General features: G+C 39.8%; 2 protein-coding genes, 1 non-coding gene and 2 pseudogenes across 6 annotated transcripts; 2 read left to right on the top strand and 3 right to left on the bottom strand.

Annotated features, from left to right (window-relative positions):
* Positions 1 to 15756: 15756 nt before the first annotated feature.
* LOC115952768 lies at positions 15757 to 20546 on the bottom strand (annotated as a pseudogene).
* A 763-nt stretch (positions 20547 to 21309) lies between these two features.
* On the top strand, positions 21310 to 26538 carry LOC115951797 (annotated as a pseudogene).
* On the bottom strand, positions 22388 to 23321 carry LOC115952770. Its single transcript, XM_031070015.1, has 2 exons — positions 22756 to 23321; positions 22388 to 22568 (listed from the first exon to the last, which is right to left on the bottom strand). Exons 1-2 carry the CDS (start codon positions 23206 to 23208, stop codon positions 22452 to 22454), a joined length of 570 nt encoding a protein of 189 aa, XP_030925875.1. The 5' UTR covers positions 23209 to 23321; the 3' UTR covers positions 22388 to 22451.
* Positions 26539 to 28578: 2040 nt separating the features above from the next.
* On the top strand, positions 28579 to 28651 carry TRNAA-UGC. Its single transcript has one exon. It is a non-coding gene; the product is annotated as a tRNA-Ala (tRNA).
* A 4420-nt stretch (positions 28652 to 33071) lies between these two features.
* LOC115952767 (IQ domain-containing protein IQM6-like) lies at positions 33072 to 37341 on the bottom strand. 4 transcript variants are annotated; one of them, XM_031070012.1, is made up of 9 exons: positions 37085 to 37341; positions 35826 to 36366; positions 35530 to 35644; positions 35380 to 35445; positions 35204 to 35292; positions 35016 to 35103; positions 34699 to 34938; positions 34363 to 34587; positions 33072 to 34205 (listed from the first exon to the last, which is right to left on the bottom strand). In XM_031070012.1, the coding sequence occupies exons 2-9, from the start codon at positions 36287 to 36289 to the stop codon at positions 33450 to 33452; spliced, it is 2043 nt and encodes a 680-aa protein (XP_030925872.1). In that variant the 5' UTR covers positions 36290 to 36366; positions 37085 to 37341; the 3' UTR covers positions 33072 to 33449. The 4 variants fall into 4 exon arrangements, with proteins under 4 accessions (XP_030925872.1, XP_030925874.1, XP_030925871.1 ...); XM_031070014.1 differs by having other exon boundaries at positions 34486 to 34587; XM_031070011.1 differs by having other exon boundaries at positions 35204 to 35445.
* Between the last annotated feature and the right edge of the window lie 16900 nt (positions 37342 to 54241).

The following is a 54241-nucleotide window of genomic DNA, read 5'->3' as shown; positions in this document are numbered from 1 at the left end:
AAATTCCTAATTTGTTGCCACACCTCATTCCTCCTTGAGTGATCTAGGTGACCATAAATGAAAGTAATAGACAAAGGGTTGCCTTTACTATCTAACAAATCAGTGTGAATAATATGGCTTGAGTGATAGACTAGAAGATTAATAGCCTACCAATTTGTTTATAGAGTGGTTGTACTTGTACTTATTTTTCTAACTTTCATTGCAACCATGAAACAAGTATTTTCAATTATGAATATTATAAAAATCATATTTTGCAACAAAATGAAGCTTGATGTTTCACAAAAATAGAAAATGAAAGATAATATTCTAATAAACTCTTTATCTTGCATATCAAGAGGGAAATTATAGCGAAATTTAGTACATAATTAATAATAGATGAATTTAATGATACAATAGAATTTTGACTTCTATTTAGATATATCAAATTCAAACAGTTTTTTGTATTTTTTTTTTATTTTCTTTTGTTTTTTTTGTTCTAACACTGTATGAATACTGATTTTATTTTTCATTTATTAATGAAAGGGATAAAATTTAAGGTAGACGGATCCATTCAACTGAAGCCAATCATAAGAGACGGTACTAAGGAAAGGGATGGTCTGGCATACTAACAAACAACCGGTAGAACAGATCATATCTCGGATGAAAGGGTAGGAAGACGGACGAACCCTCCATAATGGATGGATTCCAACTAAACGGATGCAAGGGAGACGGGTAATGAAGCCATATGGCCTAAGTGGTCTCCAAGAAACCTCAAATGGAAATGTCTTAAGCCCTACGATTAACCCTAATCAGCAAAGTCTCTATATGGAAAGGATCCCGCAAAATATGTGCATTTATGAGAATCTTCCCCACAAGGAAATGCCTTCTTCGCCAAGAAACAAAAGTCAGTTCCACACTACTATAAAAAACCCAAAGCCCTCAGAAATCAAGGTATGCATAATCTATCCTAGCTTTGGTACTCTAGAGTTGTGAAAAATTCTCTAACTTAACCTTCGGAAGGTATTTGGCCAGTACCACACTGGTACTCTCTATGAGATCTTCTTCTTCTTTGTTGCACACGTAAGGACTGTGCAACTCACTGACAATTTTTGGCATCATCAATTAAGTTAGTTTTAAATGGGGTATATGTTTCACGGGTTTTAATTAGCTCAACTGGTAAAATCTTTGATAGTTAAACAAAAGATTTGGGGTTCAATTCTCATTTACATTAAAAATAGACTGGTGTTTGGTCTAATAATAAAGAGCAATTATATATTTGATGATTATATATATATATATATATATATGGTTCCGCTGCACAAGCCTATTCAGGTTATCATGCCAAAAATTGGTGAAGTTTCCAACATTTTTGATGGCCCAACAAAGAACCTTGCAAAAATAAGGCCAACCCTTTTTTGCGGCAGTTCAAGTTTACGAAATCCTTGCAATTAGTGGTGTGTATGGGTCGGGTTAAAGAGATTTTTTGACTCAACCCACCATGGTGGGTCAAAAAAAATTTAACCCAACCCAACCCACATGGATCGGGTTAGGTCTAGTTGAACCCATGAGTTAGACAAATTTATTATTGTTATTTTTAATTGAGTAGAAAAAAATATAAATATAAATATATTTAAAAAAACCCAAATATTAGTATCAATATAACTCCTTGAAGGCAAACAACACTAATGACTAAACAACAATAGTAATTTACTAAGGTTTGTGTGAATTAATTGGTTTTTATATAGGATAGGAAGAGCTAGTTATTTTAAAAAATTTATTAATTATATAATATATTTTAAATATATGGGTAGGTCAGTTCGGGTTTGGCGAGTTTAGAATTTTATAACCCAAACCCAACCCAACCTTCTATCAAAAAAAATTTTGTAACCCAACCCAACCCACCAAGCCTTAAAAACCGACCCAATCCGGTGGGTTGGGTTGGATCGGGGCAGTTTTGGCGAGTTGGCAAGTTAACTGCACACCCCTACTTGCAATTGATTTTCACATCTAAGGCCCAACTAATTTTCTATCCAACAAACATTTTCATTCAGTAGAAAAAGCCCAACACCCCCACAAAAAGAAAATCACCGCTATGTCCTAGATATTAAGAAAATTTGTTGGACACGAATTATGACAATTTGTTGGTCCCGGCATTTTTCTTTTACATTATCAGCCCTTCCCTATTTTCTTTTCAATTTTCCAAAAATCGTGTGCTATAAGTGTTCCTCACTTTTCTTTTTTAATTAATTAAAATGGTATTTTAATATCTATAAAAAGGAAAGGGATAGAATAATTTTAAAGATATGCCTAATTGGACATACAATTTCATGACCTATTGACTTGTGCGATTCTGGTTATGTAGTAGATTATTTTCTATCTATATAGACAATAGGTTCATAACTTTTTGTCAATCACTCATAATCGTAAAAAGCAATAAATTGAGCATGAGAATCATTGCGTTCATAATATTGTTGAAAAGAAAAAAAGAAACGGAAAGATGATACATTAAAAGGTACGGTTAATGATTGTCATTGTAGTGAAAAGAGTTTTTTTTTTTTTTTTTTTTTTTTTTTTTTTTTTTTTTTTTATATATAAAAAGATAGAGTAATGAAAAGAGTTATTTTGGAATATTCCTTACATTTCCTTGTTTGAGAGTTCTACCTATAGGCATTTTAAACCCCAAATTTAACAAATAAATAATAATTTTTTTATCAAATTAAAAATAGTGGGAAAAAAAACTACATGGCTTGTTTCTTGTGAGATGTGCTCTAAATCCTAAGTACTAACTCGTTGCTTTCTATATATGAGAACTTTAGAGTGTTAAAATCATTATGTCCCACACACAAGCTCAAAAACTCATTATGCATAACAATATTAAATTCAATAATGTTAATTAGCAATGGAATGTGAAAACATTTTAATTGTACATGGTGTCTGAAATTTATTTATACATTAGAACAAATTTGCATTTCCATCTTTTCCATTATTTTGAATGGTTCAATATTTAGTACATTATTGTTCTTTAAACAAAGTATCTTGAACATAATTTTGGAGCTTAAAGGCAAAGAGAATAATGTTAATTATGTGTATTGTTTTTATATTTTTAAATGAGGGCGAATTTTTCTATGTAATGCACGAAGAAAACTTGAAAATAATTGCACATAACTTAATTTTAACATTTGATTACTAAAATATTAACTAAATGGCTATTGTGGGGCCCGGCCCAAAAATAATGGGTTATTCCAAATTCAGGCCCGACCGAGGAGCGTCCTGTCCGAAGAGAAACCACATATGAAGCATTACTCAATCCCAATAACGCCAAGGAAACCTGTCCGAGGAGTAACTCCTCCTCGGACATCACGAAGCCCAGACGAGGAACTCTCCCCAGCCAATTCAGTTCATCCTCCCAACATATAAAATGAATAAAATCCAAAATATCTCACGAAAGCTACCACCACATTAATTGCGCCCCAACCACCCTCTTGGCCGCATTAATGAGGAAAAGACCCCTAAACAGTACCACCTTGGCCTCTGCAACTCACAAAGGGAGTGATGAAGGCGGCTGATGGGACAGGTGCTCAAGTAGATGCTTAGATGATCAACAAGTGTAAGGTGGAGATGAGAGGAGGAGAACTATATAATGTAGTGGAGTCCCTCAAAGAGGGGGACGGAGAAACTGTATTAGGAACTGAAGAAATAGAATCATACGTGAGAGATCCATTCTTGTGTTTTTATTTTCTGCAACAATACTGTCCATGTATCAGACTGAATAGGCTCACTGAGACTAAGTTCTTTGACCCATCCTCTACAAATATTTATTATGGGTTGCGCTTTGGGCCAAGGCCTGATCAATAAAATCTGGGCCAGGAAAATCGTGCAACTACAATTGGCGTCGTCTGTGGGAAGAACTAAGGCATCAGCTAGTGCAACGGTCGAGCATGGCAGAAGCGGGTCCGCACCAGGAGGATCCTCACCAAGCTAACTCCTAACGGACACAACCCACCGAGTCCCAGAGGCAAAATAACTTAACCAACCCGGGCAGCAGGGGGAATCGTGAGGGAAGTGTGCATACTATCCGGACGAGCCAAAGTCACACTCAGATAGGAAGTCACGTGTCTCAGAGGCGAAATAGTCACCAGGCCATGCAGCGAGAGATAGATGACCTAAAAAGGAAGTTATGACGTGTGCAGCGAAGACGATCTCCCTCTGACTTAGGCGAGTCTTCTAATGCGGAGGATGCGAGTTACAGACAAAGGTCAAGAACCCCCCCAAGTGAAACCTTTTCTTACGAAAGGGAACTACGCCCTGTACGGAAGTATGAGAGCCCATCCAGCAAAGGTTCGGGGAACGACGCCATGAAGAAAGCGCTGGATCAGGTCTCAAGGTCACCCTTCACGAATAGAATCGAAGGGGCTAAGCTGCCTAGACGCTTCAACCAACCGGTGTTTGCCGTCTATAACGGCAGGGCAGACCCGGTAGAGCACGTGAGTCAGTTTAACCAAAAAATGGCGATTTACTCGCAGAATGAAGCCCTAATGTGCAAAATCTTCCTATCCAGCTTGGGATCGATGGCAATGAGGTGGTTCAACAGCCTGAAGACAAACTCCATAGGCTCCTACAAACAGCTCACTCAAGCTTTCTGCTCTCGTTTCATTACAAACACCAGAGTCCCTCGACCTCTCAGTTCTCTACTATCCTTATCCATGCATGAAGGAGAAACCCTGAAAGCGTACTCGGATAGGTATTGGGAGGTGTATAACGATTTAGATGACAACCATGATAACGTTGCTATCAGCACATTCAAAAGCGGTCTCCCCACTGAGCATGGCTTAAGGAAATCCCTCACCGGAAAACCAGTTGCTGACGTCCATCAACTGATGGATAGGATCGACAAGTACAAAAGAGTAGAGGAAGATCAGTTGCAAGGGAGGGGAAAGGAGAAGGTTATCCCCCCCAAAGCAAATGATTTCAGGTCGGAATGGCATAACCCTGGTCAGCCAAGGAGAGATTTTCCGCGACAGGCTGGGCAGGGCAACCCGCAAACAGTGAATGCCATATTCAGGGAGCCAGTACAACAGGTACTGGAGAAAGTAAGGGATGAGCCCTATTTCAGGTGGCCGGGAAAGATGGCTGGAGACCCTTCCAAACGTAACCAGAACCTGTACTGCCACTATCATCAGGACCATGGGCATACTATTGAGGACTGCAGGAATCTATGGAATCACCTAGATCAGTTGGTCCGAGAAGGAAAGTTACGCCACCTGTTGCACCCATCGAGCGGCCATCCCGGCCAAGCAACACAAGAGCCTCGAAAGGACGTGTCCTTAAGACCCCCCACCGGGACGATACATGTCATCCTCGCTGCACCAGGAAGAACTGGACCACCCATCCCCAGGGTATTAGCTGTTGATCGGCTACCCTCCGAGGGCAGGCAAAGGGAACCCAAAAGGTCAAAAAAGGGAAGCCCTTTGATACTGGGATTCTCGGATGAGGATAAGAGAGGAACTATTCAACCTCACGATGACGCCTTGGTGGTCACGTTGAGGATTGGGGGATTCGACGTGAAAAGGGTGTTGATGGACTCGGGAAGTGCAGTAGAGATAATGTACCCTGATCTATACAAGGGGCTAAACTTGAAACCAGAAGATTTGGCAACTTATGACTCCCCCCTTCTCAGCTTCGAAGGGAAAATTGTTACGCCAAAAGGGCAGATCCGACTACCCATACAGACGGGGTCGGAGGTGGTGGAGGTGAATTTTATCGTCGTCGGCGCCTACTCACCCTACACCGCGATAGTCTCCAGGCCATGGATCCACACCCTGGAAGCCGTAACCTCCACGCTTCATCAAAAAGTGAAATACCCATCCAGAGGACAAGTTGAAGAGATCCGAGGAGATCAGGCCGTGGCCAGGAAGTGTATGGTGGCCGCCATCTTACATCGGCCCCCAATCGAGTCCTCGGCCCCAGAGAGCTTATAGCAACCAACTCCCTCGGCAAGGCAAGGCGATGGGCTGGCCGAGGAGATAAGGTGTGAAAGTTTAGATAGGATCGCTGTCAACGACGACCCGGAGAAGTTCTTTCAGGTCGGCTCTGAATTACCTTCTCAGGAAAAGGAGGAGCTGGTCAGATTTCTCAGAGAAAATGTCGACGTGTTCGCATGGGACGCCTACGACGCCCCGGGAGTTGACCCTAGCCTTATCTGTCACCATTTGAACGTCAACCACTCTTCCGCTCCGAAGAAACAGCCACCCCGACGCCCTTTGAAGGAACATGCTAGTGTCGTAAGAGACGAAGTGGCGAAATTAAAAAGGGCAGGGGCTATTAAAGAGGTCTTTTATCCCGAATGGTTGGCGAACACGGTAGTGGTAAGAAAGAAGACAGGGAAGTGGAGGGTCTGCGTGGACTTCACGGACCTGAACAAGGCGTGCCCGAAGGACCCATTCCCCCTACCCCGAATCGACCGATTGGTGGATGCAACCGTGGGCCACCCTCGAATGAGCTTCCTGGACGCCTTCCAGGGCTATCATCAGATACCCCTTGCGCTGGATGACCAAGAGAAAACGGCTTTCATGACGTCCATCGGTAACTATCATTATAAGGTGATGCCGTTTGGGCTGAAGAACGCAAGCTCAACTTACCAAAGGATGATGACTCGGATGTTCGAGCCACAGCTGGGCAAGATCATTGAGGTTTATATAGACGATATGGTTGTGAAGAGCAAAAGGGTTTCCGAGCACGTGAATGACCTCGAAGTAATCTTCGCTATCTTAAAAGAGCACCGGTTGCGGCTGAATGCTTCCAAATGTTCATTCGGGGTCGGGTCTGGGAAATTCCTAGGGTACATGGTCACCCACAGGGGAATAGAAGTAAGTCCCGACCAAATCAAAGCCATTAACAGCCTACAGGTTCCTCGAAATCCGAAGGAAGTGCAGAAGCTCACTGGCATGATTGCGGCATTAAACCGGTTCATATCGCGATCGGCGGATCGATGTCGGCCTTTTTACCTCCTGATAAACAAATGGAAAGGGTTCGAATGGTCGGAGGATTGCGCTCAGGCTTTCCAGCAGCTTAAGGACTACCTGTCTCGACCACCCATCATGTCCAGCCCTGAGGCAGATGAGGTGCTGTTTGCATATGTCGCTGTAGCTCCTTATGCTGTAAGCTTGGTACTAATACGGGATGATAATGGGGTGCAGCGACCGGTTTACTATATGAGCAAATCATTACATAAGGCCGAGGTACGGTACCTTCCTTTAGAAAAGGCAATTCTGGCGATAGTGCATGCAACCTGGAAGCTTCCTCATCACAGCTGGGCAAGATCATTGAGGTTTATATAGACGATATGGTTGTGAAGAGCAAAAGGGTTTCCGAGCACGTGAATGACCTCGAAGTAATCTTCGCTATCTTAAAAGAGCACCGGTTGCGGCTGAATGCTTCCAAATGTTCATTCGGGGTCGGGTCTGGGAAATTCCTAGGGTACATGGTCACCCACAGGGGAATAGAAGTAAGTCCCGACCAAATCAAAGCCATTAACAGCTTACAGGTTCCTCGAAATCCGAAGGAAGTGCAGAAGCTCACTGGCATGATTGCGGCATTAAACCGGTTCATATCGCGATCGGCGGATCGATGTCGGCCTTTTTACCTCCTGATAAACAAATGGAAAGGGTTCGAATGGTCGGAGGATTGCGCTCAGGCTTTCCAGCAGCTTAAGGACTACCTGTCTCGACCACCCATCATGTCCAGCCCTGAGGCAGATGAGGTGCTGTTTGCATATGTCGCTGTAGCTCCTTATGCTGTAAGCTTGGTACTAATACGGGATGATAATGGGGTGCAGCGACCGGTTTACTATATGAGCAAATCATTACATAAGGCCGAGGTACGGTACCTTCCTTTAGAAAAGGCAATTCTGGCGATAGTGCATGCAACCTGGAAGCTTCCTCATTACTTTCAGGCGCATACGGTCATCGTTCTAACTCAGCTTCCCCTTCGAGCAGTGCTTCGAAGCGCTGACTATACAGGAAGGATCGCCATGTGGAGTGCGCTCTTGGGAGCCTTTGATATTAAATATATGCCCAGATCCTCCATCAAAGGACAGGTCCTCGCAGACTTGGTAGCGGAGTTTGCTGAGCCCTCTATAGAAACAATAACCGAGAAGAAAGACATGGATGGAAAATCGGTTGGTGCGATTTCAGTAGTTGGGACCATGCAATGGAAGGTCTACGTGGACGGCGCAGCTAACCAGAGAGGGTCAGGAGTTGGGATAGTTTTAATATCCCCGGACGGTGTTGCCATTGAAAAATCATTGAGGCTCGGGTTCTCGGCCACGAACAATGAAGCCGAATACGAAGCCTTACTTCAAGGGATGACGATGGTTCAAAGATTGGGCGGTAGAATAATAGAAGCATTCTCGGACTTCAGACTGGTGGTCGCACAAGTGATGGGTGAGCTGGAAGCTCGAGATATTAGGATGCAAGAGTATCTGGGACAAGTCAAGCGGCTACAGACGAATTTTGAATCCTTCAATCTGACGCACATCTCCAGGAGTGTAAACACCCATGCAGACTCGCTGGCCACTCTCGCCACGTCCTCGGCGCATAATCTGCTGCGAATGATCCTGGTTGAAGATCTAGCCCAGGCGAGCCCCATCAGCAGAAGCCCGGCCAGAGTCCATCAGATCAGAAAGAGTCACAACTGGATGGACCCCATAAAGAACTTCCTTCAAAACGACGTCTTGCCGGAGGAAAAATTAGAAGCCGAGAAGATACGAAGGAATGCTCCTCGTTTCTGGCTATCAGAGAACCACAAACTATATCGACGCTCTTACTCTGGACCGTACCTACTCTGCGTACATCCAGAAGAATCTGAATCTCTACTTGAGGAGTTACACGAGGGGATTTGTGGAAGTCATACCGGAGGAAGGTCGCTGGCACACAGGGCACTTACCCAAGGGTATTGGTGGCCGAATATGCAAAGAGAGGCCCAAGAATACGCTAAGAAGTGCGACCAGTGCCAAAGATTCGCCCCGAATATCCACCAACCCGGAGGGGTTCTCAACCCCCTCTCTAGCCCATGGCCGTTCGCACAATGGGGCCTTGATATAGTTGGACCCTTCCCCAAAGCTGCGGGGAACAAGCAATACATAATAGTCGGAACTGATTACTTCACTAAATGGGTGGAAGCTGAACCCTTGGCCAACATTAGGGACGTGGACGCCCAAAAATTCATCTGGAAGAACATCATCACCCGCTTCGGGACTCCGCGTACACTCATTTCCGACAATGGTCTGCAGTTCGACAGTAAGAACTTTAGGGAGTATTGCCGCGAGTTTGGAATCATTAACCGATACTCCACCCCCGCCTACCCTCAAGGAAATGGGCAGGTCGAAGCCGTGAACAAGGTCATAGTGAACGGACTGAAGAAAAGACTGGACGAGGCAAAGGGGAGATGGGTAGAAGAACTCCCCCACGTCTTATGGACTTATCGGACGACGCCGCGACGATCGACCGGTGAGACCCCCTTCTCGATGACTTATGGGGCTGAGGCCGTGCTCCCAATCAAGAACAACTTTCCTACACTAAGGTCTAGATCGTTTACCCCAAACGGTAACGACGAGTTATTGGAAAGGAGTCTGGACCTAGCCGAGGAAAGAAGAGAAAAAGCAATGATTCATATGGCCTATTATCACCAAAAGCTGAGACAAGGGTATGATGCTAACGTCAAACTGCGGCCTCTGGGTCCAGGCGACCTCGTGATGAGGAAGATTCTGGGCAGCGCAAAGAACCCCTCTTGGGGCAAGTTGGGGCCCAATTGGGAGGGACCGTACCGTGTCACATCCGTGGCCGGAATAGGCGCCTATTACCTAGAAGATTTGGACGAAAAAGCTGTACCTCGACCATGGAATGTAAATAACCTCAGAAGATATTGTTATTAATGAGAATGGCTTAGCATACATTTTCTTTCATGACTATCCGCTGCTTGCTGGTCTGCTGACAACTATTCATAGTTTTAAACAGAACCCAAGTCCTGCATGGCTCCTCGGACCACAGACTTGGGGGAAATTATTACTCATGACAATTTTTATAAGTTTTAAACAGAACCTAGTCCTGCATGGCTCCACGGACCACAGACTTAGGGGAAATTAATACTTACGGCGACTATTCATAGTTTTAAACAGAACCCAAGTCCTGCATGGCTCCTCGGACCACAGACTTGGGGGAAATTATTACTCATGACAATTTTTATAAGTTTTAAACAGAACCTAGTCCTGCATGGCTCCACGGACCACAGACTTAGGGGAAATTAATACTTACGGCGACTATTCATAGTTTTAAACAGAATCTAGTCCTGTATGGCTCCACAGACCACAGACTTAGGGGAAATTAATACTTACGGCGACTATTCATAGTTTTAAACAGAACCTAAGTCCTATATGGCTCCTCGGACCACAGACTTAGGGGAAATTATTACTCATGACAATTTTTATAAGTTTTAAACAGAACCTAGTCCTGCATGGCTCCACGGACCACAGACTTAGGGGAAATTAATACTTACGACGACTATTCATAGTTTTAAACAGAACCTAAGTCCTGCATGGCTCCTCGGACCACAGACTTAGGGGAAATTATTACTCATAACAATTTTTATAAGTTTTAAACAGAACCTAGTCCTGCATGGCTCCTCGAACCACAGACTTAGGGGAAATTAATACTTACGGCAACTATTCATAGTTTTAAACAGAACCTAAGTCCTGCATGGCTCCTCGGACCACAGACTTAGGGGAAATTATTACTTATGATAGATTGGGGGATTATTACTTAAAGGAAATCATTTTAAGGCGTGCGCGCAGTCGGGCACCATCGCAACCCTCAAGTGTGCAGCCCAAAAACCCATTTCATTTTGACCATTTACCTGTATCTACATCGTTGCAAATGTTTAAAAAAAAAAAGAGCGTTACTGGCATACATCCGTAGTAAGCAAAACGAACATTTTATATTAATATTCCGAGTACATTAGAAAGAGAGGCCCTTACAAAACAATGAAAAAATAGGACGACTCTCATTCAAAAAAAAAAAAAAGAAGAAGGAAAGAGTACAAAGATCAAAAGCCTAAAAAGCTAAGCCTTAGCAGGAGGATCTTCTTTTGGCTCGGGCTGAGGGGGAAGAACCTCGATGGAAGAGTCCGTGACAGGATCCTTCGCCATATCAGGCACAGGGGCGGCATCAGGCACCACCAGATCCTGCTCAGAGACCGCTTGGACACCATCAGGATGCTCTCGGATCTCCTCAGGATAGAAAATGCTCTCGGGCAGTCTCAGCGCCGAATCAGCAGGAACTCCTGCAGCATCAAGGGCACGAGCCCATGAGATGCTGCAATAGTCCCGGCATACCTCGGGGATCTCCTCAGATAGCCTGGCCTCCGTCTCTTCGGCCCCGAGCTGGCGAGCGGCACTCTTCTCAGCCTCTGTAGCCTCTCGGATCAGCTGGGCCTCCTCTTGACCCGCCGCAGCTCATCCTCGACTTTCTGCAGGGCAGTCTTGAGATCCATCACTGCCTGTTTCTCGGTGGCGAGGTTGATCTGGGTCGAGTACAGCTCTTTGCACTGGTCCTCCGCCTGGGCCTCGGCGCTTTTCAAACCAGCCTCTGCACTTTTGCGCCGGTTCTCCGACTCCTTGAACTTCTCCATGAGTTCAACGTGATCGTGCTTGAGGGACCCCAAGATTTTCTCCATCTCCGCCCGAGCCTGGTTCTCGACCTCAGCCCAACTACTGTTACCGCGGCAAAATTCCTCAGCCACAAATACCTGCTGAGTAATCTACAAACGAAACAAGATTGCTTTAATCTAACAAGGTCAAATAAATTAATGAAACAGTAAAAGGATTACTTACCATCGCGAGATCCCTTTTAAGGGATAGGAAGATCTCGGGCTGAGAAAACCGCCTATAAGCCTCCATGTCCCGAGGAAGGAGTAGGGGTTGCTCTAAGGCGTCAGCCACGTACCCTGCCTGGCCTCGGTTGTACTCTCGAACCGAAACACTGTAGGCGATGGCAACCCCATCCAGCTCCAACTTGGGGATCCATGTACGCGGAGTAGCGCGCACCTCAGCAATGTTCTCCTCGTCCCGTCTCTTCGAGGAGTTACCCCTTCTGCTCCTTGGAGCACAAGTGATTTTTTGCTATTTGGTCGGCTGGGCAACCACCTCACCCTCCTTAGGGGTGTCAACCGGCTTCTTCTTCTTCAGGTCCGGATTAACCTTAAGGCCAGGTTCCGAAGTGCCCTGAGGGACCACAGAAGGAAGGGTTTTGACTTGTGATGGAGGTGGTCCCTTCGATGACTGACCCTTCGATGACTGACCTTTCCCTCGGGAGGCCATCAGCTCCTTTAGAGATTTTCCCTTTCCTACCATGGGCTCTGTCCCTTCGTCCGAAGTATCGTCCGAGCAGATAACGATGGAAGGAACGCCAACTGCAGAATGTCGGTCCCACTCTCCTTCAGGATCGGAAAGTTCCACCAAGGGGGTTTGCTGAACTTCCTCCTCAAAATAAAACTCGTCTATCTCTTCCTCAAAGGAAAGACGAGATGATTCAGCTTCCTCTTCAACCTGAACGGCAACACCAGGCTCGTTTGGCGGAGGTAGCTGCTCTGCTTAGTAGGGATTTCTAACACCGGGCAACACAACTGGTGGCAGATCGTGTTCAGCTAGGAACCCGTCCTTGGACACGTCAATCCTAGCCAACCTCGGACTGCCAGCCCTTATAGCGTGACCGATAGCCTGGAAAGAGTTGCTTAGAGGTTGATAGCCCAGAACCAGATGGGCCGCACGCAACTGTCTGTCCTCGGAAATGTAAATCTCCGACCTAAGAAGGTAGTTCAACGCTGGCACGTTCACAAAGTTTAGCCGAGGAGCGACGTGAACTTTATCTGCAAACAACCAAGAAAAGTGGGGTTAGTTCACGAAATTTTCCAATTACAAAGAAAGCAAGAAAAATAACCCCTCAATACTAAATCCTTTCCCAAAAAGGACCGATCCTAAAAACGCCGCACCTGGGTTTCCTGCCCGAGTTGGACAATGAATACCATCGAACCACTCCCCAGAAGCAATAAGGAAGTCATTCTTCACGGTCTTATTGGATATTGGGAGACAAGAGATCAACCTAACGTCCTCGTTCCGAGATTTAAGATAATACCCATCATCCCTGAGGCGGTGACATTCATACAGATAAGCCACATCGTGCCAAGTAAGGCTTAGATTCATCCGCTCGTCTAAGACATCTACACAGCCTAGTATCTTGAACATATTCGGGGCACACTGATACGGCGTCAACCTATGGTTGAACAGGTATTCCCTTGTAATCCTACGCATGGGAAGTGTCATCCCTCCCTCTATGAAAGCAATCATGGGGATAACGACTTCTCCCTCACCTCTATCTGTCAATACTCCTTCAAGAGGACAGTACTGCAGCCCAACCCCCGGGGGAATGTGGTATTTAGCCCTAAAGGCCTCCATAGCGGCTGGAGTTTTTACTAATTTCTCAAATCTACCCATCTGAACTGAACTGGGGAAACGAAAGTAAAGACTGAGGAGAAAAGTAGAGTCCGAGGAGGGAATTGAAACGGCGAGATGAACGAAATGTACCGGTACCTTCACAAAATGCTTAATGGAACGCCTGGAAATCTCTCTTGGACGAAACGCTTCACAAAAAACGGCTACGGTGGCGTAACGGACGCAAGTGTTCGTATATCTTTGGGATTCGATGGAGTTCTCTGGAGTCCTTTGAGGTTTATGAAATGCAGATAAAAAGAAGGAACTGAACCCCTCTGACGTCTTATATAGCCAGGAGGAGAGAGAAAAGATCACTCCTGCCTAAAAATAAGAGAAAAAACGATGGCCGTTCGATCCATGCCACACTGTTGGATGAAGGGAACATAACGCCTCCAGAAGTTAATGGCCGCGCCTCGTAAATTGTAGCGCGTCAAAAGTAACGGTCCGCACGCGCGCCCCAAGCTCTCCTTATTTCCATCCTCTCACTAACATCAAAACCTCGCTTTTCTCCTCGGAAGGAGATAAAAACCGGAGTTTTGAGGGGCTATTGTGGGGCCCGGCCCAAAAATAATGGGCTATTCCAAATTCAGGCCCGACCGAGGAGTGTCCTGTCCAAAGAGAAACCACATATGAAGCATTACTCAATCCCAATAACGCCAAGGAAACCTGTCCGAGGAGTAACTCCTCCTCGAATATCACGAAGCCCAGACGAGGAACTCTCCCCAGCCAATTCAGTTCATCCTCCCAACATATAAAATGAATAAAATCCAAAATATCTCACGAAAGCTACCACCACATTAATTGCGCCCCAACCACCCTCTTGGCCGCATTAATGAGAAAAAGACCCCTGAACAGTACCACCTTAGCCTCTGCAACTCACAAAGGGAGTGATAAGGGTGGCTGATGGGACAGGTGCTCAAGTAGATGCTTAGATGATCAACAAGTGTAAGGTGGAGATGAGAGGAGGAGAACTATATAATGTAGTGGAGTCCCTCAAAGAGGGGAACGGAGAAACTGTATTAGGAACTGAAGAAATAGAATCATACGTGAGAGATCCATCCTTGTGTTTTTATTTTCTACAACAATACTGTCCATGTATCAGACCGAATAGGCTCACTGAGGCTAAGTTCTTTGACCCATCCTCTACAAATATTTATTGTGGGTTGCGCTTTGGACCAAGGCCTGATCAATAAAATCTGGACCAGAAAAATCGTGCAACTACAGCTATCATTTTATCAAACATATGATTTCAAATCTAAAAATTTAAGTAAAAACATTCTTTTAGGACTTTTTTTTTCATCTTAAAGTTAAAACATAATAACCAGTAATCAACTCAAAAGAATTAAAATATCTAATTATTTCATAAAGTAAAAAAATAACAAAATCAATCAATGATTTCTTACCTACATAAGCGTACTAGATTCATTCCCCCCCCCCCCCCCCCCCCCCCCCCCCCCAAAAAAAAAAAAAAAAGCATACTAGATTCCACTAGAGCTTAAAGATAATGTCTACAAAGTCCCACAGCCAGGAATGTAGCTCGAATGATAGAGCGCTTGCTTTGCATGTGAGAGGTACAGGGTTCGATACCCCGCATCTCCAACTTTATTCTCTTTTCTATTTTTGTGTGAAACCAATTTAAATGACTACTACACACACGCATGACCATTCTTGACATGGAAAGATCTTGTGGCTTCTTCTCTCAATCTCATGGAGGGATTTAAATTTATTCATTGTATATATGCTAATGATTCTAGAGATCGAGTTTGGTAACTTCTTTTATCCACTTTTGTTATGTGGAAATATCATATGGAAGAGTGTAGTTGTTGTTCGAGGCAGTAGTACTTGCCCCGGAGCAAGGGAAAATCTGCCTGCAGTTTGTCTCTTTACAGTTTACACAAAGAAAATGGAATAGGAACCTTTGAGCTGAAGCGGGAAAAGCCCCAGGAAGATGCCTTAGCACTTCTTGATTTTGGGGAAAAGTTGGCATGCTCTAGAACCTAGACCTAAGGCTCAGGAGCATGGTCTCTTAGACCTATGTTCTAAATTATTTAAGGGCCTGTTAGAAAGGTCAAAGTCACATTTTCACATTTTAAACAACATTATACACATTTTTACACACTTTTTCACCCACATGTATTTCAAAAAACTACAAACAACATTACTCAAACTACTCTACCAAACATCCCCTTAAGTTTCATGAGGTTTTGATTCTGCTTTTTTGTTCCTTTTTCCCTCTGTCAATTAAATTTTTTGGCTTTATGATTTCAATATAGGACCTACATGCATAATAATTTTTGTTTTTTTGATGAGTGCATACATCATAAAGAATTAAAATGGGTCTCTTCCCTACTAAGATTGAAGGGCAGCACATCCTGCAGAACCTCTTCACTTCTAATTCCATTCCCACCATAATATACAAAAACTATGGAAATGGCATAGAAAAGAATGCAAAAGAATCCCTATATCCTCTTCTTTTTTCTTTTTTTATTAAGTACTACATCCTCTTCTCTACCCCAGTATTATATAATAAAATCCATTATGGATTGTGATTTCATCTATATTTATATTTAGTGATATCTATAAAGTTGTTTGAGACTGTGTTACTTGCTCTGGAGCAAGGGAACTTCTAACTGCAGTTGTCTCTCTAAACAAAGAAAATGGAGTAGTATCCATTGTGCTGAAGCGAGAAAAGCTCCAGGGTGATGCATTAGTATTTCTTGATTTTGGGGACAAGTTGGATTGCTCCAGAACCCAGGCCTGAAGCTCCGAAGGATAGTCTCTCATGCAACCAATTCGTGGCCCCACATCAGTTGCCCATTTACTGGATAATTGTTTAGCCCACTGATATGACTTCATTCCTTTATGTGAATCTATCCTTTGCAAGATTTTTTCTTTTGGAATTGGCTGCTCATCATCTTCTTCTTGATATCCATCAAACAAGTTCATTTTCAGAACCAAGAAATCTTCCTCAGATGAAAGTGATTCTTCTGCTGTTTCATATCCATTTGCTGAAGACAAATTTGGAGGGTGAGTGTGGCAACTTGGTCTAATTTTTTCCCTCTTATAACTGTCAAATTCATCATGTTGGTTTAGTATTTTAAGTATGGTCATTTTTGGGTGTAACTCTCCTGACAATCTTGGCATGGATGGTGTGGGATGTTCTGCAGCATTAGAATCCTGGTCTCTGGAATCAGTGCACATTCACTCGTTGATTCAGTATCCTGAGATAAAATTGCTTCAGTTGGATTGCTCTGAAGGCAAATGTCGCTGCCCTTTTTATAAAGGGCTTCTTCTTCTTCTTCTTCTTCTTCTTCTTCACCTGGGCTTTTCTGTTGCATAAAAAGAGTGGTGCATTAGTGACTTGCCTTCATGGTGAATCAAAATCTGATATGAACTAAAGCCAATAAACTCCATGTGTGCAATGACAAAGCAGAAGGTTTTTGGCTAGATATAAAAGTGCATATCTTCCATGATATGTCAATTGTCATCACTATTTGCAGTTCCAATATTTGCAGAAAGATGGATTTATATCTGTTGTGGCTGGCCAGCTACAAAAATGAGATTGTACAGGGTGAACTTGAAAAAACTATGAGAACAAAATTTGCATGCTCTACCTTTACATTAGTGAGATCAAAGTTGTGTTCCTTAAGGAACGACATGAGTTCCTAAAAATTTTCTTCTGTCAGTCGATAATGCCCACTGTGAGGCCAAACTGCCTAATTGAGTTGACAGAAATCGAGTTAGTACATCAAAAAAATTTCATATGAAGTAAAAGAAACCAATTAATAAAGCCAGTGCTTAAAATCCCCAAATTTTTTCTTTTATACCTTCAAGATGCCATCTTCCACTACTAATCTTCCAGCAGACAATGTGGCTCCACCTGCCAAGAAACTTGAATGTTGAAATGTGCCCTTGTTCTTCAGCCCAACGTATAAGGTCTTGGATGTACTAAGGACAAAGATCCACTTAGCATCTTTGGGTCCTCCTCCTGTATGAAGGTCTTCACCACTCTGCTTGTAGACAAGTTTCCCATCTTGCACCACAACTTCATAAGCCTTCCTTTCTGCCTGCAAAATGAAGCATTTATCAGTAATACAAATTCTAACTCTACTTTCTAGGGACCATAAGGAGACATGAGGCTCACAGGACCAAAATATTTAATGCATTGCTGCTGAAGCTTTGAACGAGGACATCTATCATGATTAACTTCTTTTCCTTCTCCCACATCAAGCCTGTTATTTTTCAAAATTCAAATGTCAAGGTGGAAAATAAATCTCATTGGAAAGCAAAAGTCAATCTGAAGGATTTTCTTTTGGTCCCAAGCAACCCTACCAGTAGAAGAAGGGCTGTTTACTCTCACAGTGGAGCCATTTCACATAATAAAATTGAAGATTATGGCCATAGCGATGGCAGGGATCAATCTGTTTAGGAGAATAACAAGATTGAAAACAGGCCACAAATAAAACTAGTAGTTTTTTCCAAAGATTTACTTTAAGCATGAGACTTACTGCCTCAAGCCAATGTTGTAAAGCAGGTTTCTTAGCATTTCCAACCTTACATAAGCCTTTTCCCACCTGCCAAAAAAAAAAAATCAGCAATTTAGAACCATATATAACTGAGCAATATTTTTTAACCATGCACCAAATTGTTTAAAACTTACCTTAGCAGCTCTAGTTCTTGCCCTTGACCAGCGTGAATCAGCTATCTCTGGTTTACTGATGTCAAAGAATGATATAGAGCTTCGCTTCAGTTCTGCAAAATCTAGCAATTTCCACCTATAAAGTGAATTGCAAGAAGCTTTTATATTGTTTGGACAGATGGAAACAACACCATTTCATTTGGTTTTAGTTAACATTTGAAATGGAAGGGGTGAGTTCAATTTTATAAAATCATTCTTGTAGAGAAAGATTACACAGCATGCATGAGTGTAAAGGAATGCGCATAAAAACTTATACAAACCAGCTTTGTTCCACAAGAACTGCACAATCTACCAGCCGTCTCCTTGTTCGGAAACTCTTGTACACTTTCTGCAACTTCAATGCAGCCTTTTTTCTATTGTTCTTTGGCTCCAACAATGGTGACTATCTGATTTTGCCAACTGGTCATCAACATCTCTAGTCTTAGAGCTCACACATCTTCCGAATGCATCATTTTCCATTTGTGCAGTAGGAGTTTTGAATGAGAACACAGTCTCTAACTCCCTCCCTTTAAAGCTAAGTGATCCTTCCAATATCATCTTTCTTGAACCATATGATTTCAACTTAGTGGAATCTGAATTGCAGATGTTGAAACCGACTGATCGCAATATGTTCCTCACTACTGAACTAACTGATCTTACAAGCATAGCTTCATAGCTACTAACCAAATCATCAAGGTCGGCAAGTGGGCTAGAAAAGGCTATTAAGAGTTGGAAGAAGGGAAGCATGGAAGAATATGTTTATTTAATACTATGAATGCCTTATACTTAGAGAAAGTTATACCATTTGATTATGTTAATTCAGAATTACAATATAACAGTCTCCACTTGAAAAACTAAATTTAGACCCCTACGTGATTAACACTGCAGAATTATCAGATATAAAGGACAAACACATTGGTTAAACCAGCCCACACATTATATTCTACCACAGTTATGATAAAGCAAATCAGTTAAAGCACTAAAGAATAACGAAGTAGAAAACCAAAGGAGAACCTCTTCAATGGAAAACTACTCCGAGGACACAAACAAAGCCATAGAAAATTCACTATTAAAGGAACAATTACAAATAGTCACAACTCAAAAATTTTGTACCGTAGACCCTCTATGCAGCTTCAGAAAATGCTCCACTTGCTTTCCTACAGCAGTTTACCTCTGGAATCCTTCTATAGTGATTTCCCCCACAAATTCCTCGTTCACATAAATCAAAGCCTCTAGCTCTCCAAAGAACCTCCCTGAAAGTTTGGAACAGTGAACTTCACTGGAAATCTAGCTATGTGGTTCCAATCTTTCAAACACTCTTTTTGAATCAAAAGATGACTGGGCAAATAAAATATATTTTTTTATGAAGGACAAGGCATGGATTCTTGATGATCTTGATTACAACATGGAGATGCAAAAGCAAGGGAAAAGATCCTGAACAAAACAAATCAAAAGAAAGAGGACATATCTTTTTTCGCTCAAGTGGGCTCTCTTTGTGGTTCAAAGAAGCAAGAACAAATGGCTGAATGCCTACTAGACTTATTGGCTGGGCAAGTCATGCATGTAAGATTGTGCACGGTTTGCTCAGCACGCTGAAGAAAATATGTAGCAGTATCTGACAGGCTCGCTTGAGCAGCCTTATATTCTCGCTTAAGTGGGCTTATGCTCTCTCACTCAAGCAAGATTCTTCATACAGCACCTCACAAGCAGTCTCAGGACTCAGTTCGTTCTCCAAAATTTGACAAAGGATTACAACCTTTACTTACATTTCATCATTGACAGATATTTGCCAATGTAAATCTAACACCACTAAATAAACCTTCACTAATTGTATACAACAAAAGTTTCTCCTATATAAGAAAATTCCGAATCCTAACAGAGTGGTTCATTTCAAAGATCAATGACATTTCTGAATAGATCTAGATTAAAAAGCATGGCAAATAAACTTCGAAGTTTTTCAGTTGGGTTTTGATAGTGTTATTTATGATTTTTATTTCTTTCAAACGTTTTTAAAATTAGAGCTTATTGAAAAAAAAAAATTTTTTACAACCACAATCTCAGCCAACCAAAACAAAAGCTAATTCGTAAAGCAAGTGATTTCCAAGCTATAAAAAGCTGAGTTCCAAATTCCACACCTTGACAAAAAAGGAATATTAATCTCTCCAAACAGAACCCACATAAACTCCCATTAGGACATAATTTTGATATCTGTAAACAAGCCAAACAAACTGACTGGGTATAAACAATCCCACAAAGCCTGAAGAGCTACAAATGCTCCATCACAACAGAAAACACAATCAATAATATTATATATTAAAAATTAAAAATTAAAAAAAAAAAAAATCAAATATTGGGGAACCTTGGACTTGGATTGAATTACTCCTCCCACATGCAGTACCAAATTGGCATCTGAAACCACCATTGCCCGTTGCTATTACCAAATTGGCATACTCCACTATCACCACCAAACAATAATTTTGAAACCCATCATCCCCCATTCCCTACATTCTGTTTTCGCAACTCTCTCTCTCTCTCTCTCTCTCTCTTGCTCTCTTCTCTGGTGTATTGTAATTGAAGTAAAAATAAATAAAATTAATATTTGTCTTAAAAAAATAAGTGACACGTATGAGTAATAAATGTAAAAGTGAGGGTAAAATGGGGAGTAAGAAAAAAAAAATGTTGTGATTCGAAATACTGATTTCAGGGATTGGGTTTTTTGAATTATATATAAAACCTTCATTCTCAGACTTATTAGAGAAAGACTTATTACTATTACAATTTCTTGAATTGCTTTCCATTCTCCTTTACAACAAGAAAACACCTCTCTCATAAAAGATAAAAGAATAAAAAAGGTTCTCACGTATGAGACATAAATACAAACTGACTTAAAAATCTCTCTGTTTATGGGTTGTGAATGATAAATAAAAATCCCTCTGTTTTGTTCACTCCGGCTCAGACTCGGATAGACTTGCATTCAATATTAACAAAAGATATTCATTCAAACGCAACAAATTAAAATTGTAAAATTCATCTTTCATTACTTCATGAACTAAGTACAAAGAATTCAAAAATCATATACAAAAAGAATCATCATCAAACATGTAGATCATCAATGACGGTGATGGAACTTGGATTTCTTGGAAAGATTAATCTCTGGCTCAGGCTTAGGGATGTCTCTCAAATCCACCAATTGAATCTTTCTTTTGGCCTTTTGAACTTGTTGGTATCCAAGTTGTAGCTTTCTTTTTGATGCTTCAAGTTTCAACTCCAATGTCTTCCTCTTCTCCTCTTCCTCCTTTTGCGCTTTCCTTTTCCGCCATGCAGCCAAATTAATCTTGACCACAATCCTCTCTTTCTTTTCACCATTCTCGGCAATGTTACTGGAAGCAGAAGACAATGTTGAGATCGCTTCCTTCTCGTTGCCGGCACTATTACTGGCAGCAGAAGACAGCGTTGAGATTGCTTCCTTCTTGTTTCCATCATCTTGCTGTTTTGAAGGAAACCCAGAAGCAGAAGCAGAAGCAGAAGAGAGAGTCCTCTTCAAACCCATACGAGGGTTAGCGTCTAAACCCATAGCCACACGAGTTCTTGCATCTAAACCCAAAAGCATAGCCATAGCCATGACTACTGAAATCTTCAAGAGAGAGTATTTTTGCGTACTGAAATCTTCAAGAGAAAAGTATTTTTGCGTTTTGTTTTTTCTTGCCTAAGTGGGATATATATATATATATATATATATATAAACATCACTCTCCGACTCCCATACGGAGACGGAGAGACTCTCACTCTCTGTTTTGTTATCACCGACTCAGAGGAAATACTTTCATCCCAAGCAACCCCAACTAGCCGTTATTATTTCAATCTCTTTATTTAATTTTTATTCTCCTCTCCAACTACAAGAACTGAATTAATTTCATTCAAGCATAGAAAAGGATTTCTTCTATACTCAGTAAAACTCTAGTAAAATTAAACTCCTTCAATAATTCACACGGCCAAAGGCATCTATGACATTGTCACGTGTATTAATGCCAAACTGCCACCCTATCCTACCATAAAAAGATTAACTTGAGCAATTGATTTCATAATAGGAATGAAAAGGCCTTGAAATATTATGCATTACAAGAATTAATAAAAGTTTTACACTTTTTTAATAACATGATAGTAATGTACGGTGTACCTGCTTGCTGCAAGGGCAATACAGATTTGAATGAATTGACCAAAAAGAAAAACAGAGAGAAATTTCCAATTGAATAATCATCTTGAAATATTCCCATCTCTGAAATTGTTGGAGAGCTTCACATGGGCCGTGGGATCTTTCTTCTTCTTTTTCTTGAAATGTTTAGAGGCAGCTTTCAACGCCTTTGTCCAAGCCTGTAATGAACAGTGTGAAATAAATTGCACTCAATAGAGACAAAGTTTTCCTACAATTTTTTTTTTTTCTCTCAAAAGGGCTTATTAATTTCAGGTTAATTATCTCAAAAGTTCAGATTAAAAAAATATAGAAATAAAGAAAATAAAATAATAGAAATTCTCTAGAAAGAAATAGGAATAGAAATACCTTTGTGGTGTGTGGGAAACAAGTAAAAGTGGGCTTTAGAGGAGTTGGGGAGAACTCAGATGCCTTGGTTTTGTTCTTGTGCATGTGCTTCATCTTCAAAACATTGAGATTAAGATTGATGTTGAGCTTCTTCTTGATGTTGTAAGTGACTTTCTTCAACTTGGTTTTGTTGCTCAACACCATAGCACCACCACCAAATGAGATCTTTCTATTTGTGGGTGTCATGAAATCCAAATCTTCAAAATCAGAATCCAAGTCCATGGCACTGTAAGCCCGTGGGACCAAAGGGGACCATATTGAGCTCTGCGTGTAGTCGAAGTCGAAAGCCGATGACTTGTCAGGGAATTTGCAGAGAAGCTCTTTTGACATCAATGGTTCTAAGTAGTACACCACTTTTGTAGTGACCATAACAAGCCTCTCTGTCTCTTCTTCTTCTTCTTTTACTTTGGACATAGACAAATCTAAGAGAGATCTTGTTCTGAATCTTCTATATGAGATACTCTCTACATAAACTGTTGTGATCTTCTTTGCCTTTTTTTGCTTTCCGTTTCCTTTGTGGGGTTTGGACCGTTCGGGACTTGTGTTTAAAGCAGACGTGGGGAAGAGAGAACGAAAGGATGTTTTGGAAAGTTACCGTTACATTTTCAATTTTAAATGTGATGTGCCTGCTTTGTCCCTCGTTTCTTAAACTTTTTCTCGATTTTGCCCTCCATTTTTGCCTTTTTCTTATTTTGGTCCATGGAGTGGGTGATATGGGTGTCATGTCACGTGTGCCATACCCCAGTAGAAAGAATAAAATAAAAAATAAAGCATTAACAATGATTTGCTGCTTGTGAATTTATATTAAATAATAATACTTGAAATTTGTGATGAATATGTGATGCAATCATGAAAGTCTAATTTCCTAAATAAATAATCTAAATAAAAAATAAAACATTTACAATGATTTGCTTATGGAAGATGTTTGTCCTTCACTCACTCCTATTTGGACTCTCTATGAAGCATAGGGTGACTAACTTGAGCCCCATATTCAAGGATAGTAAAATTCCAATTTTACCTCAACAGAGATCTTACAAATATCCAAACACAATTTTAGGAAAATATATGAAAGCATAAGCTTATAGTCAAAGTTTCAATAATTTGTTAAAATTTAAGAGTTTTTAAAATGACATCAAATCTAACCAATAATAATAAGAAGGCCATTTGACCACGTGACTTGATATATTAATAAGACCATTGATCACATGACCTGATATATTCATAAGGCGACTTGATTTGATATATCAATATGATGTTGGGTGGAGATACTCATACTAAATAACAAATTTGAAAAGTTGAATCAATTTCTTCTAATTTATTTACATCATTCACACTAAACAACAAAAGCTTGAAAAGTTGAATTCAACATATAGTTTCCTTCTCATTTATTTGATAGCATTCACATTGAGTGGACAAAACAATAAAAAAATTTATATATAACAAATAAATAAATAAAACAAACTTAATAAAAAGAAGACAGAGAAACATAGATGAGATATCGGTTCGGTACTGATATACTAGCTAGAATGGCCTATTTTCACCAGTAAGTTTTGATATATAGAATGGTATTATTTGAATGTGTTTTGGTATTGGTGGACTGACTGGTAGGATAATTACTAATTGTATTGGATGATTCAATACTTTTATTAATTTCCTTGATCAGACCTTCATGGCTGAATATAATTTATGGGTTTGATCTATGTTATTTGTTTGTTTATGGCTTTGGTAATTGCAAGTGGCAACGACTTTGTCTTTTTGGCCAACAACTCTATTTTTAAGAATCATCTAGTGGTTTCAAGCAGCTGTGTGAATGGTAGTTTGGGTGGTTTGTGTGATGACAGTGTCGATGTCTTTTGGCTGAAATTGGTAGAGAAATGGAGTAGAGAAAAATTATTATTAGAATTTAGTAGAGATAAAGATTAAAGCTAATTTAGGTGTTTATGTGTTAATATAACAAAAGTGGAGTTGTCTATGTTAATTTAGTCAAAATTGTGTGAATGCTTTAAACCAACAAATATGTAATAAATCCCTTAATCACCTTCCTTCTCTTGTACCTTAATTTCCAAACCATTAAAGCCTCAATTCCTCACTCCCATCCCAACTATTCCCTTTTCCTACCCTAAATGGAATGTTCGAGTATTTGGCTATCATTTTAGTAAGTCTTACTAACAAAGAGGTGAGTATCAAGCTCAAAATCTTATTAGAAGTAGAACAAAGTAAGAGGTTTAAGATAATGAAGAAGATTACTTCAAATAAATAGATGAATAAAAAGAAAGTAAAGGTGTTTCTCAAAAAAAAAAGAAAAGTAAAGGTAATCACACAAAAATATTGAAAAACCTCACAGCAGAAACGAAGGTCTCAACCTTGGGTGGATATTTATGTCTTCACCTTTGTCATCTCAATAAAGAAATAACTATCATTGCCGTTTTCATCTTCATTCTCTCATGAGCTCATCTTCAACTTATTCAAGCAATCATGGTGGGGGAAAATCAACAATCGAAACCGAGCTTGAACGGCTTGATTATGGCAATCGTGAACTCGTCTCCCTCTAAACCGTCTTCTCAATTTATCAAAAACATCTATCTTGTTTGGTTTCCTTTTGTTTGATTATGCAGACTTCTGAGAGAAAATTAGATGCCCCTGACATAGTGGATGATTACTATCTCAATTTACTGGATTGGGGGAGCAGCAATGTTCTTGCAATTGCTCTTGGAAATACAGTTTATCTCTGGGATGGTTCAAATGGCTCTACTTCAGAACTTGTCACTATTGATGATGAAGATGGCCGTGTCACAAGTGTTAACTGGGCTCCTGATGGCCAGCACATTGCCATTGGCTTGAAAAATTCTGAAGTATAATTGTGGGATTCAACGGCTAATCGACAGGTTCCTTGATTCTTCATTTATCCTCTTCTTTTTTTTTTTCTATTTTATAAATTTTTGCTAATACTTTTTGGCTACTGTAAATGTTCTTTCTGTAGCTAAGAACTTTGAGAGGTGGCCACAGATTGAGAGTTGGATCACTGGCATGAAGCAATCACATCCTTACCACTGTAGGAATGGATGGTCTGATCATTAACAATGATGTAAGAGTTAGATTACATATTGTCGAAACCTATAGAGGTCACGAGCAAGAGGTTTGCGGGCTTAAATGATCACCCTCAGGCCGGCAATTGGCAAGTGGAGGCAATGATAATCGCCTATTCATATGGGACAGATCAATGGCATCTTCAAATGCAGCGACGCAGTGGCTTCATAGACTTGAAGAGCACACATCTGCAGTGAAAGCTCTTGCTTGGTGTCCTTTTCAGAGCAATTTGCTAGCTTCTGGTGGAGGTGGAGATGATAGGTGCATAAAGTTTTGGAATACTCATACTGGTGCATGCTTGAATTTTGTGGACACTGGCTCTCAGGTGTGTGCTTTATTGTGGAACAAGAATAAGAGAGAGCTGCTTAGTTCTCACGGGTTTTCTCAGAACCAGCTTACTCTTGGAAATACCCATCAATGGTGAAAATGGCAGAGCTCACTTATCATACTTCTAGAGTTCTTTTCATGGCTCAGGTATTATACGAACTCAACATGAAAATTTTTATCTTTCTTCATGGATTGACATGTTTTCACCTTAATAAAAACCTTTTGCAGAGCCCAGATGTTTTCTGGAATGTTTTTGGGCTCCCGCAAGTGGCAAAACCTGCTCCAAAAGCAAATCCTAAGCCCTTTTCCCATGTAACTCGTATCAGATAGATGTAAAAGCTCTAAATTGTCTCTGCAAACTCTAATTGGATATTCCCTATGTGCAAAGCTGAGAAGGGAGCAGCTGCGGCCAAGAGAATTGCAAGGCAAGAAGATGCTTCAACATCAGATGATTTAGAGGACTCTCTGGAATCGACAGCTAATGTAATGTCTCTCTGCAAACTCTAATTGGATCTACGCCATGTGCATACATCAGTTATTTTGGCTGATAAGGGAGCAGGAGATGCAACAGATGATGCATGGCCAGCTGGCCACGTAATACTAACTGGAATTCAATAATGCAGCTTGAGTATTAACTTATATAATTTCTTCCCCCATAACACTAAAAGGTCAATTCTGTTTTTAGTGTGTGATCTTAAGTTTGATTTCATTGTGCAGGAAGCATTGGCAAGGTTCTATCGATTCATCTGGAATCTCTTCTATGCTAAGTACATTAGATATCCTTTCATCTAGCAAATTAATCTTTATTTTTCCTGACCTCTTATTAGAAAAAGAGAAAGAGCTTTTGAAAATATCAGAGAATGCTTTTAGATAATGATATATTGTTGTGTGCATTATATGATAAAAAATTTCCTGTATTAAACTGCGTTGCTTGGCAAGCAAAAGTAACATATGTTGTAATCGACAATTCGACACTCTATATAACTATATAATAATACTTTTGCTCTGCGGATAAGTGTTGGATTAATGCTTGTCAGTTTGCTGGTAAAAGACTACTGCTATAACACTATTCTCTGAGAATATAACAAGTATTACCACCCCACATGCCAATGTGGAAAATTAGGTCATCAGCAACAAAGCCTTGCCTTAGGCCCCCAAATGCTCACCAAAAAAAAAATATTTAAAAAGAGTTCTAACATCTATGTTAAGTGTAAAATGAGAACATTGTTCGTGTTGTGCAGTGGGAATTTCCCAAATTGGCACTAAAACAAAATGGAGCAGTAACATAAAGTAATTGAATTGGTGTTACTTAATTGAAAGATGCTACGAGATTGGTTGATCAAATATTGTGGAACGTAAGTAACTTGAAGGTGGAGGGTGCCACATCCTTATTACCTTTCTTTTATGAGTAATGATAGTCACGTACTTCTTATTACACACTCTTGCATGACTAAAATTATGTTTTTAAAACACAATTTTATAATTTTAATTGAAATCTTGTTTTACACTCTATTTGGGAGGAGGGAGAAGAATGAAAAAGATTGTAATGAAAAGAATTATTTTGGAATATTCTTTGCATTTCCTTGCTTGAGAGTTCTACCTATAGGCAATTTAAACCCTAGATTTAACAAATAAATAATAATTTTTTTATCAAATTAAAAGTAGGGGGAAAAAAACTACATGGCTTGTTTCTTGTGAGATGCTCTAAGTCCTAAGTCCTAACTTATTGCTTTCTATATATGAGAACTTTAGAGTGTTAAATTCACCATGACACACAAGCTCAAAAACTCATTATTCATAACAATATTAAATTCAAATAATGTTAATTAGCAATGGAATGTGAAAACATTTTAATTGTACATGGTGTATGAAATTTATTTATACATTAGAACAAATTTGCATTTCCATCTTTTCCATTATTTTGTTTGGTTCAATGTTTAGTACATAATTGCTCTTTAAAAAAAGTATCTTGAACATAATTTTGGAGCTTAAAGGCAAAGAGAATAATGTTAATTATGTGAATTGTTTTTATATTTTTAAATGAGGGCGAATTTTTCTATATAATGCACAAAGAAAACTTGAAAATAATTGCATAGAACTTAATTTTAACATTTGATTACTAAAATATTAACTAAATGGCTATCATTTTATCACACATGATTATAAGTCTCAAAATTTAAGTAAAAACATTCATTTAGGAATTTTTTTTCATCTTAAAGTTCAAACATAATAACCAGTAATCAACTCACAAGAATTAATATATCTAATTATTTCATCAAGTAAAAAAATAATCAATAATTTCTTATCTAAATAAGCGTACTAAATTCCACTAATGGTTAAAAATAATGTCTACAAAGTTGTCCCACAGCTGGGGATGTAGCTCACATGGTAGAGCGCTCGCTTTGCATGCGAGAGGTACGGGGTTCGATACCCCGCATCTCCACCTTTCTTCTTTTTTCTATTTTTGTGTGAAACCAATTTAAATGACACACAAACATGACCATTCTTCACATGGAAAGAATTTGTGGCTTCTTCTCTCGATCTCATGGAGGGATTTAAATCTATTCATTTTCCCCTTTCAAATATATGCTAATGACTCTAGAGATCTAGTTTGGTAACTTCCTTTATCCACTTTTGTTATGTCGATCTTTGTTCAAGTTTTTGACAACATTTCCACCATAAATAATCTAACAAAAATGTGGAAAACAATGGCATAGAAAAGAATCCATATATCCTCTTTTCTACAAAGTATTATATAACAAAATTCAATAATGGATTGTAGTTTTATCCATATTTGCATTAATTAGCCCATATATAAGAGTGTAGTTGTTGTTTGAGGCAGTGTTACTTGCTCGAGAGCAAGGGAATCTCTGCGTGCAATTTGTCTCTTTACGGTTTACACAAAGAAAATGGAGTAGGAACCTTTGAGTTGAAACGGGAAGAGCCCTATGGCGATGCATTAGCACTTCTAGATTTTGGGGACAAGTTGGCTTGCTCTAGAACCTAGACCTGAGGCTCAGGAGGATAGTTTCTTATACCTATGTTCTAAATTGTTTTAGTTTCACAAGGTTTTGGCTCCCTTTTTTTATTCCTTTTATTTTGTTTTTTTTTTCCCTCTGTCAATTAAATTCTGAGCCATGTTACACCCTGGAAATACATGTTAGGAATCAATATATTACTAAAAGCTGAAGCGTAGCATTTAATGTTGCTACGCTTCCATTGAGCCACGTCAGCAGCCATGTCATTATCAATTTTTTTAATTTTTTTATACAATTTTTTAACATTTAAAGTGAATTAAAAACTCTATTATATTACAATCAAAATATCATATTTAATTTATCTTATTTTTAATTATTCTTATTTATTATTAAATTTTCAATTCCATTTTAACTTTTCATATCCCCACTACTCTCTACCTTAACTTTCTTCAACTTTCTCATTCCATTTCAACTTTTCATATTCCCACTACTCTCAATATTAATATTATTCTATCTTTTTATCTTCCTTTATTTTTGACTCTTCTTATTCTTATCCTCATGCTATAAAATTGTCATTCTCCCTCTTATTCCATGCATAATTTCTATTTTTCCACACACAAAAGCCCCTCTCTCTCTCTCTCTCTCTATATATATATATATATATTTTTCCTTCAATTTTTGGTATATATATATATATATATATTTAATTTTAGTGTAACAGGTTGACCATCAAAACATACTGATGCAGTATTGAAAGCTCCACCAAATGCATCGCAGAAATCAGTTTTAGACTACTAGAAGTCAGTTAGTTTGCTAAAATTGGAATTGACAGGTAATCCAGCTTGATACGATTTAGTTTTATATTTTATGTTGTTATCTTTTTTATTCACATTGGTTGTTAAATGTTATATTATTGCATTATAAAGATAGTATATAAAAATATAATATTATTTTATTACATAGCATAACTAAAATAATATGGTGTTTATTGCTATACATTTCATTTTTATTATTTTATTCTCATCTTATTTTATTCAACATTTAAATTTAGCAACATCCTTCATATCATAATTATTTATATTTTGTCTCATTTTTTTTTAAAAATTAAACGTATAATATTTTATTCAATAAATAAAAATTGTTTTTATAAAGTCTTCCCATGAAATGTTACAATGCATCAATGGAAAAATGAAATACAAAACAAATATCAATTTAGAAACACTCAATTTAAAAAAAAAAAAATAATAAACAATTTTCTTATAAAGTATTCCCATAAAAAGTTACAATGCATTAATAGAAAAAGAGAATACAAAACACATGCTATTTTAGAAACACTAAATTTATAATAATAATAATAATAATAATCAAACCAAACATATCATAAAATAATAAACTAATAGTTATGGATGTACTAACTTCATGGCAGCAAAATGGAGTAAAATAAAAATAAAAATAAACGTTACAATATGCATATTTAGTACATTAGAATTATCATCAAATTTGGGAAAACAATAGGATGTTAACAAAGAGGGAGAGAAAGAGATTAGTAAAAGAAATCAAACGTCAATTAAATAAATTAATTAGTAACCGTTAATTGGAAAACAAAGAGACCGACGGCTAAAAGAGTAAAAAATTAATTAAAGATGACCCTACAAATGTTATTATAAACTTTACAATGCAAATAAATAAATCGTTAAATTCACTTAATTAAATCATATAATCAACAATTAAATAAAATCATACAAAATTTAAACTTGAAACTAATCAAACTCTAATCTAGAAAATCATATTTATTATCAAAACTAAAAAGAAAACGTTCTTCAGTAATAATAGAAATATATAAGAAATAAAGATGAAAATTTTCAAAATCTTTTTTTTTTTTTTGACATTTCATTTAACATTATTTATAAATAATAAAATATATAATAAAAAAAGTCCTTAAATGCTTATATTCTTCACACACCATGACTTTTAAAATCTAATGAAAGGTTCGAAGAATTTAACTCTCATTTAATGCCTCTATTATGAAAATCAACAGCCAGTAAAATATGATAATAGTAAGAAACGTTATAAATGAGAACATGAAAAAACTAACTAGCCACTATTATTATGGAATAGATGTCTTTTTTTTATGCATCTAAGAAAATGAAATGTATAGGGTTTACTTATTAAGGTATATGTAAAGGTTTTTTGAAAAAAAAAGTAGATGTAAGGTTTTTATTAACTTAAAAGACAATGAAAAACCACTTTTAATTATTACAACCGTTGCTACTCTATAAATCATACACAACACTATATTCAATATCCTAAACAACATAGTTAGGCTCTTTTGTATATACACCACCATATTCAACTTATAAATTACAACCCAAATCAATCATACAATTACACAATCAAAGCATGAACATGTAACATGTATTACCTTCTGAATTATTGCTTGGAATTTTCACAATTATTGAAAGAGAATCTCCAAATTTAATTTTTAGAAAACATCAAGACAAGGTGAATTTTATTCTTTTTAACTTCCATAGAAAAAAAAAATATTACGCACATTATTTCAACCCTTATGGAAAAGAAGGTTTACATGTAGCATGCAAAACGTGTTTAATTAACTTAGAGATGTAAAAATTAGTCAACCAACTATGGTAGAATTAAGGTTTCAAATTTTAAATAAAACAATTCTACAATAATAAAAAATTATTTTTTGATAAATATGATTATGAAATGCATTACTTTTCATTAAATTAGTTCAAATTACAAAATAATAATAATAATAATAATAATAATAAGATCACCATAAAAAATAATCACGCGCAATGCGCGGGTCTGTGACTAGTTTAATCTAATTCTTGAACTTGTGAGAGACGAAAAAGAGAAAGAAATTATTCAAAGAGAAAACAATGACATGACACAAGGTGTGGTTTAATAATTTGCCTACATTCACAGAATTATTGCATTTTTTACAAAAGTGGTCGGCCATATAGTGAACCCTAATCTCATAAAAGTTTTTATTTAAAATTGTCACACTTATAAGTAAGGTTGGGTTACAAACCGGATCAAACACAAATTAGGCTCCGCATAACCCAATTGTACAACAAGTTCCTTTAATGTATAATAGAGGCAGTAAGATAATGATGGGCCAGTGTTTAGAATTTGGATAGAGTTCAGCATAGACAAAGCCATGGTTTGACTTGGCGGAGGGGGGGGGGGGGGGGGGGAATTTTTTTAAAATATATTATTATATATGTGGGTATTAATTTTAGTAATTTTATTTTATAAAATTATACTTTTGCCTCCTTAATAATATAGTTAATTTTTTTAAGAATATTGTTATAGTCACAAAATTTTCTACAACATTTTTACAAACTGTTAAGATAGCAAATTCTTATTGGTTTGCATTTGAACCTACCACTTACATTATTTTTTACTTACCAATAATCACTCATCACAACAACAATTTGTAAAAAAGTTTGTAGCTCTAGCATTTTTCTCATTTTAAAGACCAAATCTAAAACAAAATATACAAGCCAAAAAAAATTAGTCCAACAACAAAATTACCAAGAGTAAAACTAAACAAAATTAAGCCTAGTCAACTAATTTTACCCAAAACAAACAACAGGACCCTATAAACAGCCAGCAGTTGAGCAGCAGCAGAGTTAAAAGTTGAAGTCACTACACACAACCAACAGTAAAGCCGTCTCCCCTAACTCTAAGTTCTGGCACTGTCCTGGAGTTTAGATGTGCATTATATCTTGTGGGTATGAATGCGCTTGAATATGCTGTCATTTTCCTATTCCTAAGCAACTGGCAATCAACTTCCGTAAATTTTTTCAAAAGTGACGTACAAAATGTTACTCTATAAACACTTTCTTATTTTATTACCCAACAGAAAAGAAAATACACTTTGATATCTTAACAGTGATTTTGGCTTTATGATTTCAATATAGGACCTACATACATCATAATTTTTGTTTTTTTTATTAGTACATACATCATAAAGAATTAAAATGGGTCTCTTCTCTTCTAAGATTGAAGGGCAGCCGCAGCACATCCTGCAGAACCTCTTCAATTCTCATTCCATCCCCACCATAATCTACAAAAAATGTGGAAAACAATGGCATATAAAAGAATGCAAAAAATCCCTATATCCTCTTCTTTTTTCTTTTTCTTTTAATAAGTACTATATCCTCTTCTCTACCCCAGTATTATATAATAAAATCCATTATGGATTGTGATTTCATCTATATTTATATTTGGTGATATCTATAAAGTTGTTTGAGACAGTGTTACTTGCTCTGGAGCAAGGGAACTTCTGCCTGCAGTTGTCTCTCTAGACAAAGAAAATGGAGTAGTATCCATTGTGCTGAAGCGAGAAAAGCTCCGGGGTGATGCATTAGCACTTCTTGATTTTGGGGACAAGTTGGATTGCTCCAGAACCCGGGCCTGAAGCTCAGAAGGATAGTCTCTCATGCAACCAATTCGTGGCCCCGCACCAGTTGCCCATTTACTGGATAATTGTTTACCCAACTGATATGACTTCATTCCTTTATGTGAATCTATCCTTTGCAGGATTTTTTCTTTTGGAATTGGCTGCTGATCATCTTCTTCTTGATATCCATCAAACAGGTTCATTTTTGGAACCATGAAATCTTCTTCAGATGAAAGTGATTCTTCTGCTGTTTCATATCCATCTCCTGAAGACAAATTTGGAGGGTCAGTGTGGCAACTTGGTCTATGTTTTTCACTCCTAAAATTGGCAAATTCATCATGTTGATTTGGTATTTTAAGCCTGTTCATTTTTGGGTATATATCTCCTGACAATCTTGGCATGGATGGTGTGGGAAGTTCTGCAGCATTAGAATCCTGGTCTCTGGAATCACTGCGCTCTGTAGCTGACAAATTTTCACTAATAGATTCAGTATCCTGAGATAAATCTGCTTCTGTTGAATTGCTCCAAAGGCAAATGTCGCTGCCCTTTTTATAAGGGGCTTCTTCTTCTTCTTCTTCACCTGGGCTTTTCTGTTGCATAAAAAGAGTGGTGCATTAGTGACTTGCCTTCATGGTGAATCAAAATCTGATATGAAACTATGGCAAATAAAGTCCGTGTGCAATGACAAAGCAGAAGGTTTTGGCTAGATATAAAAGTGCATATCTTCCATGATATGTCAATTCTCACCACTATTTGCAGTTCCAATATTTGCAGAAAGATGGATTTATATCTGTTGTTGCTAGCCACAAAAATAAGATTGTACAGGGTGAACTTTAAAAATTTATTGAGAACAAAGTCTGCATGCTCTACCTTTACATTAGTGAGATCTACGTTGTGTTCCTTAAGGAACGACATGAGTTCCTGAAAATTTTCTTCTGTCGGTCGATAATGCCCACTGTGTGGCCAAACTGCCTGATTGAGTTGACAGAAATCGTGTTAGTACATCAAAAAGTTTTAATATGAAGTAAAAGAAACCAATTAATAAAGCCAGTTCTTAAAATCCCCAATTTTTTTCTTTTATACCTTCAAGATGCCATCTTCCACTACTAATCTTCCAGCAGATAATGTGGCTCCACCTGCCAAGAAACTTGAATGTTGAAATGTGCCCTTGTTCTTCAGCCCAACGTATAAGGTCTTGGATGTACTAAGGACAAAGATCCACTTAGCATCTTTGGGTCCTCCTTCTGTATGAAGGTTTTCACCACTCTGCTTGTAGACAAGTTTCCCATCTTGCACCACAACTTCATAAGCCTTCCTTTCTGCCTGCAAAATGAAGCATTTATCAGTAATAATAATTCTAACTCTACTTTCTAGGGGCCATAAGGGGACATGAGGCTCACCGGACCAAGATATTTAATGCATTGCTGCTGAAGCTTCGATCGAGGACATCTCTCATGATTGACTTCTTTTCCTTCTCCCACATCAAGCCTGTTATTTTTCAAAGTTCAAATGTCAAGGGTGAAAATAATTCTCATTGGAAAGCAAAAGTCAATCTGAAGGATTTGCTTTTGGTCCCAAGTAATCCTACCAGTAGAAGAAGGGCTGTCTACTCTCACAGTGGAGCCATTTCACATAATAAAATTGAAGATTATGGCCATAGCGATGGCGAGGATCAATCTGTTTAGGAGAATAACAAGATTGAAAACAGGCCACAAATAAAACTAGTAGTTTTGTCCAAAGATTTACTTTAAGCATGAGACTTACTGCCTCAAGCCAATGTTGTAAAGCAAGTTTCTTAGCGTTTCCAACCTTACATAAGCCTTTTCCCACCTGCCAAAAAAAAAAGTCTTCAATTTAGAACCATATATAACTGATCAATATTTTTAACCATGCACCAGATTGTTTAAAACTTACCTTAGCAGCTCTAGTTCTTGCCCTTGACCAGCGTGAAACAGCTGTCTCTGGTTTCCCGATGTCAAAGAATGATATAGAGCTTCGCTTCAGTTCTGCAAAATCTAGCAGTTTCCACCTATAAAATGAATTGCAAGAAGCTTTTATATTGTTTGGACAGATGAAAACAACACCATTTCATTTGGTTATAGTTAACATTTTAAATGGATGGGGTCAGTTCAATTTTATAAAATCATTCTTGTAAAGAAAGATTACACAGCATGCATGAGTGTAAAGGAATGCACATAAAAACTACAAACCAGCTTTGTTCCACAAGAACTGCACAATCTGCCAACCGTCTCCTTGTTCGGAAACTCTTGTACACTTTCTGCAACTTCAATGCAGCCTTGTTTCTATTATTCTTTAACAATGGTGTCTGGTGATTTTTCTCAGATAAGCTATCTGATTTTGCCAATTGGTCAACAAAATCTCTAGTCTTAGAGCTCACACATCTTCCAAACACATCATTTTCTATTTCTGCAGTAGGAGTTTTGAATGAGAACACAGTCTCTAACTCCCTCCCTTTAAAGCTAAGTGATCCTTCCAGTATCATCTTTCTTGAACCAAATGATTTCAACTTAGTGGAATCTGAATCGCGGATGTTGAAACCGACTGATCGCAACATGTTCCTCACTACTGAACTAACTGATCTTACAATTATAGCTTCATAGCTACTAACCAAATCATCAAGGTCGGCAAGTGGGCTAGAAAAGGATATACCCATTTAATCAAAATGGGATATCTTGTATATATCCCAAATAACCAAGATCTTAATCAAAAAGATCCATGGGATCTGGATACCTGTTGAAGAAAAAAAAAATTGAAAGTTAAATATTAGTATCTTTGACAGGCATCGTATGCTAGAAAAAATTACACCAATTTTAAAATTCAACAATGAGGATTTATGATTGATCCCATGAACACCTGTCCACATTTCGTTTCATACAAAAAGATCTAGGATTAGGACTAGGAAAATAAATAAAAAATGCCTGAAAAAATTAAGTACGTACCAAAAAAAAGTATGATTGAACCGAACTTAGAGCATTTATAAGACCACATATAAAAAAAATGAAACTTCAAAATACACAACCAATATTCCTGAAGTTCATTTCTTATTTTGTAGGCCTAAATATCCTAAATAGAAATGGGCCAAAAAAACCATCTTGCAGAACATTTAACACTCCATATTCCTATTTCAATCAATCAACAGAAAAGCAAGTGCTTAAGAGACACCATTATCAATGTTGACACCTTTTCCTCTACAAACTTATTTGTACACAATCATAACTACATTATTTCCTTTTAATAGTTGAGTAAATTCTCTATACAATTTTTACCAATTTTAACACAATAACCATAACCCATAAATTCAGAAGAAGGAAAAAAAAAACCCAGAAATCATTTTTAAAATTCATGTTTCTTCTTTACACAATTATCAATAAGTTGAATGACAAAATAAAAATAAAGAAGAAAAGACAAGAACATAAGAGTGATGAAATGGAAGGTATAATAATGTTACCTTAATCCATCAGAGACAAAAGTGGAAAATGAGAGACGAGACTAGAGGTTTTTCCCCAAGTCTGAAAGTAAAGGTATGAGAGAAAAGAGACCAAAAAGTGAATGGCCCAATGGAGTTTGGTTGGTAGCAATGTGAGAGAGAGCGAAAAATGTGGGAGGTGGCGAAGAGGTTAAGAGATTACAGAGTGGCTTTCATTTGTTGAGCCACTTTCTCAGCCTGAGCTTTTCTGTGTCTCTTGAAAAACACCAACTACTCGTTAATTAGTTGATTAGTTCTATGCTGCTATTCTTGAAAGATGTACGTATATATAGAGGAGAGAGAGAGAGGGGGTGGTATCACTGAAGTACTAACAGATGGATGATATTTTTACAATAATTTTATAATAAATTGTATAAGGTCAGAGTTACTTATTGCTTAAGATTTATCAATAAAATGTTATGGATATATCGTTATTCATTTTCTATTTTATATTATGTTTTCAAATCACTTTTTGTTTTCACTTTTCACATTAAAAACAATTTCAAACTTTTGAATACTAGACATTTGAACAAGGTGCTGTTTGTAATAAAAATAGACATAAATATCAGCGACAACCGCGTGCCAAAAACCACAAAAGAAAAAAAGACCAGGACCTAATTAAAAAAAAACAAAAATCTCAAAGAATTGATCAATTATTATACATAAAAAAAAAGACATTGATTTCTCTATCCCTTTATTTTCTTTTCCGCCCAAAGCTTGATTCCGGTGTATTAAACTATTCAAGATAGTAATGCTATATGGTTAAAAATGGACACATATTATCATTGTGACCAGTTTAATATACTCAGATCCAAACTAAATCTATTAAATAAAGTAATGTTGATGATGAGTTTAGATAAGATTTAATTTGTTGGTATACACCATATAGCTATAATTGAGGCAAAATTATTTATTTTTGAATTTATTTATAAAAGATTAATCATTTTGCAAAATTTGGATGGGCCAAACCGCCAAAAAATATTTGATGGTCACAAATCACAAAGGATCAATGACTGCCATTCAGTCGTTATTTATTTATTTATTTTTTTTTTATGAGATCCATTTAGTCGTTTAAGCGTTTAGTTGAGCCAATGGTGTATTATATTATGAGTGGATAAGACAAATGATATGGCTAAAGTTTGAATGGACCACCTCACCTTTGTCAAAAACTCAAAATCTACATATATCTACAGATAGTTATACTAATAAAACTTTTTTTAATTTTTATGAACTTTAAATATTGATGCATTAAACACATTGACTTGTAGAACCTCATGTACAGCCATGTGGGTACAGATGTCAGTTGGGAAATTTGTAAAACACAACAAATTTTCTAATCACCATGTTTTATTTTTTCTGAGGGGACACAGAGTGGTGTCTCACAGCCTTTGATTAAAAAGAAAACCATTCCAAAAAAGCTATATAGTTTACTTCTATTTCAATAGTTCAATATATGTTTGACAGGTAAGAATTGACTTAATTCAATTGTTTTAAGTTTATCAAAAAAAAAATCAATTGTTTCAATAAATTCAAATATTTTAAAGTAAATTTGCATTTGGATAAACATCATCAAAGTTATATTACGTTATAAATTGATACTTATACTCTATGAATATGGACATAGCTTTGTGGGGGAAAAAAAGAAAAGAAGAAAAAGATACATTTGAAGCAGCTTATCACGAGAAGTATGATAATAAAATTCTAGCAATTAGGCCAAGAGCTTCTTGGCTCGTTTACACTTCTTGGATTCAATTTCTGAACCTTCCACTCTATTTAGCATTCATTTATGGATAATTTTTCTTTTATTTTAAGGTAGAATACAATAAGAAAAATAAATAATTAAAATGAATTCATCCAAACAACAAAAAGTCTGTAACAATTATTATTTATTAGGGATTTCCTTTTTTATTTCTTCTTTTATTTATTTTATTATTGATTCCTATTTCTTAAGATAATATACTAACGTATAAAAGTAATTAAGGTAAAGTCACACCGTCGCAGACATGATCATTTGTACAAGCTAGCTATAGACCTTAGAAATTCCAAACCTTCTTGTCGTTTGTTTTTTTTTGGTGAGAAATGATATGTCTACAATATTTTTACAACAAATCGTTAGTGTCAAGTTGTTACTAGTTGTTATTATTGGGACAAAAAAGTAATCTTAGCGTTAGTTTGAAATTTGAACCAATAACAACTAACCACCTGTGATTTGTTGTAAAAATATTATTGTGGGGCCCAATAATTTATGGGTCAGGCCCATTTACCCATGGGGAGCCCGAAGGCCCAAGCCGAGGAGGGTTATGGCCCAAACTTAGTAATATAAAGTACAAGATAGCCTTGGGATACAGCCGAGGACAGTTCAGTTTTCGGCAGAACTAAAATCCCACCTGAAAGAGGGACAAAAACGGTAGAGGACGGAACTTGAAAGAAAATCTCAAAATATCCAGGGAAAGCTGCCCTCGCTGCCATTCAATACTCTGCGCCTGACAGAACCGTATTCTTCGGCTTTTACAACCACCCCCAACGACTTTGGGTATGGGTTGATGGGACAAGTATCAGTCTTGGAAATGTTGACCCTACACGTGGACGAAGGACAACGAACGCAGGCTAGTATAAAGGGAAAAGTAAGTAATCTAGGGAGGAGGCTGGGAAAAATGGCCAAAAACCAGAGCCTCCCAGCCCACCTCCAGGAGAAAGACTCCAGGGGTGAAAGAAGCTTAATCATGTGTGAACACCACGAAAAACCCATCGCCTGGTGACCAAGGCCTAGCCTTTCAAGCCCACGCTCTACAAATGATATTGTTTGGGCATTTTTACGTGCGAACCCAACACTATTACGGTTTGTTACGAATCGTGTCCTTACAATTATAAACATAACATCTTTTTTTTTTTTTTTTTTAGTTAGAAACTTTTGTGGTCCTTTTTTTATTTATGGGTTATATTAATAAGTACTCTTAAAGTAATTATTAATAAACTATATTAAAAAAGTTTTAACATAAATTTTATGAAAAATATAAAAAATTATTAAAAATTTTACATAAAACTATAAAGTACCGTATTTATTTATAGGTTATGTAGTTGCACGATTTTCCTGGCCCAAATTCGATTGATCAGGTCCTGGCCCAAAGCGCAACCCACAATAAATATTTGTAGAGGATGGGTCAAAGAACTTGGCCTCAGCGTGTCTATTCAGTCTGATGCATGGGCAATATGGTTGCAGAAAATAAAGACATGAAAATGGATCTCTCCCGTATAAGTTTATTTCTTTAGTTCCTCATACAGAAATTTTCGTCCTCTTCTTTAAGGGACTCCACTACATTATATAGTTCCCTTCTCTCATCTCAACCCTACACTTGTTGACTATCTAAGCACATACTTGAGTGGCTGTCCCATCAGACGCCTTCATCTCTCCCCATGTGAGTTGCAGAGGCCAAGGCGGTACTGTTCAGGGGTCATTTCCTCATTAATGCGGCCAAGAGGGTGGTTGGGGCGCAATTAATGCGGTGGTAGCTCCCCATGGGATATTTTGGATTTTATTCATTTTATATGTTGGGAGGACGAACCGAAGTGGCTGGGGAGAGTTCCTCGTCTAGGCTTCGTGATGTCCGAGGAGGAGTTACTCCTCGGACAGGTTTCCTTGGCGTTTATGGGATTGAGTAATGCTTCATACGTGGTTTCTCTTTGGACAGGACGCTCCTCGGACGGGCCTGAATTTGAAATAGCCCATTATTTCTGGGTCGGGCCCCACATTAGCCCCTCAAAACTCCGGTTTCTATCTCCCTCCGAGGAGGAAAGGACGGGGTTTTGATATTTTGGGAGAGGGTGGAAATAAGGAGAGCGTGTGGCGCGCGTGCGGACCGTTACTTCTGACGCGCTGCAATTTACGAGGCGCGGCCATTAACTTCTGGAGGCGTTATGTTCCCTCATCCAACGGTGTGGCGTAGATCGAACGGCTATCGTTTTTTCCCGTATTTTTAGGCAGGAGCGATCTTTTCTCTCTCCTCCTGGCTATATAAGACGTCATAGGGGTTCAGTTTCTTCTTTTATCTGCATTTCACAAACCTTAGAGGCTTCCAGAGAACTCCATCGAACCCCAGAGATACACGAACACTTGCGACCGTTACGCCATCGTAGCCGTTTTTGTGAAGCGTTTCGTCCACGAGAGATTCCCAGGCGCCTCATTGAACGTTTTGTGAAGGTACCAGTACATTTCGTTCATCTTGCTGTTTCAATTTCCTCCTCGGACTCTACTTTTTTTTCTGAGTCTTTACTTTTGTTCCTCGGTTCAGTCCAGATGGGTAGATTTGAGAAATTAGTTAACACCCCCGCCGCTATGGAAGCCTTTAGGGCTAAATATCACATTCCCCCGGGGGTTGGGCTGCGGTACTATCCTCTTGAAGGAATATTGACAGATAGGCGTGCGGGAGAAGTCGTTATCCCCATGATTGCCTTCATAGAGGGAGGGATGACACTTCCCATGCGTAGGATTACAAGGGAGTACTTGTTCAACCATAGGTTGACGCCGTACCAGTGTGCCCCGAATATGTTCAAGATACTAGGCTGTGTAGATGTCTTAAACGAGCGGATGAATCTAGGCCTTACTTGGCACGATGTGGCTTATCTGTACGAATGTCACCGCCTCGAGGATGAGGGGTATTATCTTAAATTCCGGAGCGAGGACGTTAGGTTGATCTCTTGTCTCCCAATATCCAATAAGACAGTGAAGAATGATTTCCTTATTGCTTCTGGGGAGTGGTTCGACGGTATTCATTGTCCAACTCGGGCAGGAAACTCAGGTGCGGCGTTTCTAGGATCGGTCCCTTTTGGGATAGGATTTAGCATTGAGGGGTTACACTTTTTGCTTTCTTTATAACTGGAAGATTTCGTGGACTAATCCCCTTTTCCTTGATTGTTTGCAGATAAAATTCACGTCGCCCCTCGGCTAAACTTTGTGAACGTGCCAGCGCTGAACTACCTTCTTAGGTCGGAGATCTACGTTTCCGAGGATGGGCAGTTGCGTGCTGCCCATCTGGTTCTGGGCTATCAACCCCTGAGCAGCTCTTTCCAGGCTATCGGTCACGCCATAAGGGCTGGTAGTCCGAGGTTGGCTCAGATTGACGTGTCCAGGGACGGGCTCCTAACCGAACACGATCTGCCACCAGTTGTGTTGCCCGGTGTTAGAGATCCCTACTTGGCAGAGCAGCTACCTCCGCCAAACGAGCCTGGTGCTGCCGCTCAGGTCGAAGAGGAAGCTGAATCATCTCGTCTTTCCCTTGAGGCAGAAATAGACGAGTTTTATTTTGAGGAGGAAGTTCAACAAACCCCCCTGGTGGAATTTTCTGATCTCGAAGGAGAGCGGGACCGATATTCTGCAGTTGGTGTTCCTTCCATCGTTCTCTGCTCGGACGATACTTCGGACGAGGAGGTAGAGCCCATGGCAGAAAAGGGAAAAACTCTAAAGGAGCTGATGGCCTCCCGAGGGAAAGGCCGGTTGCCGAAAGGACAGTCCTCGAAGGCACCAACTCCACAACAGGGCAAGACCCTCCCTCCTGTGGTTCCTACGGACACCTCAGACCTTGGCCTTAAGGTTAATCCGGACTTAAAGAAGAAAAGGCCGGCCGACACTCCTGAGGAGGGCGAGGTGGTTGCCCAACCGACCAAGCAGCAAAAAACCACTCGCGCGCCAAGGAGCAGAAGGGGAAACTCCTCGGAGAGTCGAGACGAGGAGATTCTTGCGGATGTACGTGCTACCCTGCGCGTATGGGGCCCCAGATTGGAGCTGGATGGGGTGGCCATTCCCTACAATGCTTCAATCCGAGAGTACAATCGAGGCCGGGCGGGCTACGTGGCCGAGGCCTTAGAGCAGCCCTTACTCCTTCCTCGGGATATGGAGGCTTATAGGCGGTTCTCTCAGCCCGAGATCTTCCTATCCCTTAAAAGGGATCTCGCGATGGTAAGTAATCCTTTTACTGTTTCATTAATTTCTTTGACCTTAGATTACAGCAATCTTGTTTCGTTTGTAGATTACCCAGCAGGTGTTCGTGGCTGAGGAATTTTGCCGTGGTAATAGTAGTCGGGCTGAGGTCGAGAACCAGGCGCGAGCGGAGGTGGAGAAAACCTTGGGGTCCCTCCAGCACGATTACACTGAACTTATGGACAAGTTCAAGGAGTCAGAGAACCGGCGCAAGTCTGCAGAGGCTGGTTTGAAGAGTGCTGAGGCCCAAGCGGAGGACCAGCGCAAGGAGCTGTTTTCGACCCAGATTAACCTTGCCACCGAGAAACAGGCAGTGCAGGATCTCAAGACCGCTCTGCAAAGGGTCGAGGATGAGCTGCGACGGGCCAAAGAGGAGGCCCAACTGATCCGAGAAGCCACAGAGGCTGAGAAGAGTGCCGCACGCCAGCTCGGGGCCGAAGAGACGGAGGCCAGGCTATCCGAGGAAATCCCCGAGGTATGCTGGGAGTATTGCGATATCTCATGGTCTCGTGCCCTCGATGCTGCAGGAGTTCCTGCTGACTCGGCGCTGAGACTACCCGAGAGCATCTTCTATCCTAAAGAGATCCGAGCGCATCCTGATGGTGTTCAAGCTGCCTTTGAGCAGGATCTGGCGACGCCTGATGCTGTCCTTGTGCCCAATATGGCGGATGATCCCGTCGCAGACTCTACCATCGAGGTTCCACCTCCTCAGCCCGAGCAGAAAGGAGATCCTCCTGCTGAGGCTTAGCCTTCTAGGCTTTTGATCTTTGTACTCTTTCCTTTTTTGTCCGAGAGTCGTCCAATTTTCCCGCTCTTTTGTAAGGACCTCTCCTTCTAATGTACTCGGAATATTAATATAAAATGTTCGTTTCGCTTACTATGGATGCACGTCAATAGCGCTCTTCTTTAAACATTTGCAACTATGTAGATACAGATAAACGGTCAAGATAAAAATGGGTTTTTGGGCTACGCATCTGAGGGTTGCGATGGTGCTAGACTGCGCGCACGTATTAAAATGGTTCCCTTTAAGTAATGATCTTCCAATCTACCATAAGTAATAATTTCCCCCAAGTCTGTGGCCCGAGGAGCCATGCAGGACTTAGGTTCTGTTTAGAGCTATGAATAGTTGTCTTAAGTATTAATTTCCCCTTAGTCTGTGGTCCGTGGAGCCATGCAGGACTAGGTTCTGTTTAAAACTTATATTAGTAATAATTTCCCCCAAGTCTGTGGTCCGAGGAGCCATGCAGGACTTGGGTTCTGTTTAAAACTATGGATAGTTGCCTTAAGTATTAATTTCCCCTTAGTCTGTGGTCCGTGGAGCCATGCAGGACTAGGTTCTGTTTAAAACTTATATTAGTAATAATTTCCCCCAAGTCTGTGGTCCGAGGAGCCATGCAGGACTTGGGTTCTGTTTAAAACTATGGATAGTTGCCTTAAGTATTAATTTCCCCTTAGTCTGTGGTCCGTGGAGCCATGCAGGACTAGGTTCTGTTTAAAACTTATATTAGTAATAATTTCCCCCAAGTCTGTGGTCCGAGGAGCCATGCAGGACTTGGGTTCTGTTTAAAACTATGGATAGTTGCCTTAAGTATTAATTTCCCCTTAGTCTGTGGTCCGTGGAGCCATGCAGGACTAGGTTCTGTTTAAAACTTATATTAGTAATAATTTCCCCCAAGTCTGTGGTCCGAGGAGCCATGCAGGACTTGGGTTCTGTTTAAAACTATGGATAGTTGCCTTAAGTATTAATTTCCCCTTAGTCTGTGGTCCGTGGAGCCATGCAGGACTAGGTTCTGTTTAAAACTTATATTAGTAATAATTTCCCCCAAGTCTGTGGTCCGAGGAGCCATGCAGGACTTGGGTTCTGTTTAAAACTATGGATAGTTGCCTTAAGTATTAATTTCCCCTTAGTCTGTGGTCCGTGGAGCCATGCAGGACTAGGTTCTGTTTAAAACTTATATTAGTAATAATTTCCCCCAAGTCTGTGGTCCGAGGAGCCATGCAGGACTTGGGTTCTGTTTAAAACTTATATTAGTAATAATTTCCCCCAAGTCTGTGGTCCGAGGAGCCATGCAGGACTTGGGTTCTGTTTAAAACTATGGATAGTTGCCTTAAGTATTAATTTCCCCTTAGTCTGTGGTCCGTGGAGCCATGCAGGACTAGGTTCTGTTTAAAACTTATATTAGTAATAATTTCCCCCAAGTCTGTGGTCCGAGGAGCCATGCAGGACTTGGGTTCTGTTTAAAACTATGAATAGTTGTCAGTAGCCCAGCAAGCAGCGGATAATCATGAAAGAAAACGTGTGCTAAGCCATTCTCATTAATAATAATATCTTCTGAGGTTATTTACATTCCATGGTCGAGGTACAGCTTTTTCATCTAAATCTTCTAGGTAATAGGCGCCTATTCCGGCCACGGATGTGACACGGTATGGTCCCTCCCAATTGGGCCCTAACTTGCCCCAAGAGGGGTTCTTTGCACTGCCAAGAATCTTCCTCATTACGAGATCACCTGGCCCCAGAGGCCGTGGTTTGACGTTAGCATCATACCCTTGTCTCAACTTCTGGTGATAATAGGCCACATGAATCATCGCTTTTTCCCTTCTTTCTTCGGCTAGGTCCAGACTCCGTTCCAATAACTCGTCGTTATCGCTTGGGGTAAACGATCTAGACCTCAGTGTGGGAAAGTTGTTCTCAATCTGGAGCACGGCCTCAGCCCCGTAAGTCATCGAGAAGGGGGTCTCACCGGTCGATCGTCGCGGCGTCGTCCGATAAGTCCATAAGACATGGGGGAGTTCTTCTACCCATCTCCCCTTCGCCTCGTCCAACCTCTTCTTCAGTCCGTTCACTATGACCTTGTTCACGGCTTCGACCTGCCCATTTCCCTGAGGGTAGGCGGGGGTGGAATATCGGTTGATGATTCCAAACTCGCGGCAATACTCCCTAAAGTTTTTACTGTCGAACTGCAGACCATTGTCGGAAATGAGTGTACGCGGGGTCCCGAAGCGGGTGATGATGTTCTTCCAGATGAATTTTTGGGCGTCCACGTCCCTAATGTTGGCCAATGGTTCAGCCTCCACCCATTTAGTGAAGTAGTCCGTTCCGACTATTATGTATCGCTTGTTCCCTGCGGCCTTGGGGAAGGGTCCAACTAGATCAAGGCCCCATTGTGCGAATGGCCATGGACTCGAGAGGGGGTTGAGAACTCCTCCGGGTTGGTGGATATTCGGGGCGGATCTTTGGCACTGATCGCACTTCTTAGCGTATTCTTGGGCCTCTCTCTGCATGTTCGGCCACCAGTACCCCTGGGTAAGTGCCCTGTGCGCCAGCGATCTCCCTCCGGTATGACTTCCACAAATCCCCTCGTGTAACTCCTCAAGCAGAGATTCAGATTCTTCCGGGTGTACGCAGAGTAGGTACGATCCAGAATAGGAGCGCCGATATAGTTTGTGGTCCTCTGACAACCAAAACCGAGGAGCATTCCTTCGTATCTTCTCGGCTTCCAATTTCTCTTCCGGCAAGACATCGTTTTGAAGGAAGTTCTTTATGGGATCCATCCAGCTGTGACTCTTTCTGATCTGATGGACTCTGGCAGGGCCTCTACTGATGGGACTTGCCTGGGCTAGATCTTCAACCAGGATAACTCACGGTAGATTATGTGCCGAGGACGTGGCGAGAGTGGCCAGCGAGTCCGCATGGGTGTTGCCACTCCTGGAAATGTGTGTCAGATTGAAGGACTCAAAATTCGTCTGCAGCCGCTTGACTTGTCCCAGATACTCTTGCATCCTAGTATCTCGGGCTTCCAGCTCACCCATCACCTGTCCGACTACCAGTCTGGAGTCCGAGAACGCTTCTATCATTTTTCCGCCCAACCTTTGAACCATCGTCATCCCTTGAAGTAAGGCTTCGTATTCGGCTTCATTGTTCGTAGCCGAGAATCCGAGCCTTAATGATTTTTCAATGGCAGCACCGTCCGGGGATATTAAAACTATCCCAACTCCTGACCCTCTCTGATTGGCTGCGCCATCTACGTAGATCTTCCAATGCGTGTTCCTCCCTGTTGAGATCGCACCAACCGACTTCCCATCCATGTCCCTCTTCTCGGTTATTGTTTCTATGGAGGGCTCAGCAAACTCCGCTACCAAGTCTGCGAGGACCTGCCCTTTGATGGAGGATCTGGGCATATATTTTATATCAAAGGCTCCCAAGAGCGCACTCCACATAGCGATCCTTCCTGTATAGTCAGCGCTTCGAAGCACTGCTCGGAAGGGAAGCTGAGTCAGAACGATGACCGTGTGCGCCTGAAAGTAATGAGGAAGTTTTCGGGTTGCATGCACTATTGCCAGAATTGCCTTTTCTAAAGGTAGGTATCGCACCTCGGCCTCATGTAGCGATTTGCTCACATAGTACACCGGTCGCTGCACCCCATTATCATCCAGTATTAGTACCAGGCTTACAGCGTGGGGAGCTACGGCGATGTAGGCAAACAGCACCTCATCTGCCTCAGGGCTGGACATGATGGGTGGTCGGGACAGGTAGTCTTTAAGTTGCTGGAAAGCCTGAACGCAATCCTCCGACCATGCAAACTCTTTCCACTTGTTTATCAGGAGGTAGAAAGGCCGACATCGATCCGCCGATCTCGATATGAACCGGTTCAATGCCGCAATCATACCAGTGAGCTTCTGTACTTCCTTCGGATTCCGAGGTGCCTGTAGGCTATTAATGGCTTTGATTTGATCGGGACTTACTTCTATTCCCCTGTGGGTGACCATATACCCTAGGAATTTCCCAGACCCGACCCCGAATGAACATTTGGAGGCATTCAGCCGCAACCGGTGCTCCCTTAATATGGTGAAGATTGTTCCGAGGTCCTTCACGTGCTCGGACGCCCTTCTACTCTTGACGACCATATCATCTATATAAACCTCAATAATCTTGCCCAGTTGTGGTTCAAACATCCGAGTCATCATTCTTTGGTAGGTTGAGCCTGCGTTCTTTAGCCCAAACGGCATCACCTTGTAATGATAGTTTCCGATGGGCGTCATGAAAGCCGTTTTCTCCTGGTCCTCTAGCGCAAGGGGTATCTGATGATAGCCTTGGAAGGCGTCCAGGAAGCTCATTCGAGGGTGCCCCACGGTTGCATCCACCAATCGATCAATTCGGGGTAGGGGGAATGGGTCCTTTGGGCATGCCTTGTTCAGGTCCGTAAAGTCTACGCAGACCCTCCATTTCCCTGTCTTCTTCTTTACCACCACCGTGTTTGCCAACCACTCTGGGTAAAAGACCTCTTTGATAGCCCCCGCTCTTTTTAGCTTTGCCACTTCGTCTTTTATGGCACTAGCATGTTCCTTTGAAGGGCGTCGGGGTGGCTGCTTCTTCGGAGTGGAAGAGGGGTTGACGTTCAGGTGGTGACAAATAAGGCTGGGATCGACGCCCGGGGCGTCGTAGGCTTCCCATGCGAACACGTCAACATTTTCTCTAAGAAATCCGACCAGTTCCTCCTTTTCTTGAGAGGGCAATTCCGAGCCGACCAGAAAGAACTTCTCCGGGTCGTCGTTGACAGCGATTTTATCTAAACTTTCACACCCTATCTCCTCGGCCAGTTCGTCGTCTTGCTCTGCCGAGGCGGCTGATTGCTAGAAACTTTCAGGGGCCGAGGACTCGGCATGGGGCCGATGTAAGACGGCGGCCACCATACACTGCCTGGACACGGCCTGATCTCCTCGGATCTCTTCCACTTGTCCTTTGGATGGGTATTTCACCTTCTGATGAAGTGTGGAGGTTACGGCTTCCAGGGCGTGGATCCATGGCCTGGCGACTATCGCGGTGTAGGGTGAGTAAACGTCGACGACGATAAAATTCACTTCCACCACCTCCGTCCCAGTCTGTATGGGTAGTCGGATTTGTCCTTTTGGCGTAACCATTCTTCCCTCGAAGCTAAGAAGGGGGGAGTCATAAACTGCCAAATCTTCTGGCTTCAGGTTCAGCCCCTTGTATAGATCAGGGTACATTATCTCTACTGCACTTCCCAAATCCACCAACACCCTTTTCACGTCAAAGCCCCCAATCCTCAGATTGACCACCAAGGCATCATCGTGAGGTTGAATAGTTCCTCTCTTATCCTCATCCGAGAACCCCAGTATCAAAGAGTTTCCCTTTTTTGACCTTTTTTGTTCCCTCTGCCTGCTCCCGGAGGGGAGCCGATCAACAGCTAACACCCTGGGGATGGGTGGTCCCGTTCTTCCTGGTGCAGCGAAGATGACATGTATCGTCCCGGTGGGTGGTCTTAAGGTCACGTCCTTTCGAGGTTCTTGTGTTGCTTGGCCGGTGTGGCCGCTCGATGGGTGCAGCAGGTGACGTAACTTTCCTTCTCGGACCAACTGATCCAGATGATTCCACAGATTCCTGCAGTCCTCGGTAGTGTGCCCATGGTCTTGATGATAGTGGCAGTACAGGTTCTGGTTGCGTTTGGAAGGTTCTCCAGCCATCTTTCCCGGCCACCTGAAATAGGGTTCATATCTTACTTTCTCCAGTACCTGTTGTACGGGCTCTCTGAATATGGCATTCACTGTTTGCGGGTTACTCTGCCCAGCCTGTCGCGAAAAATCTCTCCTCGGCTGACCATGATTGTGCCGTTCCGACCTGAAATCATTTGCTTTGGGGTGGATAACCTTCTCCTTCCCCCTCCCTTGCAGCTGATCTTCCTCCACTCTTTTGTACTTGTCTATCCTATCCCTCAACTGATCAACGTTGGCAACCGGTTTGCCAGTGAGGGATTTCCTTAAGCCATGGTCGGTGGGGAGGCCGCTTTTGAATGTGCTGATAGCGACAGCATCGTGGTTATCATCCAGGTCATTATATACTTCCCAGTATCTATCGGAGTATGCTTTCAGAGTCTCTCCCTCGTGCATGGACAAGGACAATAGCGAACCGAGGGGCCTGGGGACTCTAGTGTTGGTGATAAAGCGAGAGCAGAAATCCCGAGTGAGCTGCTTGTAAGAGCTTATGGAATTTGTCTTCAGGCCGTTGAACCATCTCATCGCCATTGATCCCAAGCTGGACGGGAAGATTTTACACATAAGGGCCTCATTTTGCGAGTAGATCGCCATCTTTTGGTTAAATTGACTCACATGCTCTACCGGGTCTGATCGACCGCTATAGATGGCGAACGCCGGTTGGTTGAACCGTCGAGGCAGCTCAGCCCCTTCAATTCTATACGTGAAGGGGGACCTTGAAACCTGATCCAACGCCTTCTTCATGGCGTCGTTTCCCGAACCCTTACTAGATGGGCTCTCATACTTCCGCACAGGGCGTAGTTCCTTTTCGTAGGTAAAGGTTTCACTTGGGGGGGTCCTTGACCTCCGTCGGTAACTCACATCCTCCGCATTAGAGGACTTGTCTGAGTCTGAAGGAAATCGCCTTCGCTGTGCTCGTCGTAGCTTCCTCTTCAGATCATCTATCTCTCGCTGCATGGCTTGGTGACTATTTCGCTTCTGGGACACGTGACTACCTATCTGAGTGTGACTCTGGCTTGTCCGGATAGTATGCACACTTCCCTCACGATTTCCCCTGCGGCCCGGGTTGACGGGATTATTTTGCCTCTGGGACTCGGCGGGTTGTGTCTGTTGGGAGTTAGCCTGGTGAGGATTCTCCTGGTGCGGACCTAGTTCTGCCATGCTTGACCGTTATGCTAGCTGATGCTCTAGTTCTTCCCACAGACGGCGCCAATTGTAGTTGCACGATTTTCCTGGCCCAAATTCGATTGATCAGGTCCTGGCCCAAAGCGCAACCCACAATAAATATTTGTAGAGGATGGGTCAAAGAACTTGGCCTCAGCGTGTCTATTCAGTCTGATGCATGGGCAATATGGTTGCAGAAAATAAAGACATGAAAATGGATCTCTCCCGTATAAGTTTATTTCTTTAGTTCCTCATACAGAAATTTTCGTCCTCTTCTTTAAGGGACTCCACTACATTATATAGTTCCCTTCTCTCATCTCAACCCTACACTTGTTGACTATCTAAGCACATACTTGAGTGGCTGTCCCATCAGACGCCTTCATCTCTCCCCATGTGAGTTGCAGAGGCCAAGGCGGTACTGTTCAGGGGTCATTTCCTCATTAATGCGGCCAAGAGGGTGGTTGGGGCGCAATTAATGTGGTGGTAGCTCCCCATGGGATATTTTGGATTTTATTCATTTTATATGTTGGGAGGACGAACCGAAGTGGCTGGGGAGAGTTCCTCGTCTGGGCTTCGTGATGTCCGAGGAGGAGTTACTCCTCGGACAGGTTTCCTTGGCGTTTATGGGATTGAGTAATGCTTCATACGTGGTTTCTCTTTGGACAGGACGCTCCTCGGACGGGCCTGAATTTGGAATAGCCCATTATTTCTGGGCCGGGCCCCACAGGTTAATATGCCCTTGGTTTTTTTTTTTTTTTTTTAAATCATGTTAATAGATGTCTTTAGTGTAGTATTTGTTAAAAAAAAACTATTTTAAAAAAGTTTTCATACAATTTTTATGAAAAATGCAAAAAATTATCTAAAAAATCACTTACTTTCTTATTTTCTTTTAAAAAAATAATTTTTTTTATAAACTAATGCCTTCCAAAAAATAAAAATAAAAAAGCTCACGCCTTCCTCACTTATGATAAAGTTCAATATGTGTATATGTGTGGATTTGGGTATTGGTAGTCACTAGAGCCGTGATAATTACGAGCAATGCAATGCGTCATATCGAAGTGAAGCGAAGTTTCTTACAGTTTACCAAAAAAGAAGTGAAGTTTCTTACCCAAAAAATAAGTGAAGTGAAGTTGGGTTCGTGAATCGTGAGAACTCATGCAATTATCAACAAATTAAAAGTCAAAACTCCAAAGCTCGTTTCTGACAATTTGTTGTCATGGCCAACTGTCGTGTTCATATTTCAAGGTAAGCAAGCCAAACAGGTGTTCATATGTATAGAAGTATATACGGAATAGTACCTTGCGCTGTACGGACCTCCAAAAATACGCGTGGCATGAAATGATGAAGCAAGCTTTTTGTCCACGATTTTGCATGGATCAAGATTTGAGTTTGGCAGGTGAACTCACCCCCCGTCTGCATTGACCATATGTATATAATAATGTATTTGGTAGCATTCAGAATCTTTATACTCTCAATTAATGTATTCAAAAATATATATATATATATATATATATATTATTATGATTTGGTTTCCTTTAAATTGAGGCTCATATGTGTACAAATAAAGAAGCCTGATTTGCTCCATTTTAATGAAAATTAAGTTTTTTTTACAGATAGTTTTTAACTATAATGTTTTATTTTGATGATAGATCTTTATCATCAAATTAAGACACTAATTAGTTTTTTTTTTTTTTTTTTTGTCTGTCGAAATCAAATCTTAAATCTCTGATTTGACGATAAGAGACTTTACCAATTGAACTAATTAAAATTTAATATGAAAATTGAGAGTCTATTTTACAGTTTAAATTTTATTTCTTGAATCGAACTATTAATATAAGGAGTATTTAAATGATGTGGTATACTATACACCTTTAAACTTGTAGTGGTATTTATTTTGAACCCTAAAATAAATATACTTCAAATGGAGGCAATAAATTTTCCCTTAACAAGTCCTTAAGGTCACAAATTAATATGCAATTATGAATTGTACTACCTAGGTAAAAAATAAATAAACTTTATATATATATATATAAAATCACTTGTCAGTTTTGTATGTATAAACTCATTTGTTTTTGTGTCTTTTTTTTTTTTTTTAGAGGGAAGTGTGTATTTTTCTTGATATTGTATATTGGTTGAATTTAATTTTTTTTTAAAAATATATAAAAATATTAGTATTTAATATTTTAATATTAATAACTTTAATTTGTCTTCTTTGTTCACTTGCTAATTAATAAAAATGAATTTTAAAACATATTAAAAAATAAAAAATAAAAGTACATACCCATCTGGTGACTAAGACTTGTAAGGCTACGACCACCGTATATAATGTTATGTCTATAATATTTTCACAACAAATTTTTTATAACAAATTGTTAATTTAAATATATTATTTAAGTTTTATACTTGCTAATAACAACCAAATACTGAAAAATAATAAATACATTTTATTAATTGGATAGTGTTAACCTTTTTAAGTTTTAATTGTCACTTCCATAATATTTTCAATAAATTCACCAATTTATATTAATTTTTTATTAAATAAACCCTCACAATAAATCATTTTTAATGGGCATTTTATGATGTCCATTAACATTTTCTGTATTAATTAGGTAACTAAAAAAATGAGAACTAGTCTTGTCATACCTTCTCGCTCAAAATGACAATTCCCAAGAGATTATAATCCAAGTAAGGCAAAAATAAACATCTGGCCTCTAAAAAGAAAAGTTTCCGATTAGAAGGGTAACCGCCATTTGCAGCTGGAATTCAGCACCGTCAAAAAATAAAAATAAAAAAACAGAAGAGACACACAGACAGGACTGGGATTTGTTTGTGGATTAAATTAATAGATTATAGCTAAAAAGAACAGATGGCTGTACCTTTCCGTAAATCTCTTTCCGTCTGAGTCCTGACAGAATCTAAGGAATCTAATCAAATCAGATTAGAAAAACATTTATAATAAGACAGGCAGTGAGACTGCTTTTGGGTCCAACGCGCTTCTCTTTAAAGCACCGACAAACTCCAGTCGTCGACTTGACAAATTTGCCTCAGTTAGTAGACCGACCAATTAATCTAACACCATCATGTAATTCCACTGGTTTTGAGCTTTTCATGAATATATAATTTATATATATATGTGGACTTCAATTGCCCCAATTAATAAGTTTTCTTGAATGATCCGTTGGTCAAATTTGGTAAGTTCTCTTTATTTTATTGGATGTCATATGAGTAATCACCTTGATGATATTAGGAAATGTAGAAAAAAAAGTTAACAAGTATCTTAAATATATTAGTTTAGAAAATATTTTTAAAAACTCTTTATAAAAAAAAAAAAATAAAACTAATTTTTTGTTAAAATTAGTTTGTGGTATGTCTCTGTATTTTAACCTTCCCCCCCTTCCAAAAAAAAAAAAAAAACCTTTTTTTCCTCCTTTTTGTGTGTGTTTATTTCTATATATAAAAAAAAAAGTAAGTGTCTTATATTGCTTAAGAGA

The sequence above is a fragment of the Quercus lobata genome, chromosome 7 (genome assembly GCF_001633185.2).
Source record: "Quercus lobata isolate SW786 chromosome 7, ValleyOak3.0 Primary Assembly, whole genome shotgun sequence".
In the NCBI taxonomy this organism is placed as follows: Eukaryota; Viridiplantae; Streptophyta; class Magnoliopsida; order Fagales; family Fagaceae; genus Quercus; species Quercus lobata.
The sequence above is the reverse complement of the archived record's forward strand: the minus strand, read 5'-3'. Positions and strand labels throughout refer to the sequence as shown.

Bases quoted from the DNA above. Each gene is read 5' to 3' on its own strand.
- LOC115952770 (XM_031070015.1), bottom strand. From the start codon at position 23,208: ATGTCCAAAGTAAAAGAAGAAGAAGAAGAGACAGAGAGGCTTGTTATG. The intron at 22,569-22,755 runs GTATTTCTATTC...TGTTCATTACAG, and splicing joins GTTTCCCACACACCACAAAG to GCTTGGACAAAGGCGTTGAA.
- LOC115952767 (XM_031070011.1), bottom strand. From the start codon at position 36,289: ATGGGTATATCCTTTTCTAGCCCACTTGCCGACCTTGATGATTTGGTT. The intron at 35,446-35,529 runs GTAAGTTTTAAA...TTTTTTTGGCAG, and splicing joins CAAGAACTAGAGCTGCTAAG to GTGGGAAAAGGCTTATGTAA. The intron at 35,104-35,203 runs GTAGGATTACTT...GAAAAATAACAG, and splicing joins AGACAGCCCTTCTTCTACTG to GCTTGATGTGGGAGAAGGAA.